This window comes from Arachis hypogaea, chromosome 5 (assembly GCF_003086295.3).
Source record: "Arachis hypogaea cultivar Tifrunner chromosome 5, arahy.Tifrunner.gnm2.J5K5, whole genome shotgun sequence".
NCBI classification, from domain to species: Eukaryota; Viridiplantae; Streptophyta; class Magnoliopsida; order Fabales; family Fabaceae; genus Arachis; species Arachis hypogaea.
The window spans coordinates 44,944,886-45,016,974 of record NC_092040.1 but is presented as its reverse complement, the minus strand read 5'-3'; the positions used below and the strand labels follow the sequence as shown (position 1 = coordinate 45,016,974).

At 37.6% G+C, this 72,089-nt stretch overlaps 3 non-coding genes across 3 annotated transcripts; all 3 read right to left on the bottom strand.

Annotated features, from left to right (window-relative positions):
• Positions 1-31,222: 31,222 nt before the first annotated feature.
• LOC112804421 (small nucleolar RNA R71) lies at positions 31,223-31,330 on the bottom strand. The gene has a single exon (XR_003203033.1). It is a non-coding gene; the product is annotated as a small nucleolar RNA R71 (small nucleolar RNA).
• Positions 31,331-37,906: 6,576 nt separating this feature from the next.
• On the bottom strand, positions 37,907-38,014 carry LOC112804420 (small nucleolar RNA R71). Its single transcript, XR_003203031.1, has one exon. It is a non-coding gene; the product is annotated as a small nucleolar RNA R71 (small nucleolar RNA).
• A 6,574-nt stretch (positions 38,015-44,588) lies between these two features.
• Positions 44,589-44,696, bottom strand: LOC112804418 (small nucleolar RNA R71). The gene has a single exon (XR_003203029.1). It is a non-coding gene; the product is annotated as a small nucleolar RNA R71 (small nucleolar RNA).
• Positions 44,697-72,089: the final 27,393 nt, after the last annotated feature.

Genomic DNA, 72,089 nt, shown 5'->3' with positions numbered 1-72,089 from the left:
GACTATCATATATTGCTGGAAAGCCCAGAATGTTTACTTTCCAACGCCATTGAGAGCGCGCCAATTGGGCTTCTGTAGCTCCAGAAAATCCACTTCGAGTGCAGGGAGGTCAGAATCCAACAGCATCTGCAGTCCTTTTCAGTCTCTGAATCAGATTTTTGCTCAGGTCCCTCAATTTCAGCCAGAAAATACCTGAAATCACAGAAAAACACACAAACTCATAGTAAAGTCCAGAAAAGTGAATTTTAACTAAAAACTAATAAAAATATACTAAAAAATAACTAGATCATACAAAAAACATACTAAAAACAATGCCAAAAAGCGTACAAATTATCCGCTCATCACTCACGTAAGGTATTACTTGGACGACCCAGTGCACTTGCTGGTTAGTTGTACGGATTACAAATTCGTGCACCAGTTCTCTTGCTTTTGTTGGTGTTTTCTTCAAGTGGAGTGATCCACTTGGAGAGCTGTCCAATGATATTTTGGACATCTCAGACAAGTCATCATAGAAGATGTCTAGGATAGACCATTTTAAGAGCATGTCAAAAGGACATCTCTTGATCAGTTGCTTATATCTTCTCAAGCTTCATAGAGGGATTCACCTTCTCTTTGTCTGAAGGTTTGAACTTCCACTCTGATTTTTCTCATCTTTTGAGGAGGAAAGAACTTAGCCAAGAAAGCAATGACTAACTTTTCCTAAGAGTCTAAGCATTCTTTAGGTTAGGAATCCAACCATATTTTAGCTCTATCTCTAACAGCAAAGGGAAAGAGTATAAGTCTATAGGCCTCAGGATTCACTCTATTGGTCTTAACAGTGTCACAGATTTGCAAGAATTCCGACAGAAATTGGTATGGATCTTCCAGTGGAAGTCCATGGAACTTGCAATTCTATTGCAGAAGAGAGACTAACTGAGGTTTAAGCTCAAAGTTGTTAGCTCTAATAAAAGGTATGGAGATACTTCTTCCACAGAAATCAGAGGTTGGTATGGTGTAGTCACCAAGAACCTTTCTTGCATCTCCTCTATTATTAGCATTGTCTGCCATGTCTTCAGCTTCTTGTTCGAAATTTTCTTAGAGATTTATTCCGAAGTGTTGTGCTTTAGCTTGTTGTAAACACCTCCTTAGAGTTTTCTCAGGTTAAAGGGCAGGATTAAAGAGAGATTCTTTATCTCTGTTCTTGGTCATAAACAAGAAAAAGAAGACAAGAAAGAAGAAGAATGGGAGCTCTATGTTCAAGAACAGAGGACTTCTTGTGAGATGTGAGGAAGAAAGAAAAGAAGAATGAAGATAAAGGAGAGAGAAGAAGAATTCGAAAAGAGAGAAGGATAGAAATTCGAAAATTAGAAGTATAAAGAGAAAATATTTTTGTTTTTATTTTTATTTATTAATTAAATTCCAAAATAAAATTAATTAACTAAAAATATTTGAAAATTAAATGATGAATTTTCGAAAAAGGAGAGAAAGAGAGAAGATATTTTTGAAAATCAGGAGAGAGAAGAATTAATTATGAAGTTTTGAAAAAGAAGAAAGAGAAAACAAGTAACTAATTAAGAAAGATTTGAAAACAAGATAAGATAGAAGATTAGAAAAGATTTGAATTTAAAATTTGAAATTAGAAAAAATAAGATAAAAATTTGAAAAGATTTGAAAAAGATAAGATTTGAAATTTGATTTTCGAAAAAGATTTGATTTTGAAATTTGAAATAAGATGAGATAAGATTTTTGAATTTTTAAAGAAAGATAGAAAGATAAGATAGTAATTTGAAAAATATATGATTTTTGAAAAGATTTGAATTTGAAATTTAAAACTAAGATAAGATAAGATAATGATTTTGAAATTAAAATTTGAAATCTTTTTGATGATTTTCGAAAATTAAAGTGAAAGAAAAGATATTTTTTATTTTTTTTGAATTAATGAAGAAAGAGAAAAACAAAAAAAAAGACACCAAACTTAAAATATTTAGATCTAAGACACCTAGAATTCAAAAATTGCAAAGAAAAACACAAAGAAACATCAAACTTAAAAATTTTAAGATGAAAACAAGAAGAAAAACAAGAACACTTTGAAGATCAATAAGAACACCATGAACAAATCTCAAAGAATTCAAAGAAAACAAGAACATGCAAAGGACACTAAACTTAAAAATTTTGAAAACCAAAGACACAAATTTCGAAAGCTTTAAAAGAAAAAGCATAAGAAGACACGAAACTTAAAAATTGACACAAGACTCAAACAAAAGACACTATTTTTGAAATTTTTTTAGAAAAAGACTCAAGAAATTTGAAAAAGACTCAAACAAGAACAAGAACAAAGACTCAACCAAAAGATCAGGATTAATAAAGAAAAGAAAAGGTTTTTGAAAATTTTTTATTTTTTTGGGAAAAAAGAAAATAAAAGACTCAAACAAAATTAAAGATAATACCTAATCTAAGCAACAATATAATTCGTTAGTTGTCAAAACTCGAACAATCCCTGGCAACGGCACCAAAAAACTTGGTGTGCAGAATTCAGCTTCGCACAGCTGAACCAGCAAGTGCACTGGGTCATCCAAGTAATACCTGTATGTGATCAACGCATTTCTTGAGAGGTCGCCAATGCTACTCCAGATTTCAACCCCAGGGTTAGTGCGGATCCAGTTTGATTGAGGGTAAAGCTCCTGCAGTCCATTTTCCATAGTGATCCTACTCAAAACACCACAAAGAAAGTCGAATCTTTCGGATTAGAGAATATTGCACCTTTGGTTCTAGCCTTTACCACAAAGACCCTAATCTCCCCTTACCTTGGGTGAACTGGTGTCTCGAGAAGTCCCCAACGAAGTCGTGGATTATCCGTCTAAGAGATGCATAATCAAGCTAGTGGTTCATCATTGTCCAATGAAAGACTCACTCTGAACCCATGTAGAATGAGATAACCTTATGCCAGTTCAACGCATTCATAAGGATGAAGAACAAAGATACATCTTAGAATAGAGAATCAAACACGTGTTGAAGATAAAACAGTAATACTTTATTAATCCATAAAACTCAATAGAACTCCTCCCCTCAACCTAGGAGGTTTAGAGACTTATGCTGTACATAATGGTGTTCGAAAATAATGGGGGAGGAAGAAGATCCTAAACATGGGTGATCTTCTCCTATATATACTAATCTAATGACTAAGGATTACAGAAATATGATAGACTAGACTTAGGAGTGCAAAAATCCACTTCTAGGGCCCACTTGGTGAGTGTTTGGGCTGAGCTTGATTGAGATCCACGTGCTAAGAGGCCTCTAGTGCATTGAACGCTGGATAGGGATGTCCTTTTTTGGCATTGAACGCTAGTCTCTTCTTCCTTGGGCGTTGGACTCTAGAATAGGGCTGGAAGCTAGCATTGAATGCCACTTTTGGGCCTTTGATTCAGAAGCAAAGTATAGACTATTATACATTGCTGGAAAGCTCTAGATGTTAGCTTTCCATAACCATTGATAATACTCCATTTAGACTTCTGTAGCTCCAGAAAAGTTCTTTTGAGTGCAAGTAGGTCTGATCCTGATAGCATCTGCAGTGCTTTCTCTGCCTCTGAATCTGACTTTTGCTCTAGCTCTTCAATTTTAGCCAGAAAATACCTGAAATTACATAAGAACACACAAACTCAAAGTAGAATCCAAAAATTTGAATTTTTTACTAAAACCTATGAAAACTTACTAAAACTTAAACAAACATGCTAAAAACTATAAGAAAATGATGCCAAAAAGTGTATAAAATATCCGCTCATCATCACGTATCATATTAAATCCAGACAATTATGGAGTTGTGAGGAAGGGTTTCAAGTTTCAATTCTAATGATGTAACTTTTCCAAAATTCAAAAGAATTCAATTTAGATCAGAGTTATTTTCTGTTCATACCCTGGGTCGAGCTGTCCGACCCGGGATGATTCGACAGACAAAGCGACTGACCTCTTCAGGTCAGGTCAACCCGACCTCTTTCCAGAGAGCTTGGCCAAAGTCACCAGAAAAGCCCAAAGAAGGGCCCAAATAGAGGAACACGCTCCAAATCCTAAGGCAGCCCAAGCCTACAGAGAGAAGGGCGGTTCCCTCGAAGATAAAGATGACCTCACTTGAAGATAAGATAAAAAATAAGATAAGATAACTAACTTATCTTAGAAGGTCACCCTACGCCATTATAAATACACTAGAGTACCCAGGTATAACTCATACTCTGATTCTACTCAATACCTGTTTAATACCCTTGCTAACTTAAGCATCGGAGTCCCTTGCAGGTACCCCCCACCCTCCGGGGACGAAGGATCAGCATCATCACCAAGTCCAACGAGTCGGACACAGCGACTCTGACCACGATCATCAGATCGGACTCCGCAGCTCCGACCAGCATAGAAGATCTCGTCCGAGATCGACCTCTAGTTTCAGGTAACCCTCGGAACATTTTCCAATACACACTAATCCATAGGATGAAGAACAAAACTAATTCTTAAACATAAATCAATGCATTAATCAAGAGTAGAGGAGAAAATAGTTATTAATTCATCAATGTAAACAAAACTCCTAACCTTAACAATGGAAGTTTAGTTGTTTGTACTGTAGAAAATTAAAATTTTTATAGTGTAGAAAATTGAAATCCTAATCTAATGTTTAAAACCTAAAACTAATGAATGAAAGAACAGAAGGGGGAGAATCCCCTTAGTGCATTGCTTCCTTCCCTGTTTTAAAGCAAAATCTTTCATTCCTAGCACCCAAACGTATCTTTCCTTTTATGGCAATCAAATCTTATCATTAATAATGATTTTCTGGGTCTTGGGCTATGAGTTTGGTGTTTAGCACCACTTTGGTGGTGTTTTACACCACTTTTGATGCAATTCACGCACTCCTTGCTGCCCATCTGGTGTTTAGTGCCAATTTCTGGTGTTTGGCACCGGAAGTCCCAAGAAAATGATGATGCTAGACGCGGTTTAGTGCTAAACATCAATGTCGCGGCATTTAGCATCATGATGTCAGAGAGCAAGCATGGAATATTATATATCGTTAGAAAGCTCTAGAAGTTGGCTTTCTAATATCGCTGAAACCGCATCATTTGGACCTCTATATCGGAGTGTGAGGAGGTTAGGATTGACAGCATCCATGATTTCTCTTTGTACTTGTCTTCTGTTCTTGTTCCTCCTTGTTCTTTTGCTTCTCTTTTCCTAACATTTTCCTACAAAAATCATGAAACTAAGAAAATTAAATTACTAATAGAATAGCCTTGAAAATCATATAATTATCAAGAAAAAGTCATAATATTTCTATAATAAATGCCAATGAAAAGTTCTTAAGATGCTCATGCATCATAATTCTAACTAACCCTATGTGAATAGTAGGTAGAATTAGATAGTTGTACATAATAAGTGTAAATAGTTTGCATATATCTTGGTAGACTTCCTTCATCCTCTTGATTAGTGTTATAACATGAGGACATGCTAAGTTTAAGTGTGAAAAAATTTATAAACTCCATTTTATCGTTATAAATTGTATAGAAAAGTATGGAGTTTATCAACTAAATCTCACAATTTTAGCTCAATTCATGGAGTTTTTCCATTATTGCTTCCAATGAACTCATGAGTGAAAAGTATGCTTTTTATGCTCTTAATCATTGATTTCTTAATTCCTTTTTATGTCATTCGATGCTGTGATCAATTGTGTTTAAGTGTTTCAGGGTTAAGGTATTTCAATGGCTTCAAAGGATCGAAAAGAATGGAGCAAAGAAGCAAATTAGGGAAGCAATTAGGAGTGGAATTTGCTGAAGTCCTCGCATGGGCGAGCATCAATCGTGCTCACAAATTTCTCGCGTAAGCAAGTCTCCTTCACACATGTGTAACTTCCTCGAGTGAGTAGGAATTTTTCACGTTAGCAAAAAAACCGCCACATGCCTGGATTAGTGAAACACGTACTTCCATGTTTTGGGCTTCCAAAAGGCCCCCAATTGCTATATTCTAAAGTATATTGAAGCAAGACTAGAGGGGGAGGAGGCAAGTAGTATAGTAGTAGTTCAGTATTAGGTTTTAGGCCAAATTCTAGAGAGAGAAGCTCCAACTTCTCCCTAGGATTTTAGGATTTTTAGTAGTTTTTAGTTTAATTTCTCCTTAGATTTAGGTTTTAATTTTGTTTTTGTTTTGTTTTCTTTATATTTTCTTGTTCTATTGTCTTATTTCTCTTAGTTTTACCTGTTAGCTTCTTAATTTTTGTTAATTTTAGTTTATAAACTCTCTTGATGAATTTCCAATTTTCTTTAATACAATTAATGTTTTTCATGTTATTAATGTTCATTTGAGTTGTTATTATTACTTTCATGTCTTGGTTAGTTGTAGATTTTATTATTATTGCAATTTATGAAACTTTGCTTTTATGCCTTCTAAGTATTCGATGAAATGTCTCACCTAATTATGGAGTAGAATTTTGCATTCTTGGCTTGGAATTGAGGATTTAGGTGACCTTAAGTCATTGATGTCCAATATTGATTGGTGATGATTTAGGGTTATTAGTTTATTTGGTTTCTACTAACGCTAATCTTTTACCAAATTTAATTGGTAAGTTTGTTAGAATTTGTGAATTGAGATCAATCATACCTACTTGATTTTCTTCTGATGTTTAAAGGTCGACGTGGGATTAAGTCTTCATAATTGCCATGTTTGTGGTTAATGAAAAGGATAATGATCGTTGACTCTCAACCCTTGCCAAGATCTTTTTAACATTTTAATTTCCTTTCCTTTGTTTTATTTCTTTGAGTTTAATTGCCCTTGATATTTAGTTATTGCATTACTTCTTTAATTTCTTATCATTTAATTTTCATTTATTATTATCAACCCTTGTTTTCCATACTCAATGATATGCACACCCAATTGTAATTCCGTGGGAGATCGACATGAGATTTAAAAGTAGCGGTTAATTGATTTGAATTGTGACAATTTTAAACTTTGATAGGGTTATTTGTTAGTTTAGAACTATGCTTACAACGAATTCATGTTTTTAAACTTGTGAAATTCTAAACCAATTTAGGACTATGCGGTGCACCGTAGTTTCTTTACAAGCGACGATGGATAGCGTTTGAGAGGAGGAGGCGATAGGAGACTGCGGTAAGAAAAGGGGTTTAAGATTTGGTGTGTGTGAAAATAGATAATGAAAAAGGTGAAAGATGAAAGTAAAATTAGGTTGGGATGTTTTTAAATAGTTATTGGGCCTAGAAAAATAACCCATTGTTCACGTTTTTTGCATCCTCCATTGTTCACCTAGCGGAATTGTATATATAATGGCTCACCTTTAAAGATCATAGAAAATGCGATACATATCCCAAGTGAACCACTTTTATGATTATATATCTACATCTACATATGTATGTATGTGTTATTATTATAATTGTGACTAATGTTCATTCACTGAGTGTAAGGAAATTTCATGATGGGTCCCATAAGACAAGTTTCCCACTTCACGCTCCAAAAAATAACAAAACAGATTTACTAGAAAAATACAAAAATAATGCACAAAAAATAATACAAATAGATAAAAGTTCATACCTAATGTGTGATAAAGCTGTATTTGTGTTAGAATTTGTGAAGATTAGAGTAAAAAATTAAAAATATATGAAAATTGTGTTAGAATTTATAAAGCTTAGGGTAAAAAATTTGAAATATACAAAGACTCCAATGGCAATATATGAGAACTCTAATGGAAGAAAGTATGTGCAAAAAAATAAATGAAATTTGGTGTTAATAATTAATAAGAGTAATTTTGAATATTTATTATTATATAAAGTTATATTAGACCTTTTAGTTTTGATAAGCATGAGCCAACTTTGTAAAGCTTCTCGTTAGGTACTTTCAAAAGCACTCCTAGCTTTTAAAAGTCACAAGCACAAGCACGTGGACTTTCTAATTTACCAAACGCAAAACGAAGAGCTTGTAGTTCTTTTAAAAAGTACAAGTACCTCTTCGAAAAGTTTTACCAAGCCAAGCCTTATCAGTTTGTAGGTTTTGCCCGCATTCAACGATCAATAGTTCATGGATTTGTTCTGCCTTTATACATTTAATAAAACATGCACTGAGCAAGCTGGACGGAACCGTCATCCTTGCCAGGCCAACATTTACTATTTCAATTTTCTTTTTCTGTAAACATTTTTCTTTAATCTTTTCTTTAACCACTACCTTAATATTTTTCTGAATCTTTTTAAGCATTCTTTCCTTAAAACCTTAACCTTCAAATTCATTTCATAATCTTTACCTTAACAATCTTAATTCAAACCACTTTCAAGCACCTTAAATATTTATTTCTAGCTATCAAACGTCAAATTCATCATTCGTGCATTCAAGACACATTTCACACAATTTAATTTAATTAAACCCTTACACTTTTATAAAAATTTGGACATAACCTCTCCTAAAAGTGGACTTATCCACCCTTAAGAGTTCTTCCAATCTCAACTATTCATAAATCGTTGCAAGGGTATGTATAATTGTCAAACGATTCTCAATTTCACACGCATTCAATCATCATAATAAATTTAGAATCAATCAAATTCACAACCACAAACCAAACTTAATAACATTACAATTATTAATTTATTTGTAATAATCTATTCTATATTTTAGGCATTCTTAAATTAAAATCATTAATTTTGAAAACATATCTCCTATCTCAATTAGTCAAAACCCACATAAATTACCAAGTGTAGCAAATTCCCCTTTTGTTTTAATTCGCAGTTACTCCACCATAATTGTGCGGCAGCGAAACTCACAACTTGTAGTTACAATGACTCAGTCTTAAGACATCAACACCTCTAAATCCTCAACAACGTATAACAGAACAATAATAGTGTGAATTTTGGAACAAGAACAACTTATAACAACTAGGGAGGAATGAGGGAATGGAGCAGCAACAGCTCTGGCGATGACAATTTTAGCAACCATGAAAATGGCAGGGCAGAAGCAAGAACGGATATATGGCAGCAACAACCATAGTTTTGGGCAACTTCCGTGGCGGCAGTGGCGGTGTCTTTCACCACCGTCGCATCCTTTTTCCTACCTCTCTCTTTAGTCGTTGTGTTCTCTCCCTCTGCGAGCTCCTTCTTTCTCTTTGGGCTGCTCTTAGCATCACCGGCGACTTCAATCGATGGCAATGGTGATGCCGACACTTCCCACGACAAGCCCTAGTCACGGCGGTAGCAATAGATTGGTGGTGACAGAGGCATGACGGGGCAAGACAGTGCCTCTTTATCTCTTTCATTCGATCTCTCTCTCTCTCCTCTTCCCTATGACAACAACGACTACGGCGGCTCCTAACCTTGCCAGCGCTGTCCCTTCCCTCTCCCCTCTCTTCTTCTTCTTCTTCTTCTTCTTCTTCTTCTTCTTCTTCTTCTTCCTTGCATTCTCTCGAGCCCTCTCTCGTTTTCTGTTTCTTCTTATTCTTTCGTGTGTGTGTGTGTATGTGTGTGGAAAAGTGAGGGTTACATCGATGGCAATGGTGACGCCGACACTTCCCACGACAAGCCCTAGCCACGGCGGTAGCAACAGATTGGTGGTGACAGAGGCATGACGGGGCAAGACAGTGCCTCTTTATTTCTTTCATTCGATCTCTCTCTCTCTCCTTTTCCCTATGACAACAACGACTACGGTGGCTCCCAAACCTTGCCGGCGCTATCCCTTCCCTCTCCCCTCTCTTCTTCTTCTTCTTCTTCTTCTTCTTCTTCTTCTTCTTCTTCTTCTTCTTCCTTGCATTCTCTCGAGCCCTCTCTCGTTTTCTGTTTCTTCTTATTCTTTCATGTGTGTGTGTGTATGTGTGTGGAAAAGTGAGGGTGTAACCAAGGTTTTGAAAATTGGTTCGAATCAAACGGTCAAACCGAATAAACCGTTAACTGATGGAAATCTCGGTTCGGACTAATGGCAAAACCGCAGGATTAGAAAACCGACATCGAATCGCAAAACCGGTCAAAAATCGGTCGGTCGAACCGAATCATTAACCGACCAGTTTTTGAAATTTGACCAAAATGCAACCGTTTGGTCCTTTCCATCTAACCCAGCAACCCTAAGTTCCTAAGTCAGTAACCCATTCCACTAACCCTTGCTCAACACAAGACACAACGGTGCAACTCTCCTTCTCCCTCCCTCACCCTCCAGCTCATCCTTCCTCTCACTGCCGGCGAGTTGTCTCCGTCACTTCCGTCCAGCTACTAGACTGCTCCCGTTGCCGTCGCAAGTTAGAGCCTCGAAGATTACAGTCGTGATCATGCAGCTCTCCATCATCATCACTATTTCAGCTCTAGAAAGAATGTCGCCGGACTCACCTCTTGGCTCCGTCGTACACCTCTCTTCCACTGTTGCCGGCGTCAACTCAGTTGCACCGGTCAGTTCTGTTCCCTGATTTTTCTTCTGTTTTATACTTTTATGCTTCTAGCTTCTAGGTTTTTTTTAAATAATAATTGTTGAATAATCTGTAAACTTGTTATGGGTTGAATAATTGTTAATTATTCTGTGAGTTTTGCTGTTGTTATTGATTGAATAATTGTTGAATTTTGCTGTTGTTATTGGTTGAATTTTGTTGTTGTTATTATTCAGATCAAACTCTTATGCATAGAGATAGAGTGTGGAGCTGCTAACAAGTGAAGCTATAAAGTTTTTGAATGGTACCTTTCGATTGTTGGATACAGATAAAGTATGTAACAACATTTTTTATCCACTCCAATATGCACCTCTATTTAGTTAGCTTCCATGCTCATTTTAATTTATACTGTCTATTCTTTAATATTTCAAAACTTGACACTTTTTAGAATCGATCTCTATGCCCTGCAGAAGTTGATAAGCTTTTTAATACTGCTCCAGAGAAGTAAACATTTCCTTTATTTGTCCCTTTTTCTTTTTAGGAATAAATAATTTATTTTTCACTACTACCATATTAATCTGCACCCTTTTTTTTGTTTTGGGGGGGGGGTATATGAATCTGCATAGTTAAATTGTGACATTGAGGAAGTGGACTTAAATTGTTTGATGGTCTTTAATAGTTTGAGCTATTGATTAAGATTCCTAGTAGAGCTTTGAGACAGTTTCTAGGTCCAACACTCAATAACAATTAGATTTTGTGTAATTAATATGTTATATTAGGCTTATTATATACTGTATTTAATTTTCATCCTAGGATGGAAAGATAAAAAAAAAAGCAAAAGATACAATATGAAAGTATTTGAATGAAATTATAACATTCTAATTTATGTAGTATTTTCAATTTAAATGATATTTTGAAATTTATATTAAACTATAATTATATTTTAACGTATTTATTTATATTTTATTTATTATTTTATTATAAAACAATTTTTTTGGTTTAATTACGATCAAACTAGTTGAATCTATAAACCAATAAATCGGTTCGGTTTTTGGAACCGTGGGTGTAACACATGTTTTGGTGAGTGTTGGCGAGATTGAGGGAGTCATAGTAAAAAGATACGTGTGAGCTGGAAATGAGTGTGAATGCGTGTATGTATAGCTGATTCTTCTTATTCTCACGCATTAAATAAGCCTAAGTCTAATTTAATTTAGCTTCAACCCTTTAGATTAATTAACGTTGATTATATTGATACAGAGTGTTTTAATATATATTTCAATCATTTAAATTATTAGTTAACAAGAGCTCTAACATGGTGTTTGGTTATATATATGTGATAAATATTTTGAAATTAAGCACATTTTTTCGGAGGAGGATATTAGAGGGCATAATCGCTGTAGGTTTGGTGGGTATGAGTGAACTTTTTAGAGGATAAGCGAAAGCGTTGAATTATTATTAACAGTGTGGTGGATGCAACATGTATCGTGTTCATGCATTATTTCATATGAATGGAACTGAGTCAATTAATTAAAAGCAGCCATGCATCTGGTTCTGAATTTATCAAAAGAGTGACTTTATTAAAGAGAAAGGAAAACCATTGATGCTGATTGACGACCCTAAATTATATACAGTGGATTAAGTAGATTGGTTTTTACCATGCATGCATATTATTATTATTATTGGTTTGTTTGGAATGGAGCCGGGCTGATCCAGAACTTTAAGAAGGTACTTATGGTTTTGGTTGTTTTTCATAAAAAATAATACGTCATTGCAATTATATCACACTGATGACAATTTCTTTTATTTAAATTCTAGTATTGAGTTTGATTGAACGAAATTATGGGTTTTGTATGAGTTTTTATAAAAAAAAAAAATTTCAAATGATTTTTTAAAGTTTTTTAAAAAAAATAAAAATAATTTTATATTTAAATATCTCATGTAAAAATAAATATTTTTTATTTAATAATTATGTTTCGATATAATAATATAAAATATTTTTTATTTATTTATTATGTTAAAAATATTTTTAAGTAAAAAAGAATATTTAAAAAATACAAATTATAGCTTTTAATTTTTTATTTTTCTAATATTTTTATTTTTATTGTTAAAATTTTTTTAAACTCACTAAAAAATAAAATAAAAATTGAGTAAAGTGTCGTTTTTGTCCTCAACGTTTGGGGTAAATCCTATTTGTGTCCCTAACGTTTAAATCATCCTATTTGTATCCCTAACGTTTGTAAAAGTGATTCAATGTTATCCTGCCGTCAATTACACATCATGAACGCTTTAGTTTGAGTTTTAAAAATCTCTTCTTGAAGTTAGAATACAAAATATCTGGGATAAAATCGATAATCCACTCCGAAAAATAGCTCATCAAAAGTTGAAATTAATTCTTACAACATTTACATAATTCACTATTCTAGGGATATAATTGAATCTAAACACAAATAATGGGTATAATATTAAAGTCGAACGCATCCAAGTGCGACCTAATTGAGAATGAATACATCCAAGTGAAAATAATTGAAAAATATAATCTGATTTGTTAGTATAATTGATAGTAGGATAACATTGAATCACTTTTATAAACGTTAGGGATACAAATAGGACGATTTAAACGTTAGGCACACAAATAGGACTTACCCCAAACGTTGGGGACAAAAACGATATTTTACTCATAAAAATTCTAATAACTTAATGATATAACAACCCAAATTTTCAAAAGTTAAATAATTAACTATTTATGAGTTATTATATTATATTGAAATTTTATTTTTAAAAAATTATTTTTTAATAAAAATAATTAAATCAAAATTTTGTAATTATTGAAGTTTAATTTAATTACGACTTATTCTATTAAATTTAAATTATTTACTACAAAATATTTTGATAGACAAAAAATTTAATTGATTATTATTATTATTATTATTATTATTATTATTATTATTATTATTATTATTATATTACCATTATTATATAATTACTTAATTTTAGTCTATATTATTATTATTAAATTATATTATTATTTATTTTTTTCAAAAATATTTTGGCCGAAGCCATAAGGAAACAAAAAGAGGAATGAAATAACGTGGCTGCATGATACATATATTTTCTTTTATTTTCCTAACCTTGACACCTATAAGCCTAAACACCAGTCATCACTAATCATCTTTGTTTTGTTCCTCATGCATCACCGAACATGCATTTGGAGAAAGAAAACTAAGAGAGAGAGAGAGCGTGAATTTTCGCCTTCGATTTCTTGAAATCCGTAACTCTAATAGAAAATCTAATCTGATAAAAGTGTTTGTATCTTCTTCTTCTACACATTAATGTTATTTTTATCCGATAAAAGTTGATGGTGACTTAGCTTCTCCTCTCTTTGAGTTTGGCCAATTGGAGTTTTAGGAGGCACAGACAATTTCTGACGTTTTCTTCTTCAACAGCTTGATCAAAAAGCTTCTCTGGAGTTTCCATTATTTTGATTTCATATTGAGGTAGGATTTTGGTAATTTTATAATAATTCAATGTGAATTTGATAAGTGAATATTAATTTGGTTGATTATTATTTAAGTTTGAATGAGTTTATGTTAAATTATTGTTGTTGCTTGTGATTTGTTAGTTTAGTTATAAGGATCAGTTCAGCTGTGATTTTTTTAATGATTTTGAGACTGTTGTGATATGATATTTTTTAGAAAATTGATGAGATTTGATAGTTGAAAGATTAAATTAAAAATTGAAAAAAAAAACGGTAATAGTAAAGTTTAAAAAACGAACTTAAAACTCAAGCTGAAAACTTGAAGAATTTTGGAAATGAAATTTAGTTCTTTGATAAAGTTATAATCGAGAAATTAAAATTTATATTTGGGAATGAAATAGTAATTTAATAAAAATTGAAGTTAATTTTGTAATTATATACGTTTTTTGGGTATTTTGGGTAATAAGTAAAGTTTAGGGATAAAATAGGTATTTTATAAAAGTTTAAAAATAAGATTTTATAAACTAAGATTTAAGAATATATTATTTACTATTTAAAATATCTTATTTATATTATTGTTATTAATATTTTATTAAGAATATTATTTAGTAAAGATATTATTAATATTATTATATGTTAGAGAAGAGCAAATAGAGTGATTTTAAAAGTTTTAGAGAATGTAAACTTAGTTAAAGTACTTTATAATTTTTTTTCATATGATACTTAGGAAAGGACGAGGGAAGAATGTGAAGTTGAGTTATGATAAAGAATTAAAAGATTAAAGAAAAGAAGAGAGAACGAAAAGAAGTAAGAAAATAAAAGAGAAAGATGAGAAAGAAAAGAATGTATTAACTAAAGGGATATCTACCACAGGAGAGCAGAGACCAAAAATAAAAAGACTTTAAAAGACTGTCTATCGCAGGAGAGCAGAGAGTAAAGACTAAAAGATGTTAATGAACGTCTGCCACAGTAGAGCAGATAGAAAAAAAGGTATTAATTAAAGGAATCTCTATCACGGTAGAGTAGAAAGCAAAAATTGAAAAGAAATTGAGTGCTGTTTGGGCCTTAGTGCCAATTGTCTAGTGGGGACGGCAATACGTAATGCTCACTTGATACTATAAAGACGGCTCAGTGAGGACGGCGATGCGTAACGCTCACTTGAGATTGGAAGGAAGGTTCCCCTATGAGGACAGCGATGCATAACGCTCATGGAGGGGACGTTGGCTGAGATAAGGACGGCAATATGAAACGCTTATCTCAAGACTAGTGTCGGGAATTGGGCAACAAACCGACACATGAGCTCATGGCCTGTATAGGACTAGACATGCATCATACTTGTTTGCGCATACTTGTTGTGATTATGTTTTTATGATTGTGTGCTTGTGATTGGATTCTATATTCTATAATTTCTCTCTGATTTGTGTTTGTCTTGCATTATTTGTGTTTATGATTGATTCTATTTTGTGATTGAGTTTTGATGGTGATTCATGTTGAATTGGGCTGTAGGCTGAGTTGATTTGATTTGGGCCAATGGCCATGATTGAAAGGACCAGTGGCAAGTTTTTGTTAAAATGGTTCGTGAAATATATGAAATGTCATTTTGTGTAAAATTTTTATAAGGAAAATATGAGCTTTAAATTTGGATAATGAACTTAACTTCTAACCCCGACTCTACTAAGAATTTTCAGTTCTTATCCCCTATTTCCACTCCTTTCAGCTATAGGTGCGAAGGTTTTGTGAGAAACTACAAGAACATAGAAGATTCTGTTTACAAGTTGAGTTGTAAGAATTTATTTTTCCCTCGTCATTTATTGTTTTAGTTTTTAGAGGGGTAGGAATTGTATTTGAGGATTTTTGAGTAAGTCTATGTATATAATGCTACGTGGATATATATAATTTTGTGATTAAATGATTTACAGTACCGACTCTTCGATTTCTTAATTAAAGTTTTGGTTTGTGTTTGCGAAGGTTCAATATTAAATAAAGATAGTATATGTAAAACCCGGTTAATTAATGACTAATTAGCCCATAAATGAAAATTTAATCTAGAAAGCCAAAAATGAGATTTTTATGGCTTAATATGATAGAGGAGATTGAGACGAGAATTTTGATACCAATTTTATAGAAATCAGACCAAGATTGGACTGAACTCTCCTCTCTAAGCTCTCATTCACACTGAAATGGTGAAAGGGAAGGGAAGAACACTCTCTCAAGTTCTCTCCCTTGGTTGATCTTCAAACCACCATAACTTTTGATCTAGAGCTCTAATTGTCGCACCATTTGAGGCCACGCATTCACCGCGAAGAGCTGTACAAAACCCACTACTTTATTCTTGAGGTAAGCCACGAAATTATTTCAGTTCTTCATCCCTAAATTTCAAATTTTATGGAGAATGTGTTGAGATTTTAGATTCTTTGATGTTATAGGACCCAACTCTCTTAAAAGAGAAGATTAATCTTGTCTCTTTGAACTTTGGGTGTGGTAAGATTCTCAACCTTAGTGTAATTTGTTATTTTATGATGCTTGGGTATTGAGTTATCATGTTTAGGTATGATAATTGTGGCTTAGGTAGTGTGTATGTGAATATTGAAGCTTGATTGAGATTTTGGAAAGCTTGGAAGAAGACTTTGGTGTGCAAAAATCTGTTCTTGGAGGTGTTGAGACCTTGAGAGCTTGTGAAAAAGTGATTTGGAAATGCTCCGGTTGAGCGTGGGAAACGGCTAAGGTATGATCCGGTTTCCTGTATCTAAAATGTAATGTGATGTGAAAACTTAAGCTAGAGGCCTTAAGATAGGCATTAAATTGTTGATGTTGTTGAATGGTTGAGATATATGATGTGGTCATATATGTGGTTATGAATATTGATGCCTTAATAGTGTGATATATGAGAAAAATGCATGTTGTGATATATGCTTAATGAATGATTGAGGTTGATTTATGGGTGAAACCATGTTGATGATGAGTATGATATTGATTATGTATAATGATGGTTGATTGGAAATGGTATTATTGGAAATTGAGATGAGAAAAGAAGCATGACGTATTAATATGTTTGAAAGCTAGCCATTTGATTATGATGGGTTAAAGTTGTTGGATGGTGGTTTTGTGAATTTTTGGTAAAAATGTTAATGTATGAGTTGAGGAGGCTTGAGGTTGATTTTTGGTATATTTTGATTGATTTCAAAAAAGGTTGAAATTGGTATGTTTTGGTTGATTTTGAAAAGGGTTGATATTGGCTTGTTTTGAAAATGGCACTTTATGGTTTTGTATGAAAATATGATTTTTGGGCATACTTTGACGGAGCATAACTTGAACTCTGGATCCTCGTTTTATGCTAAACGTGTTTAGAAATAAAATTGGATTCGGGATGTTCATGTCGTTCAAAGAACGGGCGAAAAATGATTTGAAATGAAGGAGCTATGTACCTCGAAAGATTGAGGGTTGAATTTGTGAATTCTGCAGCTTTTAACTTAGAAAATTTTTAATAAAATGCCCCCCACTCGTAGGCGTGACTGACGCGTACGAGTCATTTTTCAAAAACGCACCATCCACGCCTGCGCGTCGATGCGCTGCTCTAAATGCCCAGCCATTTTCTCGAGAGTTATGTGAGAATTGTGCCAGTTTTGTGTGTAGGGCACAGACGCACCCACGCGTACGCGTGGCTGACGCATAGGCGTCGCTTGGCTATTTTTCCATCCACGCGTGCGCGTGGGGGACGCATACGTGTTGATGAACTTTTTGGCGATCCACGCGTGCGCGTGGGCGACGCATGTTCATGATCCTGTTTTAATCCCAGAGTTGATTTTTGAGTTTTAGAAGCCAAATTTCATACTTCTAAGCCTCCGATCTCACCCCTTATGTCTTAAATCATTATGATATGCCTAGCAATGAGAAAGGGGCTAGGGGATGTGGTAACTTGTGAATGAAGAAAGGAGAAAATTTATAATCAATGATGATCAAAGATGATTATATGAGATATGGAGGATGGCGGTGGAAGCGCTTTATGTGCCATGAGCCGAAGGGCTGTATTTGTTGATAAATTGGCCGGTTCTGGATTGAACTGTGAGTTGGATGGCTGAGTTATTACCGAGTTATGGTGGAGCTATTATTGAGTTATGGCTGAGTATAACTGCATATATGCTTATTGAATGAAATGTGAATGTTGCACTTCCAATATCTGAGATACGAGCTTTCCTGGATGAAAGCAGTGGCTAGCCATCACGTGCTCCAGGTGGAGACTTGATACTCTGCTGACCCTATATCGTAAATGTGGCCGGAGACTATGAAAGTTCCAAATGAGCTCGCCCCAATGGATAAACACCAGTATGGGTGTTCTATGATTATGATTATGATCATGATGATGATCGAGAATAACTCGAGTTGTGGATGCACGACAGAGAGACAGTCCAACGGTTAGCTACCAGTACTTGTCGGGTTGGGTATATAACCAACAGATGATATCATCAACCATTAGAGACAGGCATTCATCATATGCATATTATGTGAATTGTTTGGAATTGCCTAATTGACTGCATATTACTTGCTAATTGTCTAAATGCCATATCTGTTTCCTATATGTATATCTCTCGTCAAAAATAATTGTGTTTGACATATTATACTTCTACTAGTGGTTGGGAGGTCTGAAGGACTTGGAAAGGGAAGTAAAAGATAGACTGAAGAATCTTTAGTCAGTTGCCATTTATGCTTTAGTCTGTTTATAGGCTTTGAATTTATCTGGAGGAAGTTCTAGGATTGCCTTTGCCTTTCCCAGGATATTACATGTTAGATATGTGGGCACTACTACTATACTGAAAACCTCTGATTCTCACCCATGCGGATTTTGTGGTTTTCAGATGCAGGACGTGAGGCTTCTCGCTGAAGCATGCTGGAGACTTCTGGATTAGCGAAGATCCTTTGTTCTCAGGACTCTATTTTGGTTTTATATGTCTTGCTTAGATACTTTTATCTCCATTAAATAATAAAAACTGTGATGACTCCCTTTAGAGGAGGTTTGGAGAATAGGTTTTCTGTATTTATGTCTCTTTGGGTTTGCTGGTGGACGAAATTGTGATCCTCAAAATTGGTCTCTTTGTATTCGTGTGAAATCAAAAATACCCCAAAGAGATCATGGTGTGATAAATTGGGATCTTAATAATCCCTGGTGTGATCATAACTCCGTTCAACTTTACCAGCAAGTGTACTGGGTCATCCAAGTAATACCTTACGTGAGTAAGGGTCGATCCCACAGAGATTGTTGGTATGAAGCAAGCTATGGTCACCTTGTAAATCTCAGTTAGGCAGATTAAATTGGTTTATGGTGAGTTCGAAAATTAATAAATAAATAGAAAATAAAAAGGGATAGAAATACTTATGTAAATCAATAGTGGAAATTTCAAACAGGCGTATGGAGATGCTGTGCTCCTCTCGTATCTCTACTTTTTTTATTACATTCATCCAATCCTTCTTACTCCTTTTCATGGCAAGCTGTGTGTAGGGCATCACCGTTGTCAATGGCTACATCCCATCCTCTCAGTGAAAATGTTCCTATGCTCTATCACAGCACGGCTAATCATCTGTCGGTTCTCAATCAGGTTGGAATAGAATCCCTTGATTCTTTTGTGTTTGTCATCACGCCCAGCCTTCAGGAGTTTGAAACTCGTCACAGTCATTCAATCCCAGAATCCTACTCGGAATACCACAGACAAGGTTTAGACTTTCCGGACTCTCATGAATGCCGCCATCTATCTAGCTTATACCACGAAGATTCTGTTGGGGAATCTAAGAGATATGCGCCCGGTCTAGAGTAGAACGAAAGTGGTTGTCAGTCACGCGCGTTCATAGGTGAGTGATGACAAGTCATCTTAGCCTAGTTTTGCTAGTCTTTTTCTTTGTTTTTAATTAGTTTTATGCACTTTCTTACGCCATAAGTAAGCCAATTGGGTTGAAATCCATGTTATCTTTGACTCAATCAATCATGTATAAAATGATGCATTTTCATGAGATATTGTGTTATAATTGTCATATATTTTGGAAGAGAAACAATCTCATGATTTGAAGCATAGTTTTGATGTTTTTGATTGATTGATGATAGGTGAAACAAAGCTTGGAAGGAGGGTGTAAGAGGCTGAAGAAGAAGCTCTTGGAAGGCAACGTTGGAGCCAACGTTTGACCTCAAACATTGAGGCAAACGTTGGCTGAAGAAGAAGCTCCTGGAAGGCAACGTTGGAGCCAACGTTTGACCTCAAACGTTGAGGCAAATGTTGGCGACATAAAGAGGAAAAATGGCACTCCTGGAAGGTGAAGTTTGCGCCAACGTTTGACCTCAAACGTTGAGGCAAACGTTGGCACCTAAGAGGAGGCAGAGTGAGCTTTTGGCAGCGACGTTTGAGCCAACGTTTGACCTCAAACGTTGGGTCAAACGTTGGCTACATTTTGGCAAATAGGAGCATGGAAGAACACCCCTGATTGATGAGCTAATTGAGCCACGTTTGCGCCAATGTTTGACCTCAAACGTTGGGCCAAACGTTGGCCAAAAAGAATGCATGGGGGATCCACGTTTGAGCTCACGTTTGACCTCAAACGTTGAGCCAAACGTGGATGACAGCAAAGTGAGGCCTGCTGCATTATTTCCCACGGCAACGTTTGAGTTAACGTTTGACCTCAAACGTTGGCTCAAACGTGAGACTTGCATGGCCGGTTCATAAGTGGATTTCTTCCCAACACCTAGAGCAATCAACAGAGGCCACTAGCAACCCAATTCCATCAAGGCCAAGGCCCAATTCAAGGCTTGAAGATCATTAGAAGAAAGTGTATAAATAGCTTAGGATTTGAAGTTTTAGGGAGCTTTTGATTTTGGGGATTTTTGCTGAGGAGTTTTTGAGAGATTTCTTGACATTTGAGAGATTTTCTGGGAGGAGAATTGAATTCTCTTCCTCTGGGTTTTCTTGTTTGCTTTTCTGCAAAGCTTTATTTGAGTCTTGGGTGTTGAGAATTGAGGAAATTCTGTCTCAATCTCACCTTGAGATCTCTCTCTGTTTTGAGCTACTGCACAATTGAGAAATTGATACTTGAATCCCTTTATTACACTGCTTGATATTTACATTTCTTGCAATTGAATTCTGAATTTTGATCTAGGAAGGCATTGAGATCTAGACTTGGTTATCTAGTCTCTTGGGTCCTGAGATCTGGAGTTTTCATTTTAATTTCTCTTCTACTCTTCTGTTTATTGCAATTTACTTTTCCTTGTCTAATTTCTGCAAATCCACTTCCCGATTCCCTTTATAATTCAAGCCATTTACATTTCTTGCACTTTAAGTTTCTGCAATTTACATTACTTGCACTTTACGATTCAGCTCTTTTTCTTTTTATTCCCTTTAATTTCCTGCAAATCACCCACTCCCCTTTACATTCTATGCAATTTAAATTCTGTCAACACAAATTCACACAATCAACACTTATTTGCTTGACTAATTCAACCACTAAACTAAAGTTGCTCAATCCTTCAATCCCTGTGGGATCGACCTCACTCCCGTGAGTTTTATTACTTGATGCGACCCGGTGCACTTGCCGGTGAGTTTTGTGTCGGATCGTTTTCCGCACATCAAGTTTTTGGCGCCGTTGGCGGGGATTGATTAGATTGACAATGATTAAGTGAGGTGGCAATTAGATCAAGCATTTTTTTCTTTAATTTTGACTAACCCACTAACTGTTTGAATTTTTGCTTAAACTAACTAAAACTTCATTCTAGCAATAGAGTGAAGTATCACTGGTTGTGTGTTTCTCCTGTCCTGTTTGTATGTCAGGTACAGGGAGAGCTATTCCTATTCTATCTGAAGCTGATCAGAGGACTCTCAGGAGAATAAGAAGAGCTGAAAGAGGGAAAGGCATCGTTGGAGAAGAAGAATCTGAGGAAGAATACCACGAAATGGAAGGAGATACATCTAATCTCAATCCACCAGGGGGAGTAGCTAACAACAACAACAATCCGCCACAGAGGAGAGTTTTGGCCTCATACACATTTGCAAATCCAAGACACTGTGGAAGTAGCATCCTCACTCCCAATGTCAATGCAAACAACTTTGAGCTAAAACTGCAACTCATTACACTTGTCCAGAACAATTGTTCCTATGGAGGAAGCCCATTGGAAGATCCCAATCAGCATTTATCCACCTTCTTAAGGATTTGTGACACTGTCAAATCCAATGGCGTAAATCCTGAGACATACAAGCTCCTGTTATTCCCATTTTCATTAAGGGATAAGGCTGCACAATGGCTTGAAACTTTTCCCAAAGGAAGCATCACTAGTTGGGACGATTTGGTGACTAAATTTTTAGCCAAATTCTACCCACCCCAAAGGATCGTTAGGCTGAAAACTGAGGTGCAGACATTCACCCAATTAGATGCCGAATCCTTGTATGAAGCATGGGAGAGATACAAAGCTCTAATCAGAAAGTGTCCCCCAGAAATGTTCAATGAATGGGATGTACTGCAGAATTTCTATGAAGGCTTGACGTTGAAATCTCAAGAGGCATTAGATCACTCTGCTGGAGGTTCATTACAACTGATGAAAACTGCTGAAGAAGCCCAGAATCTTGTGGACATGGTGGCCAATAATCAATACTTCTTTGCTCATCAAAGAACCCGCCAACCATCACAGAGAAAGGGGGTACTAGAACTGGAAGGAGTGGACTCCATTTTGGCTCAAAATAAAATGATGCAACAACAAATTCAACAACAGTTTGAACAAATGGCCAAAAGAATTGACAGCCTTCAAGTAGCAGCTGTGAACACAAGCCAACCATCAACTGTATGGGTGCAGAATGAAGAAAGTCAAGAAGAGCAACAACAGGAGCAAGTGCAATACATGCATAACCAAAATCCTGGACAGAATGAAATTTATGGTGAGACCTACAACCCTTCCTGGAAGAACCACCCCAACCTTAGATGGGGAGATAACCATAACCATAACCAACAATCATGGCAAAGAAACACAACACAAAATAACCCAAGGAACAACCAGCAGAACAACAACCAAAATTCATTCAGAAAACCACAAAACACTTACCCCAACTCTAACCATTATCCAACCCATAACCAATCCATCAACCAAAATACCTATCATCAACCACCCACACCTCACAACCAACCACAAGCATCTCCAGAATCTCAAAGAATCACTAACCTGGAAACCTTGATAGACAAGCTGTGGAAACATCAAGAAATGACGGCCAAAAATCAAGAAGCCTCCATCAAGAACATGGAAAGACAAATAGGCCAGCTCTCTAAATACTTTGCAACAGAGAGGCCATCAAGTTCCCTGCCAAGTGACACAATTCCAAATCCTAAGGAAGAGTGTAAGGCGATACAGTTAAGGAGTGGGAGAACATTGGGGAGCAATAATGACACTACAAAGAAACAGGTGGAGAGCAGCAAAAAGCCAATAGATGCAGAGGAAGCCAATGATCAAGATATGGTGCCAAACAAGAACACAGAGAACCTCAAAAGAAAAGAAGATCAGCCAATCAATATACATGAGGGAGAGGAAGAAGCACAGAAAGAGGAGAAAGCCTTCATTCCTCCACTGCCATATCCACAGAGGTTCAACCAAGAAACCAAAGATCAACACTTCCGCAAATTCCTGGAAACTTTCAAGAAGCTGGAAATCAACATTCCCCTGGATGAAGCATTGGAACAGATGCCCTTATATGCCAAGTTCTTGAAGGAACTCATCAACAAGAAAAGAAGCTGGCTGGAGAAGGAGACTGTACTTCTCACTGAAGAATGCAGTGCACTCATCAGAAAAGGACTCCCTCCCAAGTTGGAAGATCCAGGGAGTTTCTTCCTACCTTGCACCATTGGAAGTCTATTTATCAACAAGGGGATGTGTGATTTAGGAGCAAGCATAAATCTGATTCCATCCTCTTTAGTGAAAAAGCTTGGCATAGAGAAGGTGAAACTAATACAGATGTCATTAGAATTGGTGGATCAGTCAATAGTACATCCCAGGGGTGTGATTGAAAACCTTCTAGTTAGAGTAGACAAATTCATATATCCTACAGACTTTGTGGTTTTAGATTCAGATACGGATGAAAGTGATTCCATCATACTTGGGAGACCTTTCTTGGCTACTGCTAGGGCTATCATAGACGTAGAGCAAGGAGAATTAACTCTTAGGATGCATGAGGAAAGCATTATCCTGAAAGTGTTTCCAGAACCACAAATTAGTGAAGAGGGAAGCAAGGTAGTCAGTGACTGTTTTCCAAAGCAAGCAACCAACAACACAGGGGAGCAGAAGAATGAGCAGGTGCAAGGAGGAAAAGGAATTCAAAAAGGAATCAGGATGATAAACAAGAAGGAAGGTACCACAACTAAAGCTGCTGTCAAGGAAGAAAGGTTGACAAGAAAAAGGCTCACAAAGGGTGGAAGAATAAAAAATTCCCAACTGAAGGATTCTCCAAAGATGACAAGGTACAATTAGTATACCAACAGCAAAAAGCACAAGATTACTACACAGTGAACAAAGTGCTTTCTCTTGAGCATATTGAAATTGAGCATAATGGCACACAGAGAAGATTCACAGTCAGAGGGGACAAGCTGAGGCACTACAGTTATCAACCACCATAAAAGAAGGGTTCAATGTCAAGCTAGTGACAGTAAAGGAGCGCTCCATGGGAGGCAACCCATGATTTAATTTTCTTGTCTTTAATATTTCAATATACATAATAATTGTTGCACCAATATGATTTCAAATTTTTTAGGACAAACTTGACAATTATTCATGACATTGGAGGGTATATGATTGAATTCTAAGTTTGGTGTACCCACGGGTTACACTAAATAATTTACGGGAACAAGTCATGAAAGTCAATGGTCTTTTAAGTTTTGAATATCATGGAGGTTTAACAATAACTATAATTGTTAGAAGGCAATCTAATAAAGCATTCCTTATGAAAGATTTAACCAAAAATAAAGTAGGAATTTCAAAAGAACAATGGTTTAAAGAAGTAATTTCTTGGACCATGGGACCAAACATTAAGTTTGGTGTCACCCGTGGCAATGCATGAAGAAATCACGGTTGATCTAGCATAAGGAATGATAGTTTACATTTATTTCTTTTCTCTTTCTCTTGCCCTTTTTTAAATATAGTTATTCTTGCTGTCTTGTAGTGATGGTTAGGTGGTCAAAAGAATATTCAATGAAAGGGACAAGACAAGGAAGGACATAGCATGAGGACAAGAATGCATCACATGCTTCAAGAGGTGGTTCTGCACATCCTTGGGAAGAGTACGTTGAAAACCCTTGAGGAGGCAAGCTTTGTCCTTATTCAACTTTACATGCACACCTTAGATTTACAAGATATCCACTTGCATCCTAGCCCTTCATTGTTTAAATAAATGATTACAAAACACTACCTAGCCATGCACATAACCGAAGAAGTTGTACACTCCTTGCATTCTAACTATCCAACCTCCATTCCCTTCATCATTACTCATCATATATTCTCAACTTCACAAATCTCTTCCTCCAAAAACATGCCGAAACCTTAACCCCCTTCCACATACAACCATAACCTCAAAAAGACTAAGTATGGCTTCTTCTTCAAGAACCAAATGAAGGAAAGGAAAAGAACCCATGAACGAAGAAAGTGTCCCTGAATTTGATCAATGGAGATTCAGAACGTGGTACCATCAAACACAATGGGGATGGATGAGAGATAAAAAGATATATCCAGAAGTTCCACTTCTCTTGGAGGATGAAGATTGCCAAGAAATGAACGCCAAGATTAGAAAGAGGAGGTGGGAAGAGCTCATTTCACCAATTACTAGGATCAATGCAAACATTATATGGGAATTCTACACTAACACCCCAAGGATAAAAATGAATCAAGCTTCAACTTACAAGAGTTATGTACGGGGAACTGAAGTAGATTTTAGCCCAAGCACTATCATGAAAGTGTTGAAACTAAGGGCAACCTATTTTGATGAGCCAGGATACCATCAAAGGCTAAATGAAGAGCAAGACTATGATGAGATTGCTAGTGAAATTTGTGTGGTAAACACAGAGTGGGTAGGAACCACTAAAACTAAGTACAAATACTTGAGAAGAGGAGACCTCACCCCTGAAGCAAAAGGGTGGTATGAGCTATTGAAGAGATCAATCTTGGGCACGGTGAACACTTCTGAGGTCAATAAGAAGAGAGCTATCATGTTGTATTGTATAATAATGGGAGGAGAAGTGAAGGTTCATGACATCATTGCAAATGACATTCAAAGGATTGCAGAAAAGAATTCGGCCAAAGGTTGGCTATACTACCCAAGTACCATTATGCGTTTGTGCATGAAAGCCAAGGTGCCAATGGAAGATGAAAACCCAACATGGCTAGTCCCGGGTATGCCTATAACCATTGAAAGAATGATGATGGTTACTGAAGCACAGCAGAGCCGAAGGCCACAAAGAAGAAGGCAAAGAGATGAACCAATGGAGGAAGAAGAGTCACAAGAAGAGGAAGAGGAACAGCAACACATTCCATCATATAACAATCTGGATATGACTCAGATGCAAGAAGCAATTGGAAGGTTGTCACAATAGTACACAAGAATTCAAGAAAGGCAAGAGGAGTACCATCTACAATACATGAAGCACCAACAAGAGCAAGAGGAATGGCAGCTGAAAATGATGAACCAACAAAGTGAGTTTGAATCAAAATTCTTTGTAATGCAGGAGGAGCATGCTTTTCAATCTCACGAATCATTTGGGAAGTTGGCACAAATGCAAGCTGAAAATATGAGAGGTTTCAAGGAATTCACAACCCTTCAAGATGCAAGATATGAAGTCCAAGCTGATTATAACATAAATAGCCAAATCAAATTGAATTATATTGGAGAACATCTGCACAACATGGATCCAACATTTCCAACCTATGATGAATGCTTCAAAAAGAAAAGTGAAATAGAAGTAAGCAAAGCTATGAGCCTTGAAGATCGAGTAGAAGAAACAATGAATAAAGCTGGATTCTGGAAGGGTCAGCAGACAACAGGCTTGGACACAGAGGGCACCAACTCCCAAGCAAATGCAAGAAGAAAGAAAAAGCATGACAAATGAAAGGTGGATTCGCTCCTTGTTCATCACCACAAGAAAAAGCATGCATCCTATTTGTTTAAAGTACTCTTTGCATCTTTAGTGGTTATTTTAAGTGTTACTTTATGTTTATCTTTCCTAAAATAAGTAAGCTAGTCTAAGTGTGTGCTTGTGTGTTTACTTTCACTTAACTAATGCATGCTCTGTCCCTAAGCCTTTTCAATTCAATAAAAGAAATGTTTGAAACAGGAAGTAATATGGTTCATTGTTAGCTAAGAGTCAAATAATAGTAAGTGGAGGTATGTATGTGTGATTGTGTTGTGACTCACTTTTAGTGAATAAAAGGAATAGAATGTTTTCTTTTTAAATAGAAAGTAACTCACTGTCTATGAATCTCAATTGAATAAAAGTCCTTGTCTAAAAAAAAAGAAAAGAAAAATGAAATGAGAAAAGCCAAAATGGCAGCAACAAGAACAAAAGAAATAAGAAATAAGCTAGACACCAATAGCTTGAACTTTAGAGCATATGCCTGTGGTGTTTTTGTACTAGGATCTGCTTGGATTATTAAGTTCTTTGGAGTGCATTAACACTTGGTAACTTGGGTTAACTAACCCGGGATTATTGATGAGCGGATAATTTGTATACTTTTTGGCATTGTTTTTAGTATGTTTTTAGTAGTTTTAGTTGAGTTCTTAGTATATTTTTATTAGTTTTTAGTTAAAATTCACTTTTCTGGACTTTACTATGAGTTTGTGTGTTTTTCTGTAATTTCAGGTATTTTCTGGCTGAAATTGATGGACCTGAGCAAAAATCTGATTCAGAGACTGAAAAGGACTGCAGATGCTGTTGGATTCTGACCTCCCTGCATTCGAAGTGGATTTTCTGGAGCTACAGAAGCCCAATTGGCGCGCTCTCAACGGCGTTGGAAAGTAGACATCCTGGGCTTTCCAGCAATATATGATAATCCATACTTTGCCCAAGATTTGATGGCCCAAACCAGCGTTCAAAGTCACCCTCAGAATTCCCAGCGTTAAACGCCGGAACTGGCACCTAATTGGGAGTTAAACGCCCAAACTGGCATAAAAGCTGGGGTTTAACTCCAAGAAGAGTCTCTACACGAAATTTGCTTCATTGCTCAGCCCAAGCACACACCAAGTGGGCCCGGAAGAGGATTTTTATGTCATTTACTCATTTCTGTACACCTTAGGCTACTAGTTTTCTATATATAGGACCTTTTACTATTGTATTTGAAATCTTTTGATCATGTTTTGATGATTGAACCCTCTTTGGGAGGCTGGCCATTCGACCATGCCTAGACTTTGTACTTATGTATTTTCAACGGTGGAGTTTCTACACACCATAGATTAAGGTGTGGAGCTCTGCTGTACCTCGAGTATTAATGCAATTACTATTGTTCTTCCATTCAATTCCGCTTGTTCTTTGTCCAAGATATCACTTGTTCTTCAACCTGATGAAGGTGATGATTGACGCCCATCACCATTCTCACCCATGAACAAGGTGACTGACAACCATTCTTGTTCTACAAGCATTCGAGGCTCTAGTGAATATCTCTTGGATTCTTTAATCGGAATCTTCGTGGTATAGGCAGGACCTGATGGCGGCATTCAAGAGAATCCGGAAGGTCTAAACCTTGTCTGTGGTATTCTGAGTAGGATTCAATGATTGAATGACTGTGACGTGCTTCAAACCTGTAACCTACTGGGCGTTAGTGACAGACGCAAAAGAGTGATTCTATTCCGGTAGGGGAGGGAACCACACCGGTGATTGGCAGCACTGTGACAGAGTGTGTGCATTAGCTTTCACTGCAAGGATGGAAGGTAGCTGCTGACAACAGTGAAACCCTACACGAGCTTGCCATGGAAAGGAGTAAGAAGGATTGGATGAAGGCAGTAGGAAAGCAGAGAGACGGAAGGGAAGGCGTCTTCACACGCTTATCTGAAGTTCCTACCAATGAATTACATAAGTATCTCTATCTTTATCTTTATGCTTTATTCATCATCTATACCCATTTGAGTCTGCCTGACTGAGATTTACAAGGTGACCATAGCTTGCTTCATACCACCAATCTCCGTGGGATCGACCCTTACTCGCGTAAGGTATTACTTGGACGACCCAGTGCACTTGCTGGTTAGTTGTGCGAAGTTGTAGTGATCACAATTTCGCGCACCAAGTTTTTGGCGCCGTTGCCGGGGATTGTTCTTGTGTATGGACAACTGACGGTTCATCTTGTTGCTTAGATTAGGTATTATTTTTCTTCAGAGTTCTTACGAATGAATTCTAGTGTTTCAAGGTGATGTTCTTATCATCACCAAAGCTGATTGATCATCATCAATTTAGCTCTTGAATGCAATGTCCTGCTGAAGCTTAGCTAGCTATGTCTAATTCCTTTAGACTAAAGCTTTAGACTAACATTGCATGATTCCTGGAATTCTCATTTAGAATTTTGATACCTTTATTTTCTTTTTCACTTAATTTTCGAAAAATCCAAAAAAAATTTTCAAAATCATAAAAACCAAAAATATTTATTGTCTAAGTCTAGTGTCTCATTTTAAGTCTGGTGTCAATTGCATGTTTTTGTTCTTCTTGCATTTTTCGAATTCATGCATGTGTCTTCATTAATCTTCAAGTTGTTCTTGATGATTTCCTTGTTTTGATCTTTGAATTCTATTGACTTGAGTGTTTTGTTGTTTCTCATGTGCATTATCATCTTGTTAGTGTCAGTAGTATACAAACTGCTAAGTTTGGTGTCTTGCATGCATTTGATTTTAGTTGCATTTTAATTATTCCTTATTATTAAAAATCCAAAAATATTTTTAATTTGTGTCTTTTCTAGTCAATAATACAGAGAATTGAAGATTCAGAACATACTGCAGAGGAATCACACAGAAAAAGCTGGGCATTCAAAAATGCCCAGTGAAGAAGGCAGACTGGCGTTTAAACGCCAGCCAGGGTGCCTGGCTGGGCGTTTAACGCCCAAAAAGGTAGTAGTTTGGGCGTTAAACGCCAGAATGTGCACATTCTGGGCGTTTAACGCCAGGATGGCACAAGGGGGAAGATTTTGTTTTCAAATCAAATTTTTTTTTCAAGTTTTCAAAGTTTTTCAAAATCAAATCTTTTTCAAATCAAATCTTTTCAATCAAATCTTTTTCAAAATCAATTTCTTTCCTTTTTCAAAGATACTTACTAATAATTAATGATTTGATTGAACATTTTTGCCTTTTCTGTTGAGAAAGGTTTTATGTTTGAATCATATATTTTCTTGTTAGGCAAGTCATTAATTTTTTAATCATACCTTTTAAAATTATTTTAAAATCATATCTTTTCAAATTGTTTTCAAATCATATCTTTTAAAATTATTTTCAAATCATATTTTCTCAATCACATTTTTTTTAAAACCAATCATATCTTCTTAATCACATCTTTTTCAAAATGGTTTTCAATCAAATCTTTTTAACTTCTAATTTCAAAGTCTTTTTCAAAAATCACTTGATTTCTTTCCCACTCTTATTTTCGAAAATCAATTAGTATTTTTCAAAAATTTTTCAAAATCTTTTACTTAATTTTCGAAAATTACTTCCCTTCTTCTCACATCCTTCTGTTTATGGACTAACACTATCCCTTAATGCAAAATTCGAACTCCATCTTCTTTGATAAGTTCGAATTTTCTACCTCTGTCTTCCATTCTTGTTTTCCTCTGACACCTTAAGGAATCTCTATACTGTGACATAGAGGATTCCATATTTTCTTGTTCTCTGCTCTTTCATATGAGCAGGAACAAAGACAAAGGCATTCTTGTTGAAGCTGACCCTGAACCTGAAAGGACCTTGAAGCGGAAGCTAAGAGAAGCTAAGGCACAACTCTTTATTGAGGACCTGACCGAATTCTTCAAAGAAGGAGAACCCATGGCAGCCAAAAATAACAACAATGCCAACAAAGCAAGGAAGGTGCTGGGTGACTTTACTGCACCTACTCCCGACTTTTATGGGAGAAGCATCTCTATCCCTGCCATTGGAGCAAACAACTTTGAGCTTAAGCCTCAATTAGTTTCTCTAATGCAACAGAATTGCAAGTTCCATGGACTTCCAATGGAAGATCCTCATCAGTTCTTAGCTGAATTCTTGCAAATCTGTGACACAGTCAAGACCAATGGGGTAGACCCTGAGGTCTATAGACTGATGCTATTCCCTTTTGCTGTAAGAGACAGAGCTAGGATATGGTTGGATTCACAACCTAAAGAAAGCTTGGACTCATGGGAAAAGCTAGTCAATGCCTTCTTGGCAAAGTTCTTTCCACCTCAAAAATTGAGTAAGCTTAGAGTGGAAGTCCAAACCTTCAGACAGAAGGATGGTGAATCTCTCTATGAAGCTTGGGAAAGATACAAACAATTAATCAGAAAATGTCCGTCTGACATGCTTTCTGAATGGAGCATCATAGGTATTTTCTATGATGGTCTCTCTGAACTATCCAAGATATCTTTGGATAGCTCTGCTGGAGGATCTCTTCATCTGAAGAAGACGCCTACAGAAGCTCAAGAGCTAATTGAAATGGTTGCAAATAACCAATTCATGTACACTTCTGAAAGGAATCCTGTGAACAATGGGACTAGTCAGAAGAAAGGAGTTCTTGAGATTGACACTCTGAATGCCATATTGGCTCAGAACAAAATATTGACTCAACAAGTCAATATGATTTCTCAAAGTCTGTCTGGAATGCAAAATGCACCAAGCAGTACTAAGGAAGCTTCATCTGAGGAAGAAGCTTATGATCCTGAGAACCCTTCAATGGAAGAGGTGAATTACCTAGGAGAACCCTATGGAAACACCTATAATTCTTCATGGAGAAATCACCCAAATTTCTCATGGAAGAATCAAGAGAGACCTCAACAAGGTTTCAACAACAATAATGGTGGAAGAAACAGGTTTAGCAATGGCAAGCCTTTTCCATCATCTTCTCAGCAACAGACAGAGAATTCTAAGCAGAACCCCTCTGACTTAGCAACCATGGTCTCTGATCTAATCAAAACCACTCAAAGTTTCATGACTGAAACAAGGTCTTCCATTAGAAACTTGGAAGGACAAGTGGATCAGCTGAGCAAGAAAATTACTGAACTTCCTCCAAGCACTCTCCCAAGCAACACTGAAGAAAATCCAAAAGGAGAGTGCAAGGCCATCAATATGGCCGAATTTTGGGAGGAAGAAGAGGCAGTGAACGCCACTGAGGAAGGCCTCACTGGGCGTCCACTGGCCTCCAATGAGTTCCCCAATGAGGAACCATGGGAATCTGAGGCTCAAAATGAGACCATAGAGATTCCATTGGAATTACTTCTGCCATTCATGAGCTCTGATGAGTATTCTTCCTCAGAAGAGGATGAGTATGTCACTGAAGAGCAAGTTGCTAAATACCTTGGAGCAATCATGAAGCTAAATGACAAGTTATTTGGAAATGAGACTTGGGAGGATGAACCCCCTTTGCTCACCAAAGAACTGGATAACTTGTCTAGGCAGCAATTGCCTCAAAAGAGGCAGGACCCTGGGAAGTTTTCTATACCTTGTACCATAGACACCATGACCTTCAAGAAGGCCTTGTGTGACTTAGGATCAAGTGTAAACCTCATGCCCCTCTCTGTAATGGAGAAATTAGAGATCTATGAGGTACAAGCTGCAAAAATCTCACTAGAGATGGCAGACAACTCAAGAAAACAAGCCTATGGACTTGTAGAGGATGTTCTGGTCAAGGTTGAAGACCATTACATCCCTACTGATTTCATAGTCCTAGAGACTGGGAAATGCATGGATGAATCCATCATCCTTGGCAGACCCTTCCTAGCCACAGCAAAGGCTGTGATTGATGTTGATAGAGGAGAGTTGATCATTCAAGTGAATGAAGAATCCTTGGTGTTTAAGGCCCAAGGATATACCTCTGTCATCATGGAGAGGAAGCATGAAGAGCTTCTCTCAAATCAGAGGCAAGCAGAGCCCCCACAGTCAAACTCTAAGTTTGGTGTTGGGAGGCCACAACCAAACTCTAAGTTTGGTGTTGAACCCCCACATTCAAACTCTAAGTTTGGTGTTGGGAGGTTCCAACATTGCTCTGAGTATCTGTGAGGCTCCATGAGAGCCCTCTGTCAAGCTACTGACATTAAAGAAGCGCTTATTGGGAGCAAATTAACACCTCCCTAGGAAAATTAAGTTCCAACATGGGACAACTAAGGGTGGAGCACCAAGAACATGCCATCCTCCTCCATGAAATTGGAGAAGATCAAAGAATCATGAGAGAGGAGTAACAAAGACAAGGAAGAGACATTGAGGAGCTCAAACACTCCATAGGATCTTCAAGAAGAAGAAAGAGCCGCCATCACTGAGGTGGACCCGTTCTTTAATCTCCTTGTTCTTTATTTTCTTGTTTTTCGAAATTTTCATGCTTATGTTTATCCATGTTTGTGTCTTATGGTCATTAGTTTCTTAGTGTCTATGCCTTAAAGTTATGAATGTCTGATGAATCCATCACCTTTCTTAAAAGAAAACTGTTTTTATCACAAAGGAACAAGAAGTACAGGATTTCAAATTCATCTTTAAAACTAGCTTAATTAGTTTGATGTGGTGACAATACTTTTTATTTTCTGAATGTATGCTTAAACAGTGCATATGTCTTTTGAATTTGTGGTTCATGAATGTAAAAATTGTTGGCTCTTGAAAGAATGATAAAAAAGGAGACATGTTACTGAGGATCTGAAAAATCATAAAAATGATTCTTGAAGCAAGAAAAAGCAAAAAAAAAAAAATTCGAAAAAAAAGAGAGAAAAAGAAAAAAGAAAAAAAAGAAAAAAATATATAATAAGAGTTGTGATCCAAGGCAAATAAGAGTGTGCTTAAGAACCCTGGACACCTCTAATTGGGGACTTTAGCAAAGCTGAGTCACAATCTGAAAAGGTTCACCCAATTATGTGTCTGTGGCATGTATGTATCCGGTGGTAATACTGGAAGACAGAGTGCTTTGGGCCACAGCCAAGACTCAATAAGTAAGCTATGTTCAAGAATCATCATACTTAACTAGGAGAATCAATAACACTATCTGGATTCTGAGTTCCTAAAGAAGCCAATCATTCTGAATTTCAAAGGATAAAGTGAGATGCCAAAACTGTTCGGAGGCAAAAAGCTACTAGTCCCGCTCATCTAATTTGGAGCTAAGTTTCATTGATAATTTGGAGTCTATAGTATATTCTCTTCTTTTTATCTTATTTGATTTTCAGTTGCTTGGGGACAAGCAACAATTTAAGTTTGGTGTTGTGATGAGCGGATAATTTGTATACTTTTTGGCATTGTTTTTAGTATGTTTTTAGTAGTTTTAGTTGAGTTCTTAGTATATTTTTATTAGTTTTTAGTTAAAATTCACTTTTCTGGACTTTACTATGAGTTTGTGTGTTTTTCTGTAATTTCAGGTATTTTCTGGCTGAAATTGAGGGACCTGAGCAAAAATCTGATTCAGAGACTGAAAAGGACTGCAGATGCTGTTGGATTCTGACCTCCCTGCATTCGAAGTGGATTTTCTGGAGCTACAGAAGCCCAATTGGCGCGCTCTCAACGGCGTTGGAAAGTAGACATCCTGGGCTTTCCAGAAATATATGATAATCCATACTTTGCCCAAGATTTGATGGCCCAAACCAGTGTTCAAAGTCACCCTCAGAATTCCCAGCGTTAAACGCCGGAACTGGCACCTAATTGGGAGTTAAACGCCCAAACTGGCATAAAAGCTGGAGTTTAACTCCAAGAAGAGTCTCTACACGAAATTTGCTTCATTGCTCAGCCCAAGCACACACCAAGTGGGCCCGGAAGAGGATTTTTATGTCATTTACTCATTTCTGTACACCTTAGGCTACTAGTTTTCTATATATAGGACCTTTTACTATTGTATTTGAAATCTTTTGATCATGTTTTGATGATTGAACCCTCTTTGGGAGGCTGGCCATTCGGCCATGCCTAGACTTTGTACTTATGTATTTTCAACGGTGGAGTTTCTACACACCATAGATTAAGGTGTGGAGCTCTGCTGTACCTCGAGTATTAATGCAATTACTATTGTTCTTCCATTCAATTCCGCTTGTTCTTTGTCCAAGATATCACTTGTTCTTCAACCTGATGAAGGTGATGATTGACGCCCATCACCATTCTCACCCATGAACAAGGTGACTGACAACCATTCTTGTTCTACAAGCATTCGAGGCTCTAGTGAATATCTCTTGGATTCTTTAATCGGAATCTTCGTGGTATAGGCAGGACCTGATGGCGGCATTCAAGAGAATCCGGAAGGTCTAAACCTTGTCTGTGGTATTCTGAGTAGGATTCAATGATTGAATGACTGTGACGTGCTTCAAACCTGTAACCTACTGGGCGTTAGTGACAGACGCAAAAGAGTGATTCTATTCCGGTAGGGGAGGGAACCACACCGGTGATTGGCAGCACTGTGACAGAGTGTGTGCATTAGCTTTCACTGCGAGGATGGGAGGTAGCTGCTGACAACAGTGAAACCCTACACGAGCTTGCCATGGAAAGGAGTAAGAAGGATTGGATGAAGGCAGTAGGAAAGCAGAGAGACGGAAGGGAAGGCGTCTTCACACGCTTATCTGAAGTTCCTACCAATGAATTACATAAGTATCTCTATCTTTATCTTTATGCTTTATTCATCATCTATACCCATTTGAGTCTGCCTGACTGAGATTTACAAGGTGACCATAGCTTGCTTCATACCACCAATCTCCGTGGGATCGACCCTTACTCGCGTAAGGTATTACTTGGACGACCCAGTGCACTTGCTGGTTAGTTGTGCGAAGTTGTAGTGATCACAATTTCGCGCACCAAGTTTTTGGCGCCGTTGCCGGGGATTGTTCTTGTGTATGGACAACTGACGGTTCATCTTGTTGCTTAGATTAGGTATTATTTTTCTTCAGAGTTCTTACGAATGAATTCTAGTGTTTCAAGGTGATGTTCTTATCATCACCAAAGCTGATTGATCATCATCAATTTAGCTCTTGAATGCAATGTCCTGCTGAAGCTTAGCTAGCTATGTCTAATTCCTTTAGACTAAAGCTTTAGACTAACATTGCATGATTCCTGGAATTCTCATTTAGAATTTTGATACCTTTATTTTCTTTTTCACTTAATTTTCGAAAAATCCAAAAAAAAATTTCAAAATCATAAAAACCAAAAATATTTATTGTCTAAGTCTAGTGTCTCATTTTAAGTCTGGTGTCAATTGCATGTTTTTGTTCTTCTTGCATTTTTCGAATTCATGCATGTGTCTTCATTAATCTTCAAGTTGTTCTTGATGATTTCCTTGTTTTGATCTTTGAATTCTATTGACTTGAGTGTTTTGTTGTTTCTCATGTGCATTATCATCTTGTTAGTGTCAGTAGTATACAAACTGCTAAGTTTGGTGTCTTGCATGCATTTGATTTTAGTTGCATTTTAATTATTCCTTATTATTAAAAATCCAAAAATATTTTTAATTTGTGTCTTTTCAAGTCAATAATACAGAGAATTGAAGATTCAGAACATACTGCAGAGGAATCACACAGAAAAAGCTGGGCATTCAAAAATGCCCAGTGAAGAAGGCAGACTGGCGTTTAAACGCCAGCCAGGGTGCCTGGCTGGGCGTTTAACGCCCAAAAAGGTAGTAGTTTGGGCGTTAAACGCCAGAATGTGCACATTCTGGGCGTTTAACGCCAGGATGGCACAAGGGGGAAGATTTTGTTTTCAAATCAAATTTTTTTTTCAAGTTTTCAAAGTCTTTCAAAATCAAATCTTTTTCAAATCAAATCTTTTCAATCAAATCTTTTTCAAAATCAATTTCTTTCCTTTTTCAAAGATACTTACTAATAATTAATGATTTGATTGAACATTTTTGCCTTTTCTGTTGAGAAAGGTTTTATGTTTGAATCATATCTTTTCTTGTTAGGCAAGTCATTAATTTTTTAATCATACCTTTTAAAATTATTTTAAAATCATATCTTTTCAAATTGTTTTCAAATCATATCTTTTAAAATTGTTTTCAAATCATATTTTCTCAATCACATTTTTTTTAAAACCAATCATATCTTCTTAATCACATCTTTTTCAAAATGGTTTTCAATCAAATCTTTTTAACTTCTAATTTCAAAGTCTTTTTCAAAAATCACTTGATTCTTTCCCACTCTTATTTTCGAAAATCAATTAGTATTTTTCAAAAATTTTTCAAAATCTTTTACTTAATTTTCGAAAATTACTTCCCTTCTTCTCACATCCTTCTGTTTATGGACTAACACTATCCCTTAATGCAAAATTCGAACTCCATCTTCTTTGATAAGTTCGAATTTTCTACCTCTGTCTTCCATTCTTGTTTTCCTCTGACACCTTAAGGAATCTCTATACTGTGACATAGAGGATTCCATATTTTCTTGTTCTCTTCTCTTTCATATGAGCAGGAACAAAGACAAAGGCATTCTTGTTGAAGCTGACCCTGAACCTGAAAGGACCTTGAAGCGGAAGCTAAGAGAAGCTAAGGCACAACTCTTTATTGAGGACCTGACCGAATTCTTCAAAGAAGGAGAACCCATGGCAGCCGAAAATAACAACAATGCCAACAAAGCAAGGAAGGTGCTGGGTGACTTTACTGCACCTACTCCCGACTTTTATGGGAGAAGCATCTCTATCCCTGCCATTGGAGCAAACAACTTTGAGCTTAAGCCTCAATTAGTTTCTCTAATGCAACAGAATTGCAAGTTCCATGGACTTCCAATGGAAGATCCTCATCAGTTCTTAGCTGAATTCTTGCAAATCTGTGACACAGTCAAGACCAATGGGGTAGACCCTGAGGTCTATAGACTGATGCTATTCCCTTTTGCTGTAAGAGACAGAGCTAGGATATGGTTGGATTCACAACCTAAAGAAAGCCTGGACTCATGGGAAAAGCTAGTCAATGCCTTCTTGGCAAAGTTCTTTCCACCTCAAAAATTGAGTAAGCTTAGAGTGGAAGTCCAAACCTTCAGACAGAAGGATGGTGAATCTCTCTATGAAGCTTGGGAAAGATACAAACAATTAATCAGAAAATGTCCGTCTGACATGCTTTCTGAATGGAGCATCATAGGTATTTTCTATGATGGTCTCTCTGAACTATCCAAGATATCTTTGGATAGCTCTGCTGGAGGATCTCTTCATCTGAAGAAGACGCCTACAGAAGCTCAAGAGCTAATTGAAATGGTTGCAAATAACCAATTCATGTACACTTCTGAAAGGAATCCTGTGAACAATGGGACTAGTCAGAAGAAAGGAGTTCTTGAGATTGACACTCTGAATGCCATATTGGCTCAGAACAAAATATTGACTCAACAAGTCAATATGATTTCTCAAAGTCTGTCTGGAATGCAAAATGCACCAAGCAGTACTAAGGAAGCTTCATCTGAGGAAGAAGCTTATGATCCTGAGAACCCTTCAATGGAAGAGGTGAATTACCTAGGAGAACCCTATGGAAACACCTATAATTCTTCATGGAGAAATCACCCAAATTTCTCATGGAAGAATCAAGAGAGACCTCAACAAGGTTTCAACAACAATAATGGTGGAAGAAACAGGTTTAGCAATGGCAAGCCTTTTCCATCATCTTCTCAGCAACAGACAGAGAATTCTAAGCAGAACCCCTCTGACTTAGCAACCATGGTCTCTGATCTAATCAAAACCACTCAAAGTTTCATGACTGAAACAAGGTCTTCCATTAGAAACTTGGAAGGACAAGTGGATCAGCTGAGCAAGAAAATTACTGAACTTCCTCCAAGCACTCTCCCAAGCAACACTGAAGAAAATCCAAAAGGAGAGTGCAAGGCCATCAATATGGCCGAATTTTGGGAGGAAGAAGAGGCAGTGAACGCCACTGAGGAAGGCCTCACTGGGCGTCCACTGGCCTCCAATGAGTTCCCCAATGAGGAACCATGGGAATCTGAGGCTCAAAATGAGACCATAGAGATTCCATTGGAATTACTTCTGCCATTCATGAGCTCTGATGAGTATTCTTCCTCAGAAGAGGATGAGTATGTCACTGAAGAGCAAGTTGCTAAATACCTTGGAGCAATCATGAAGCTAAATGACAAGTTATTTGGAAATGAGACTTGGGAGGATGAACCCCCTTTGCTCACCAAAGAACTGGATAACTTGTCTAGGCAGCAATTGCCTCAAAAGAGGCAGGACCCTGGGAAGTTTTCTATACCTTGTACCATAGACACCATGACCTTCAAGAAGGCCTTGTGTGACTTAGGATCAAGTGTAAACCTCATGCCCCTCTCTGTAATGGAGAAATTAGAGATCTATGAGGTACAAGCTGCAAAAATCTCACTAGAGATGGCAGACAACTCAAGAAAACAAGCCTATGGACTTGTAGAGGATGTTCTGGTCAAGGTTGAAGACCATTACATCCCTACTGATTTCATAGTCCTAGAGACTGGGAAATGCATGGATGAATCCATCATCCTTGGCAGACCCTTCCTAGCCACAGCAAAGGCTGTGATTGATGTTGATAGAGGAGAGTTGATCATTCAAGTGAATGAAGAATCCTTGGTGTTTAAGGCCCAAGGATATACCTCTGTCATCATGGAGAGGAAGCATGAAGAGCTTCTCTCAAATCAGAGGCAAGCAGAGCCCCCACAGTCAAACTCTAAGTTTGGTGTTGGGAGGCCACAACCAAACTCTAAGTTTGGTGTTGAACCCCCACATTCAAACTCTAAGTTTGGTGTTGGGAGGTTCCAACATTGCTCTGAGTATCTGTGAGGCTCCATGAGAGCCCTCTGTCAAGCTACTGACATTAAAGAAGCGCTTATTGGGAGCAAATTAACACCTCCCTAGGAAAATTAAGTTCCAACATGGGACAACTAAGGGTGGAGCACCAAGAACATGCCATCCTCCTCCATGAAATTGGAGAAGATCAAAGAATCATGAGAGAGGAGTAACAAAGACAAGGAAGAGACATTGAGGAGCTCAAACACTCCATAGGATCTTCAAGAGGAAGAAAGAGCCGCCATCACTGAGGTGGACCCGTTCTTTAATCTCCTTGTTCTTTATTTTCTTGTTTTTCGAAATTTTCATGCTTATGTTTATCCATGTTTGTGTCTTATGGTCATTAGTTTCTTAGTGTCTATGCCTTAAAGTTATGAATGTCTGATGAATCCATCACCTTTCTTAAAAGAAAACTGTTTTTATCACAAAGGAACAAGAAGTACAGGATTTCAAATTCATCTTTAAAACTAGCTTAATTAGTTTGATGTGGTGACAATACTTTTTGTTTTCTGAATGTATGCTTAAACAGTGCATATGTCTTTTGAATTTGTGGTTCATGAATGTAAAAATTGTTGGCTCTTGAAAGAATGATGAAAAAGGAGACATGTTACTGAGGATCTGAAAAATCATAAAAATGATTCTTGAAGCAAGAAAAAGCAAAAAAAAAAAATTCGAAAAAAAAGAGAGAAAAAGAAAAAAGAAAAAAAAGAAAAAAATATATAATAAGAGTTGTGATCCAAGGCAAATAAGAGTGTGCTTAAGAACCCTGGACACCTCTAATTGGGGACTTTAGCAAAGCTGAGTCACAATCTGAAAAGGTTCACCCAATTATGTGTCTGTGGCATGTATGTATCCGGTGGTAATACTGGAAGACAGAGTGCTTTGGGCCACAGCCAAGACTCAATAAGTAAGCTATGTTCAAGAATCATCATACTTAACTAGGAGAATCAATAACACTATCTGGATTCTGAGTTCCTAAAGAAGCCAATCATTCTGAATTTCAAAGGATAAAGTGAGATGCCAAAACTGTTCGGAGGCAAAAAGCTACTAGTCCCGCTCATCTAATTTGGAGCTAAGTTTCATTGATAATTTGGAGTCTATAGTATATTCTCTTCTTTTTATCTTATTTGATTTTCAGTTGCTTGGGGACAAGCAACAATTTAAGTTTGGTGTTGTGATGAGCGGATAATTTGTATACTTTTTGGCATTGTTTTTAGTATGTTTTTAGTAGTTTTAGTTGAGTTCTTAGTATATTTTTATTAGTTTTTAGTTAAAATTCACTTTTCTGGACTTTACTATGAGTTTGTGTGTTTTTCTGTAATTTCAGGTATTTTCTGGCTGAAATTGAGGGACCTGAGCAAAAATCTGATTCAGAGACTGAAAAGGACTACAGATGCTGTTGGATTCTGACCTCCCTGCATTCGAAGTGGATTTTCTGGAGCTACAGAAGCCCAATTGGCGCGCTCTCAACGGCGTTGGAAAGTAGACATCCTGGGCTTTCCAGAAATATATGATAATCCATACTTTGCCCAAGATTTGATGGCCCAAACCAGTGTTCAAAGTCACCCTCAGAATTCCCAGCGTTAAACGCCGGAACTGGCACCTAATTGGGAGTTAAACGCCCAAACTGGCATAAAAGCTGGAGTTTAACTCCAAGAAGAGTCTCTACACGAAATTTGCTTCATTGCTCAGCCCAAGCACACACCAAGTGGGCCCGGAAGAGGATTTTTATGTCATTTACTCATTTCTGTACACCTTAGGCTACTAGTTTTCTATATATAGGACCTTTTACTATTGTATTTGAAATCTTTTGATCATGTTTTGATGATTGAACCCTCTTTGGGAGGCTGGCCATTCGGCCATGCCTAGACTTTGTACTTATGTATTTTCAACGGTGGAGTTTCTACACACCATAGATTAAGGTGTGGAGCTCTGCTGTACCTCGAGTATTAATGCAATTACTATTGTTCTTCCATTCAATTCCGCTTGTTCTTTGTCCAAGATATCACTTGTTCTTCAACCTGATGAAGGTGATGATTGACGCCCATCACCATTCTCACCCATGAACAAGGTGACTGACAACCATTCTTGTTCTACAAGCATTCGAGGCTCTAGTGAATATCTCTTGGATTCTTTAATCGGAATCTTCGTGGTATAGGCAGGACCTGATGGCGGCATTCAAGAGAATCCGGAAGGTCTAAACCTTGTCTGTGGTATTCTGAGTAGGATTCAATGATTGAATGACTGTGACGTGCTTCAAACCTGTAACCTACTGGCGTTAGTGACAGACGCAAAAGAGTGATTCTATTCCGGTAGGGGAGGGAACCACACCGGTGATTGGCAGCACTGTGACAGAGTGTGTGCATTAGCTTTCACTGCGAGGATGGGAGGTAGCTGCTGACAACAGTGAAACCCTACACGAGCTTGCCATGGAAAGGAGTAAGAAGGATTGGATGAAGGCAGTAGGAAAGCAGAGAGACGGAAGGGAAGGCGTCTTCACACGCTTATCTGAAGTTCCTACCAATGAATTACATAAGTATCTCTATCTTTATCTTTATGCTTTATTCATCATCTATACCCATTTGAGTCTGCCTGACTGAGATTTACAAGGTGACCATAGCTTGCTTCATACCACCAATCTCCGTGGGATCGACCCTTACTCGCGTAAGGTATTACTTGGACGACCCAGTGCACTTGCTGGTTAGTTGTGCGAAGTTGTAGTGATCACAATTTCGCGCACCAAGTTTTTGGCGCCGTTGCCGGGGATTGTTCTTGTGTATGGACAACTGACGGTTCATCTTGTTGCTTAGATTAGGTATTATTTTTCTTCAGAGTTCTTACGAATGAATTCTAGTGTTTCAAGGTGATGTTCTTATCATCACCAAAGCTGATTGATCATCATCAATTTAGCTCTTGAATGCAATGTCCTGCTGAAGCTTAGCTAGCTATGTCTAATTCCTTTAGACTAAAGCTTTAGACTAACATTGCATGATTCCTGGAATTCTCATTTAGAATTTTGATACCTTTATTTTCTTTTTCACTTAATTTTCGAAAAATCCAAAAAAAAATTTCAAAATCATAAAAACCAAAAATATTTATTGTCTAAGTCTAGTGTCTCATTTTAAGTTTGGTGTCAATTGCATGTTTTTGTTCTTCTTGCATTTTTCGAATTCATGCATGTGTCTTCATTAATCTTCAAGTTGTTCTTGATGATTTCCTTGTTTTGATCTTTGAATTCTATTGACTTGAGTGTTTTGTTGTTTCTCATGTGCATTATCATCTTGTTAGTGTCAGTAGTATACAAACTGCTAAGTTTGGTGTCTTGCATGCATTTGATTTTAGTTGCATTTTAATTATTCCTTATTATTAAAAATCCAAAAATATTTTTAATTTGTGTCTTTTCAAGTCAATAATACAGAGAATTGAAGATTCAGAACATACTGCAGAGGAATCACACAGAAAAAGCTGGGCATTCAAAAATGCCCAGTGAAGAAGGCAGACTGGCGTTTAAACGCCAGCCAGGGTGCCTGGCTGGGCGTTTAACGCCCAAAAAGGTAGTAGTTTGGGCGTTAAACGCCAGAATGTGCACATTCTGGGCGTTTAACGCCAGGATGGCACAAGGGGGAAGATTTTGTTTTCAAATCAAATTTTTTTTTCAAGTTTTCAAAGTTTTTCAAAATCAAATCTTTTTCAAATCAAATCTTTTCAATCGAATCTTTTTCAAAATCAATTTCTTTCCTTTTTCAAAGATACTTACTAATAATTAATGATTTGATTGAACATTTTTGCCTTTTCTGTTGAGAAAGGTTTTATGTTTGAATCATATCTTTTCTTGTTAGGCAAGTCATTAATTTTTTAATCATACCTTTTAAAATTATTTTAAAATCATATCTTTTCAAATTGTTTTCAAATCATATCTTTTAAAATTGTTTTCAAATCATATTTTCTCAATCACATTTTTTTTAAAACCAATCATATCTTCTTAATCACATCTTTTTCAAAATGGTTTTCAATCAAATCTTTTTAACTTCTAATTTCAAAGTCTTTTTCAAAAATCACTTGATTTCTTTCCCACTCTTATTTTCGAAAATCAATTAGTATTTTTCAAAAATTTTTCAAAATCTTTTACTTAATTTTCGAAAATTACTTCCCTTCTTCTCACATCCTTCTCTTTATGGACTAACACTATCCCTTAATGCAAAATTCGAACTCCATCTTCTTTGATAAGTTCGAATTTTCTACCTCTGTCTTCCATTCTTGTTTTCTCTGACACCTTAAGGAATCTCTATACTGTGACATAGAGGATTCCATATTTTCTTGTTCTCTTCTCTTTCATATGAGCAGGAACAAAGACAAAGGCATTCTTGTTGAAGCTGACCCTGAACCTGAAAGGACCTTGAAGCGGAAGCTAAGAGAAGCTAAGGCACAACTCTTTATTGAGGACCTGACCGAATTCTTCAAAGAAGGAGAACCCATGGCAGCCGAAAATAACAACAATGCCAACAAAGCAAGGAAGGTGCTGGGTGACTTTACTGCACCTACTCCCGACTTTTATGGGAGAAGCATCTCTATCCCTGCCATTGGAGCAAACAACTTTGAGCTTAAGCCTCAATTAGTTTCTCTAATGCAACAGAATTGCAAGTTCCATGGACTTCCAATGGAAGATCCTCATCAGTTCTTAGCTGAATTCTTGCAAATCTGTGACACAGTCAAGACCAATGGGGTAGACCCTGAGGTCTATAGACTGATGCTATTCCCTTTTGCTGTAAGAGACAGAGCTAGGATATGGTTGGATTCACAACCTAAAGAAAGCCTGGACTCATGGGAAAAGCTAGTCAATGCCTTCTTGGCAAAGTTCTTTCCACCTCAAAAATTGAGTAAGCTTAGAGTGGAAGTCCAAACCTTCAGACAGAAGGATGGTGAATCTCTCTATGAAGCTTGGGAAAGATACAAACAATTAATCAGAAAATGTCCGTCTGACATGCTTTCTGAATGGAGCATCATAGGTATTTTCTATGATGGTCTCTCTGAACTATCCAAGATATCTTTGGATAGCTCTGCTGGAGGATCTCTTCATCTGAAGAAGACGCCTACAGAAGCTCAAGAGCTAATTGAAATGGTTGCAAATAACCAATTCATGTACACTTCTGAAAGGAATCCTGTGAACAATGGGACTAGTCAGAAGAAAGGAGTTCTTGAGATTGACACTCTGAATGCCATATTGGCTCAGAACAAAATATTGACTCAACAAGTCAATATGATTTCTCAAAGTCTGTCTGGAATGCAAAATGCACCAAGCAGTACTAAGGAAGCTTCATCTGAGGAAGAAGCTTATGATCCTGAGAACCCTTCAATGGAAGAGGTGAATTACCTAGGAGAACCCTATGGAAACACCTATAATTCTTCATGGAGAAATCACCCAAATTTCTCATGGAAGAATCAAGAGAGACCTCAACAAGGTTTCAACAACAATAATGGTGGAAGAAACAGGTTTAGCAATGGCAAGCCTTTTCCATCATCTTCTCAGCAACAGACAGAGAATTCTAAGCAGAACCCCTCTGACTTAGCAACCATGGTCTCTGATCTAATCAAAACCACTCAAAGTTTCATGACTGAAACAAGGTCTTCCATTAGAAACTTGGAAGGACAAGTGGATCAGCTGAGCAAGAAAATTACTGAACTTCCTCCAAGCACTCTCCCAAGCAACACTGAAGAAAATCCAAAAGGAGAGTGCAAGGCCATCAATATGGCCGAATTTTGGGAGGAAGAAGAGGCAGTGAACGCCACTGAGGAAGGCCTCACTGGGCGTCCACTGGCCTCCAATGAGTTCCCCAATGAGGAACCATGGGAATCTGAGGCTCAAAATGAGACCATAGAGATTCCATTGGAATTACTTCTGCCATTCATGAGCTCTGATGAGTATTCTTCCTCAGAAGAGGATGAGTATGTCACTGAAGAGCAAGTTGCTAAATACCTTGGAGCAATCATGAAGCTAAATGACAAGTTATTTGGAAATGAGACTTGGGAGGATGAACCCCCTTTGCTCACCAAAGAACTGGATAACTTGTCTAGGCAGCAATTGCCTCAAAAGAGGCAGGACCCTGGGAAGTTTTCTATACCTTGTACCATAGACACCATGACCTTCAAGAAGGCCTTGTGTGACTTAGGATCAAGTGTAAACCTCATGCCCCTCTCTGTAATGGAGAAATTAGAGATCTATGAGGTACAAGCTGCAAAAATCTCACTAGAGATGGCAGACAACTCAAGAAAACAAGCCTATGGACTTGTAGAGGATGTTCTGGTCAAGGTTGAAGACCATTACATCCCTACTGATTTCATAGTCCTAGAGACTGGGAAATGCATGGATGAATCCATCATCCTTGGCAGACCCTTCCTAGCCACAGCAAAGGCTGTGATTGATGTTGATAGAGGAGAGTTGATCATTCAAGTGAATGAAGAATCCTTGGTGTTTAAGGCCCAAGGATATACCTCTGTCATCATGGAGAGGAAGCATGAAGAGCTTCTCTCAAATCAGAGGCAAGCAGAGCCCCCACAGTCAAACTCTAAGTTTGGTGTTGGGAGGCCACAACCAAACTCTAAGTTTGGTGTTGAACCCCCACATTCAAACTCTAAGTTTGGTGTTGGGAGGTTCCAACATTGCTCTGAGTATCTGTGAGGCTCCATGAGAGCCCTCTGTCAAGCTACTGACATTAAAGAAGCGCTTATTGGGAGCAAATTAACACCTCCCTAGGAAAATTAAGTTCCAACATGGGACAACTAAGGGTGGAGCACCAAGAACATGCCATCCTCCTCCATGAAATTGGAGAAGATCAAAGAATCATGAGAGAGGAGTAACAAAGACAAGGAAGAGACATTGAGGAGCTCAAACACTCCATAGGATCTTCAAGAGGAAGAAAGAGCCGCCATCACTGAGGTGGACCCGTTCTTTAATCTCCTTGTTCTTTATTTTCTTGTTTTTCGAAATTTTCATGCTTATGTTTATCCATGTTTGTGTCTTATGGTCATTAGTTTCTTAGTGTCTATGCCTTAAAGTTATGAATGTCTGATGAATCCATCACCTTTCTTAAAAGAAAACTGTTTTTATCACAAAGGAACAAGAAGTACAGGATTTCAAATTCATCTTTAAAACTAGCTTAATTAGTTTGATGTGGTGACAATACTTTTTGTTTTCTGAATGTATGCTTAAACAGTGCATATGTCTTTTGAATTTGTGGTTCATGAATGTAAAAATTGTTGGCTCTTGAAAGAATGATGAAAAAGGAGACATGTTACTGAGGATCTGAAAAATCATAAAAATGATTCTTGAAGCAAGAAAAAGCAAAAAAAAAAATTCGAAAAAAAAGAGAGAAAAAGAAAAAAGAAAAAAAAGAAAAAAATATATAATAAGAGTTGTGATCCAAGGCAAATAAGAGTGTGCTTAAGAACCCTGGACACCTCTAATTGGGGACTTTAGCAAAGCTGAGTCACAATCTGAAAAGGTTCACCCAATTATGTGTCTGTGGCATGTATGTATCCGGTGGTAATACTGGAAGACAGAGTGCTTTGGGCCACAGCCAAGACTCAATAAGTAAGCTATGTTCAAGAATCATCATACTTAACTAGGAGAATCAATAACACTATCTGGATTCTGAGTTCCTAAAGAAGCCAATCATTCTGAATTTCAAAGGATAAAGTGAGATGCCAAAACTGTTCGGAGGCAAAAAGCTACTAGTCCCGCTCATCTAATTTGGAGCTAAGTTTCATTGATAATTTGGAGTCTATAGTATATTCTCTTCTTTTTATCTTATTTGATTTTCAGTTGCTTGGGGACAAGCAACAATTTAAGTTTGGTGTTGTGATGAGCGGATAATTTGTATACTTTTTGGCATTGTTTTTAGTATGTTTTTAGTAGTTTTAGTTGAGTTCTTAGTATATTTTTATTAGTTTTTAGTTAAAATTCACTTTTCTGGACTTTACTATGAGTTTGTGTGTTTTTCTGTAATTTCAGGTATTTTCTGGCTGAAATTGAGGGACCTGAGCAAAAATCTGATTCAGAGACTGAAAAGGACTACAGATGCTGTTGGATTCTGACCTCCCTGCATTCAAAGTAGATTTTCTGGAGCTACAGAAGCCCAATTGGCGCGCTCTCAACGGCGTTGGAAAGTAGACATCCTGGGCTTTCCAGCAATATATGATAGTCCATACTTTGCCCAAGATTTGATGGCCCAAACCAGCGTTCAAAGTCACCCTCAGAATTCCCAGCGTTAAACGCCGGAACTGGCACCTAATTGGGAGTTAAACGCCCAAACTGGCATAAAAGCTGGAGTTTAACTCCAAGAAGAGTCTCTACACGAAATTTGCTTCATTGCTTAGCCCAAGCACACACCAAGTGGGCCCGGAAGAGGATTTTTATGTCATTTACTCATTTCTGTACACCTTAGGCTACTAGTTTTCTATATATAGGACCTTTTACTATTGTATTTGAAATCTTTTGATCATGTTTTGATGATTGAACCCTCTTTGGGAGGCTGGCCATTCGGCCATGCCTAGACTTTGTACTTATGTATTTTCAACGGTGGAGTTTCTACACACCATAGATTAAGGTGTGGAGCTCTGCTGTTCCTCGAGTATTAATGCAATTACTATTGTTCTTCCATTCAATTCCGCTTGTTCTTTGTCCAAGATATCACTTGTTCTTCAACCTGATGAAGGTGATGATTGACGCCCATCACCATTCTCACCCATGAACAAGGTGACTGACAACCATTCTTGTTCTACAAGCATTCGAGGCTCTAGTGAATATCTCTTGGATTCTTTAATCGGAATCTTCGTGGTATAGGCAGGACCTGATGGCGGCATTCAAGAGAATCCGGAAGGTCTAAACCTTGTCTGTGGTATTCTGAGTAGGATTCAATGATTGAATGACTGTGACGTGCTTCAAACCTGTAACCTACTGGGCGTTAGTGACAGACGCAAAAGAGTGATTCTATTCCGGTAGGGGAGGGAACCACACCGGTGATTGGCAGCACTGTGACAGAGTGTGTGCATTAGCTTTCACTGCGAGGATGGGAGGTAGCTGCTGACAACAGTGAAACCCTACACGAGCTTGCCATGGAAAGGAGTAAGAAGGATTGGATGAAGGCAGTAGGAAAGCAGAGAGACGGAAGGGAAGGCGTCTTCACACGCTTATCTGAAGTTCCTACCAATGAATTACATAAGTATCTCTATCTTTATCTTTATGCTTTATTCATCATCTATACCCATTTGAGTCTGCCTGACTGAGATTTACAAGGTGACCATAGCTTGCTTCATACCACCAATCTCCGTGGGATCGACCCTTACTCGCGTAAGGTATTACTTGGACGACCCAGTGCACTTGCTGGTTAGTTGTGCGAAGTTGTAGTGATCACAATTTCGCGCACCAATTATCAACTGAAAATCCACCATCAAGAGCAACCTAACTACAAGGCATTTAGTGACCCAAAGAGGTGCTGGGCATCAATGCTCTAAGAAGGAATGTAAGCCAAGTGTCTAAAGTGAATAATGTGTCAAGCACAAGTAAAGAAAAGAAGCTTGTTACACATGACACTGAATTAAAGCTTATAAAGAAATTTTTTAGTAAACAAGGACAAAAGAATAATGAGAGGTCATAGCAGTGTGTTGCTTGATGCTTAGAGGAAAACTTCTAGGCCTATAAGTCAATAAGAAGTGAGTAGTCACATGTCTGCATAAAACCCCATGAGCTACCAATAATCCTCTACTAACACTAGCCTTCTCTTCTTCTTTCACTCTTTCTTCTCAATAATTCTCTTCTTGCTTGGGGACAAGCAAGTTTTAAGTTTGGTGTTGTGATGACAAGTCATCTTAGCCTAGTTTTACTAGTATTTTTCTTTGTTTTTAATTAGTTTTATGCACTTTCTTACGCCATAAGTAAGCCAATTGGGTTGAAATCCATGTTATCTTTGACTCAATCAATCATGTATAAAATGATGCATTTTCATGAGATATTGTGTTATAATTGTCATATATTTTGGAAGAGAAACAATCTCATGATTTGAAGCATAGCTTTGATGTTTTTGATTGATTGATGATAGGTGAAACAAAGCTTGGAAGGAGGGTGCAAGAGGCTGAAGAAGAAGCTCCTGGAAGGCAACGTTGGAGCCAACGTTTGACCTCAAACGTTGAGGCAAACGTTGGCTGAAGAAGAAGCTCCTGGAAGGCAACGTTGGAGCCAACGTTTGACCTCAAACGTTGAGGCAAACGTTGGCGACATAAAGAGGAAAAATGGCACTCCTGGAAGGTGAAGTTTGCGCCAACATTTGACCTCAAATGTTGAGGCAAACGTTGGCACCTAAGAGGAGGCAGAGTGAGCTTTTGGCAGCAACGTTTGAGCCAACGTTTGACCTCAAACGTTGGGTCAAACGTTGGCTACATTTTGGCAAATAGGAGCATGGAAGAACACCCCTGATTGATGAGCTAATTGAGCCATGTTTGCGCCAACGTTTGACCTCAAACGTTGGGCCAAACATTGGCCAAAAAGAATGCATGGGGGATCCACGTTTGAGCTCACGTTTGACCTCAAACGTTGAGCCAAACGTGGATGACAGCAAAGTGAGGCCTGCTGCATTATTTCCCACGGCAACGTTTGAGTTAACGTTTGACCTCAAACGTTGGCTCAAACGTGAGACTTGCATGGCCGGTTCATAAGTGGATTTCTTCCCAACACCTAGAGCAATCAACAGAGGCCACTAGCAACCCAATTCCATCAAGGCCAAGGCCCAATTCAAGGCTTGAAGATCATTAGAAGAAAGTGTATAAATAGCTTAGGATTTGAAGTTTTAGGGAGCTTTTGATTTTGGGGATTTTTGCTGAGGAGTTTTTGAGAGATTTCTTGACATTTGAGAGATTTTCTGGGAGGAGAATTGAATTCTCTTCCTCTGGGTTTTCTTGTTTACTTTTCTGCAAAGCTTTATTTGAGTCTTGGGTGTTGAGAATTGAGGAAATTCTGTCTCAATCTCACCTTGAGATCTCTCTCTGTTTTGAGCTACTGCACAATTGAGAAATTGATACTTGAATCCCTTTATTACACTGCTTGATATTTACATTTCTTGCAATTGAATTCTGAATTTTGATCTAGGAAGGCATTGAGATCTAGACTTGGTTATCTAGTCTCTTGGGTCCTGAGATCTGGAGTTTTCATTTTAATTTCTCTTCTACTCTTCTATTTATTGCAATTTACTTTTCCTTGTCTAATTTCTACAAATCCACTTCCCGATTCCCTTTATAATTCAAGCCATTTACATTTCTTGCACTTTAAGTTTCTGCAATTTACATTACTTGCACTTTAAGATTCAGCTCTTTTTCTTTTTATTCCCTTTAATTTCCTGCAAATCACCCACTCCCCTTTACATTCTATGCAATTTAAATTCTGTCAACACAAATTCACACAATCAACACTTATTTGCTTGACTAATTCAACCACTAAACTAAAGTTGCTCAATCCTTCAATCCCTATGGGATCGACCTCACTCCCGTGAGTTTTATTACTTGATGCGACCCGGTGCACTTGCCGGTGAGTTTTGTGTCGGATCGTTTTCCGCACATCAGTGAGAATGATGATGAGTGTCACGGATCATCATATTCATCAGGTTGAGTGCAACGTATATCTTGGAATAAGAATAAAAGAGAATTGAATAAAAAGTAATAGTAATTGTATTGAAACTTGAGGTACAGCAGAGCTCCACACCCTTAATCTATGGTATGCAGAAACTCCACTGTTGAAAATACATAAGTGAAAGGTTCAAGCATGGCCGAATGGCCAGCCCCCTAAAACGTGATCAATAGCCTCTTAAGATGAAGAATAAAACAAAACTGAGACCAAAGATGTCTAATACAATAGTAACTTATCCTATTTATACTAGACTAGCTACTAGGGTTTACATGAGTAAGTAATTGATGCATAAATCCACTTCTGGGGCCCACTTGGTGTATGCTTGGGCTGAGCTTGATCTATCCACGAGCTGAGGCTTTTCTTGGAGTTGAACTCCAAGTTATAACGTGTTTTGGGCGTTCAACTCCGGATCATGACGTTTTTCTGGCGTTTAACTCGAGACAGCAGCATGTACTTGGCGTTCAACGCCAAGTTACGTCGTCAATTTCCGAATAAAGTATGAACAATTATATATTGCTGGAAAGCTCTGGATGTCTACTTTCCAACGCCGTTGAGAGCGCGCCAATTGGAGTTCTGTAGCTCTAGAAAATCTATTTCGAGTGCATGGAGGTCAGATTCCAACAGCATCAGCAGTCCTTTTGTCAGCCTTTTTCAGAGTTTTGCTCAAGTCCCTCAATTTCAGCCAGAAATTACCTGAAATCACAGAAAAACACACAAACTCATAGTAAAGTCCAGAAATGTGAATTTAACATAAAAACTAATGAAAACATCCCTAAAAGTAGCTTGAACTTACTAAAAACTACCTAAAAACAATGCCAAAAAGCGTATAAATTATCCGCTCATCATTTGCCTTGGGGTTTCTTTTTTTATTTACATGTATATATTGCTATGCTCGGACCGGTTATCTTCGCAACTGGATGTTGGATTTTGATATTCCTGTTTTTGGCACTCTTTTATATATATATATATATATATATATATATATATATATATATATATATATATATATCCAATCTCGTTTTAGCTTATTCCTTTCCGTTACGTTATCGATCGCAGTGTTGCGCTTTCCACGTTGCGATTTTGTTTTATCCCTTTTCTTCAAAGGCTCCTAGTTATAATTATTTTTCATACTACTATACATACTAAATTTTTATTTTAGAGGTCGTAATACCTTGCCATCTCTGAATTATGAATTAAGCATAAGACTCTGTATGGTAGGGTGTTACATTATGGTACCAGAGCAGTTCGTTCCTATAGAGCCTGAGAGACGGACTGACTATGCTTCTGTGCATTCTCTGTATGTGTGTTATGTGCTATTAGTATATCTACTTGATATAACTGGCATAAACATTCATGAGAATGCATTTGGGACTTTGAAGCACTAAACTTTCGATAATGAGACTGATCAACTTAATATCGATTGTTTAGTGTGTATAGGAACTAGATGGCGCCTCGTGGACACGGTAGAGACCGTGGGAGAGGTCATACGAATGCTCGTGCGTCGGGGCTTGACCCGAATAAATCGGTAGATTTTATGGCAGCATTGGAGAAAATGGCTGCTGCTATGCAGGCCATTGTAGAGGTTCTTGGGCAACAGATGAACAACGATGGCAATGACAGAGGTGGAGCTCATGGCCCGATGACACTGGAAAACTTTCTAAAGGTTAATCCACCTAAGTTCAAGGGAACTACTAGCCCGACTGAAGCTGATACCTGGTTCTAGGCTATAGAGCGAGCACTGAAAGCGTAGGTGGTACCTGAAGGGCAGTGTGTTGAGTTTGCTACATATTTGCTCACTGGGGAAGCATCGCATTGGTGGCAAGGAGTCCGATGTCTCCTGCAGCAGTGTGATGACTATATCACCTAGGATGCCTTTCGGGAGGAGTTCTATAAAAAGTACTTTCCGACTTCTGTCAGGACGGCCAAGGAACTTGAGTTGCTGTAGCTGAAGCAGGGTACTATGTCCATATCTGAGTATACTGACAAGTTTGAGGAGTTGTTCAGGTTTACCCGTATGTGTCAGGGAACTCTGGGAGACTATAAGGAATGGAAGTACATTAAGTATGAAGTTTAATCCACCTAAGTTCAAGGGAACTACTAGCCCGACTGAAGCTGGTACCTAGTTCCAGGCTATGGAGCGAGCACTGCAAGCGCAGGTGGTACCTAAAGGGCAGCGTGTTGAGTTTGCTACCTATTTGCTCACTGGGGAAGCATCGCATTGGTAGCAAGGAGTCCGACGTCTCCTGCAGCAGGGTGATGACTATATCACCTGGGATGCCTTGCGGGAGGAGTTCTATAAGAAGTACTTTCCGACTTCTGCCAAGACGGCCAAAGAACTTGAGTTGCTGTAGCTGAAGCAGGGTACAATGTCCGTATCTGAGTATACTGACAAGTTTGAGAAGTTGTTCAGGTTTTCCCGTATGTGTCAGGGAACTCTGGGAGACTATGAGGAATGGAAGTGCATTAAGTATGAAGGAGGACTCCGGAGTGATATCTTCAGCTCAATGGGACCAATGGAGAGTAGGACTTTCTCCGAGTTGGTGAATAAGAGTAGGCTTACTGAAGAGTGTGTGAAGAAGGTAGCTGCCAAGAGAGGAAGTCACAAGGGATCATTCCCACCGAACCGAGGGAAGAACTTTGCACATAGAGGTTCACCTTTCAAGCGGGGAGGCTCCTTCAGGAGGCTCAACAACAATAACTTCCAAGGGAAAAGGTTTGGGAAGCAGCCTTAAAATGAGCAAGCTTGTGCTAGGTGTGGGAGTCACCATCCGGGAGCCCCGTGGAAGGCAGTATGGGGTTTGTGCTATTCTTGTGGTAAGGCGGGACATAAGGCCGCAAACTGTCCGGAGAAACAGAAACAAGGTGCCGATAAGGCACAGCAGATTGGTCGGTATTCACCACCTTAGCTATATGATAAACCCCATTTGTAGGGTTTATCTTGTATTGATTTTAAGGGATTTTATGACCTTTTACCCACATTTATTCAATGAAATAGCATGGTTTTATAACTTCTCCTTTAATTGTGCTTAAGAGTGAAAACATGCTTTTTAGGTCTTAAAATAGCTAAATGTAATTTACCTTGATTCCATTAGATGCCTTGATATGTTTGTTAAGTGATTTCAGATTTATGAGGCAAAGATTGGATCAAGGGAATGAAGAAAAAGCATGTAAAGTTGGAGAACTCATGAAGAAATGATGGATCCAAAAAGCTATCAAGCCTGACATCTTCGCACTTAATTGACCATAACTTGAGCTACAGAGGTCCAAATGATACGGTTCTAGTTGGGTTGGAAAGCTAACATCCGGGGCTTCGAAATGATATAAGATTTGTCATAGTTGCATCGCGCATAAGGGCACGCACGCGCACGGTACGCGGACACGCCGATGGTGGCACATGATCCATTTAATGCAACTCATGCCCAGCGATTTTAGAAGCCTTGTCGGCCCAATCCAACTCATTTCTGATGCTATTTAAGCTAAGGATTGAAGAGGGATAACAAATCTAGTTACCATTAGTTTAGTTTAGCTTAGTTTAGTAGTTAGAGTTAGTTTCTAGAGAGAGAAGCTCTCACTTCTCTCTAGGATTAGGATTAGGATTAGGTTTAGTTCTTAGATCTAGATTTAGATTCGCTCTTTCTTCTCCTTCTACCTTTCAATTCCTTGTTATTACATTCATTCTTCCTCTATTCTTTTGTTGTAATTTCCTTTATGTTATTCTCATACTTTGTTGTAGATCAACTCTTGTTCCTTCTCTTTTCTTTCAATTCAATTTGAGGTAATTCATAATAATTGTGTTTCTTTTGATTGTTGTTGTTAATTCCTTGCAATAATTGTTGTCAGATTCTATTCTTGTTGTTTTGCTTTGCTTTCCTTTTATGCCTTCCAAGTGTTTGATGAAATGCTTGGTTGGATTTTAGAGTAGAATTTTATGCTCTTGGCTTGGAAAGGTAACTTAGGGACTCTTGAGTTACTAATGTCCAAGTGATTGATGATTGGAAGCCATTGACTCTAGTTCTCACTAATTGAATTAGTGGGGAGTTAGGACCTATGGACTAGGATTGATATAGCTCATTTGATTTTCCTTTACTAGTTAGAGGATGACTTAATGAGATTGATCCTTGCCAATTCTCATATTGTGGTTAGTAATTAGGATAGAGATCCTTGACCACCAAATCTTGCCAAGGCCTTTTTAGCCATTAGTTTACTTTCTTGCTATTTATCTTTCATGTCTAAATTCTTAAAAACCCCAAATATAACTCATAACCAATAACAAAGACACTTTATTGTAATTCCTAGGGAGAACGACCCGAGGTTCAATACTTCGGTTTATAAATTTTAGGGGTTTATTTTAGTGACAAATAAATTTTTGTATGAAAGGATTATTGTTGGTTTAGAAACTATACTTGCAATAAGACTTCAATTGTGAAATTCTATACCATCAAAAAACCAATCATCAAAATGGTGCCGTTACCGGGGAGTTGCAATGGTGTGATGTTATTGGTTATTGTACATATATGAATAGTGTGAATATCTTGCTTTTTACTTTATTTGCTAGTTGTAGAATTTTGTTTCTCTTGTTGTCTATTAGCTTTTGATTTGTTTTCTCTTTTCATTATGAATTCTCACTTTGGCTATGAGTGTGATTACAACTATGTTGTAGGTGATAAGAACTTCAATGAGGATGTGTATCGAGGATGGGACAATCAAAGGTGGGAGGAGCCATATGCATATGATCAATCCTCATGGCAACAACCTCCACCAATGCACTATGAAGAAGAGCCATTCTATGATGCATACCAATCTAATGGCTATGGTGAATTCCCTTATGACTTTCAAGAACCACCACCATATGCCTATGATCCATACCCTCAACATAACCCTCAACCATACTCACAAGCCCCTTCTTACCAACCACCTTCATATGACCCTAATCCATATCCATCATACCAACTACCTTTTGAGCCATATGAGCCACATATTGAACCACTACCATTCCAACCTCAATACTTCCAAGAGCCACCTCTCCATATTATGACCAAGATGAACCACCTCCAATGTGTGAAAATTTTCAACCACAAGATGAATTCTACCTTCCACCACAACCTCACATGGAAGAATATTCATGTCCATCGATCCAAGAGCCATATGATCCTAATCATGATATCCAAGCGGAACAAGAGTCAAGGGATCGTCTCAAGGAAGCATTGGATCAATTTCAAGCAACCATAGAGCATGTTGTGCAACAAGTGGAAAAAGTGGAGAATGTTGAAACACCACACTCTAATTATGATGAACCACCTTCCTATTATGAACCCTTCCCCCAACATGATAAACCCTCCCATCCACCCCAACTTCCAATAGATGACATCCTTGATGTCCTTGTACAAGGACAAGAGGAGATGACAAGGGATGTGCAACAATTCATGACCGCCTTGGACGAGGTGGTAAACTAGCTAGCATCCCAACTTTTGGATACTCAAGGAACTCCCATGGCTACATGTGGAGAATCAAAAGAAGAGTATAGCATGAAGGAGAGATTGGGAACTCCGGTGAAAAAGGAGAAATGCCACTTTGTATTAGAACAATTGGAGGAACCTATGACTATTGAAGAAACGGAGGAAGTGGTTAAAGACTTACGAGATGCGGAACCTCCATGGGAACCTAGAGTTATAGAAAACTCCTCCAAGAAGATTGAAGTTGATGTTGAGGAGGGACGTGCATAACCTCCAAGGCATGTCCCATATGAAGACTTGGAAGGAATGGAGCAAGAATCGAGTTCCCTTGGAGATAGAGATCAAGCATCAAATCCTAGTGGTGGTGAATCCTTTGAACTTGCAGAACCTTCTCCCGATGAAGAAGAGAGCGATGTGGAGGTAGATTTCTCTCAACCTCCCGTTTATGATTTGAGTGATGGAGAAGAGTTAGAGGAAATTGACGAACAAAGGATTGAATTTGAAAAATCTTGTGAGGAGGTGTAAGTCCTTAGAAAAAGAAGAATGGAAGTTGAGTGCGCTTTATCAAGATCTTTGGAAGCTTCTTTGCCTAGGTTGTCATCTATTCCTTCACTTGAGTGGGTAAAACTCATTACTATTAGCTTTATTGTCCCACTTGAGTATGGTTTTCTTGAAACGGATGGTCAACTTCAGATGATTTGTGGGATAAAGTGAAAGAGAAGAATGTTTAGTGGATGGCGTTGTAAATCAAGGCTCATTTTGGTTGATACTTCAAAGCTTAGATGCAAGGGTTGGGCTAGTGCTCACTTGAATGGGTCTAAAAGGAGAGTTTGGTATCACCTTGAGAATTCATCTTGCTTACCACCCGGATGGATTAATGATGATCAACTTCAAGACGGGTGTGAAAATAAAGTGTGGGATCCCGGATTACAAAAAGAGGATCAACTTTGGGAGCCCCAAGCTTGTGAAGAACTCCATCAACACTCGGCTCAATCCATGAGAAATCTTGGGGCACAATGGAGAACCAAGCATTGGTGGGAGTTCCAAGATGAATACAAGCACAAGCCACCTTGAGAGGAGCTCCCCATAAGTCCAACTTAAGGACAATAAACAAAAGTGCTAGGTGGGAGACACCCCACCATGGTAACTTCTTTTCATTTTCTCTTTTTGTAAATATTGGTAGGAATTAGCTTGATTTCATGTTTTGTTTAGTTAATTAAGTATATTTGGTAGTATAATATGTTAAATAAGGTTTTAAGGTGTTTTGGTAGCTGTTTGGAGGTTTGGAATACTTGGATTGGTGCAAAAACATAGAAAATATTTGAAAACAAACAGAGCACCATTCACGTGTACGCGCACTGTACGCGTATGCGTGCATCAAGCATTTTCGACTACACATGCGTCCGCGCACATGACGCACACGCGTGGATTGAGAAGTTCCACCTTCCATAAAAAAAAACCCGAGAGTTAGGCCTGCACTGTGCGGAAATTGGGCCTAAGGCACAAATTAATTCACGCATATGCACACCTGCCGCGTACGCGCCACTCTTGGAATAACCCATCGATGCGGACGCACGCTGTATGCGTACGCGTCGCATCCATTGCACCACAATCCGTGCACGCGCGCCATGCATGCGTATGCGCAGATTCCCTTCCTTCATTACATTTCTTTTCTTCTCTTCTTTCCATTTCTTTCCTTTTCCTTTCTTCCTCCCTTCTTCTAACCTTCATCCAACAGTCCCAAACACCATCAATAACTATTTATTCTAGTTAACTAATTAGTGAGTTAGTTAGTTGATTAGTTAGTTTTTATTTCATTTTTTTCTTTTTCATTATAAGTGTTGGATTGTTATTCTTGTTTACCATTAATGGTTACTGGATATTAAAAAAGGGATGTCATCTTAACATCATTATGTTTATAATCTTTGTTGGATTCTATGATTGAGGTTATATCTTGCTACTTGGTTTTGAGTTTTTCATGCTTACCTTTTAAGAATACCAAGTACATGACATTGCCTTCAAGCTTTTACATCCTTTTGAATTGCATGATTTGGCCACCATGTGATTTGAACCCTACTCTTTGTTTGGGCAATCTCTTGACATTGGATGTTGTGCATTTACCTTAATACATTGTATTTCATGATCATATGCAGCCATATGTTTATAGCTTGAATGCTTTCATGCTTCTTTAATGCTTGTTTCACCTTATAAGTTTACTTAAAGCATCTCAAGCACACTAGGATAAGTGAAGTGCATACTTCTTTTGTGACATAACTATTATGCTAATGTGTGTTCTAAATCGCCCAATTTAGAATTCACATACCTCATATTTCTTAATGTCACACTAATTCACTCACTCATTCTAGTGATTTACCTCACTCCAACAATGTATGCTTCCTTGCTTTCATATATTCTTATCTTATGGTGTTGTTTTCTATTTTTTATGATGGATGCACCACAAGCAATAACGGAAGCAAGACAAAGAATACGCAGCACCGGTTGACCTACCAGCTGAGGGTAGTAATTCGGAGATTCGTCGTACCTCTTTGCTCATCCTTGAATGCACCGAGGATGGTGTAAACTTTTAAGTGTGGGGAGGTCGTCCGACCGGTCGTCGATTTTGGGTGACAAATTTCTAATTCCAACACTTTTGCATTTCATTTTAGGTTTTTAGGATTATTATTTGCATTTTTCCTATTTTTGCATATATATATATATATGCATATATACAATAAGCTTAGTCAAAATAAAGAAATTTTTCAAGATTTCTATCTATAGGGCACCTCAATTGATTTGAGTGAAAAACTTTTTCATGGAACTTGCTTGAATTATATATTGTGGATCATGTTTTTGAGCTAAGAACACAAGCAAGTGAGATTTGAGCCTAATGGTGTGGTTACATCTTATAACCACTTATTTTTCCTTCTTGTGTGCATTATTCTCTTTCTATGAATGTAATCTTTGATTTGTTTGATTCTTTATGTCCATTATTTTGTGTATTCATGCATTTATATGATTGAGGCCATCATTTCATTAGCTCACTTACCCAAAATAACCCACCTTTTATCTTCCTTTGTTAGCCAACTTTGAGCCTACGCTTAACCCACTTGTTCTTAATTTAGCACATTACAAGCCTTAAAGTGAAAAACAATAAATGTCCTTATTTGGATCTTTGATTAGCTTAGGCTATAGTGTGTGTATCATTCAAGTGTGGAAATCTTTGGACGTTGTGTGAATAAAAGGGTAGTTTTGTATTGTAATTGAAAATATTGGGAATTGGATACATACTCATGTATTGATCAAATGTATAGACCTTATGCATTGATGTTCTTGTATATAGAAAGAAAAAAAATGAGAAAAAGAAAAGAAAAAGAAAAACAATATGGAAAAGAAAAGAAAAAAATAGAAAAAGAAAGAAACAAAGAAAAAGAAAAAGATAAAAAGGGGACAAAATGCCCCAAAGCAAAGTGTATCTCAATAAAATCAATGCATATGTGTTGTGAAATGAAAAGAAAATGCATGAGTATGTGAAAAAGTGAGGAATAGGTAGTTAGATTACCACTTAATTGTATAGGTTATTGTATAGGTTAGGTGGAAAGTTTAAGCTTATCAAAGATTCAAATTTCAAGCTCACTTAACCATATATGAATCATACCTTGACCTTAACCCCATTGCAACCTAAGGAAAAGACCTCATGATAGATGTATGCATGCATGAAATATATGTCGATTGTTAGAAGAAAAACAAATCTTAGGAAGCATGATTAGGAGAGAATTGAGAGAATCAACCCTAAACACTTAAGCGAATAGAGTGCAATGCATCCGGTGAGGATTTGATGCTCAATTACACGTTTCCACCTATGATCATCTCTTTTCATGCAAGTTTGTAAAAATATTTAATAACTCAATCCAATTGTGGATTAGACTTGCTAGTCCTTAGCCCTTGTGCATATATGTATTCTTGGGAATTGATTTATTTTGACCAAGCAATTGCATTCATTTAGATAGTTGCATATAGGTAGATTGCATTTAGTTAGTTTCCATTGAATAAATGCCATACCCTTACTTCATTCTTAGTTTAAGCATGAGGACATGCTTGGTTTAAGTGTGGGGAGGTTGATAAACCCCATTTGTAGGGTTTATCTTGTATTGATTTTAAGGGATTTTATGACCTTTTACCCACATTTATTCAATGAAATAGCATGATTTTATAACTTCTCCTTTAATTGTGCTTAAGAGTGAAAACATGCTTTTTAGGTCTTAAAATAGCTAAATGTAATTTACCTTGATTCTATTAGATGCCTTGATATGTTTGTTAAGTGATTTCAGATTTATGGGCAAAGATTGGATCAAGGGAATGAAGAAAAAGCATGTAAAGTTGGAGAACTCATGAAGAAATGATGGATCCAAAAAGCTGTCAAACCTGACCTCTTCGCACTTAATTGACCATAACTTGAGCTACAAAAGTCCAAATGATACGGTTTCAGTTGGGTTGGAAAGCTAACATCCGGGGCTTCGAAAGAATATAAGGTTTGCCATAGTTGCATCGCGCATAGGGGCGCGCACGCGCACAGTATGTGGATGCACCAATGGTGGCATATGATCCATTTAATGCAACTCGTGGCCAGCGATTTTAGAAGCCTTGTGGGCCCAATCCAACTCATTTCTGATACTATTTAAGCCAAGGATTGAAGAGGGATAACAAATCTAGTTACCATTAGTTTAGTTTAGCTTAGTTTAGTAGTTAGAGTTAGTTTCTAGAGAGAGAAGCTCTCTCTTCTCTCTAGAATTAGGATTAGGAATTAGGGTTAGATTAGGATCTCATAGTTCTAGGTTTAATTCAAGTCTCCTTCTACTTCTACCTTCAATTGGTGATTGCTATACTTTGGTTCTTCTTTCTATCCCTATTCTCTTGTTGTAATTTCTCTTATTTTGTTTCTAGGTTTTGTAATTAAGATACTTTTGTTCTTTTGTTTTCTTTTAATAATGCAATTTGAGGTAATTCATGGTAATTGTGATTTTCTTGATTGTTGTTGTTAATTCTTTGCATTCAATTGTTGTAGAATTCATTTTTGTTGTGATTTAGTATACTTTTCTTTTGTACCTTCCAAGTGTTTGATGAAATGCTTGGAAGGATGTTAGAGTAGAATTTCTTGTTCTTGGCTTGAGAAGGTAACTTATGATTTCTTGAATTACTAATGTCCAAGTGATTGATAGTTGATAGCCATTGACTCTAGCCTTCATTAATTCAATTAGTGGAAAGCTAGGATTTATGGATTTGGATTGATATCACTCACTTGACTTTCCTTTGCTATTAGTTAGAGGATGACTAAGTGGGATTAATCCTTGCAACTATCATAATTATGGCTAGTGATAATGATGAAGACCCTTGATAACCAAACCTTGCCAAGACCATTTTGTTAATAGAATTTCATTACCATTTACTATTCATTTTTCTCATTCAAAACCCCAAAATAAATAAATCCACAACCAATAACAAGACACTTTATTGTAATTCCTAGGGAGAATGACCCGAGGTTCCAATAATTCGGTTTATAAATTTAGGATTTGTTTTAGTGACAAACAACTTTTTGTATGAAAAGATTATTGTTTAGTTTAGGAACTATATTTACAACAAGATTTCATTAGTGAAATTCTAAACCATCAAGAATCCAATCATCACTATAGGTGCCAAGGGATCCGAGATACTTATCTGAGGTAACTACGAAATGGCTGGTCAAACTTTAAATGCTTTCTTTGATTCAGGAGCAACGCATTCATTCATTGCATTTGAAAAAGCTAGTGAGTTAGGCTTGAAGATTGTAGTTTTAGGTTATGACCTAAAGGTGTATAATGCCACCCATGAAGCCATAATAACTAGGCTAGGATGCCCGCAAGTTTCATTTAGGGTCAAGCAACGTGACTTTGTCCATAATTTTATCTGCTTGCCGATGATCGATCTTGATCTTATCTTGGGGTTGGACTGGTTATTTGAGAACCATGTCCTGCTTGATTGTTCTGCAAAATTGGTGTACTTTATGCCGGAAGATACAAAATGACCGGTTGTATTGAATAGTTATTACTTGAATTCAATGATGGTGAATTGTTCAGGAACCGAATGTCAGGGTATCTTGTTGTTAACCGTGGGTGTTTCGGGTGAAAATCAAATATTGGAACAAATTCTGATTGTGTGTAAGTTTCTGGAGGTGTTTTCTGATGATCTTGATGAATTTCCACTTAACCGGGAGGTTGAGTTTGCTATTGAGTTGGTGCATGGGGCGGGACCAATCTTGATTGCTCCGTATAGCATGTCACCGTTAGAAATGGCCGAGCTAAAGTCTCAGCTAGAGGATTTGTTGGGTAAGAACTTTATCCGACCAAGTGTTTTCCCGTGGGGTGCACCAGTGTTACTGGTAAAGAAGAAAGACAGGAGTATGCGGCTCTTTGTGGATTATAGGCAGCTGAACAAGGTTACAATAAAGAATAAGTACCCATTGCCGAGCATTGATGATCTCATGGATAAGTTACAAGGAGCTGGGGTTTTCTCCAAGATCGATCTACGATCCAGTTATCACCAGAAAAGGGTAAGGGGTGAGGACATCCCTAAGACTATTTTCAGGACTCGTTATGGTCATTATGAGTACACTGTAATGTCTTTTGGGTTGACAAACGCTCCTGCAGTATTTATGGATTATATGAATAGAGCTTTCTGTCAATTATTGGATAAATTTTTTGTTGTCTTCATCGACGACATACTGATTTATTCCAAAACTGAAGAAGAGCACGCAGAACACTTGAGGACCATGTTGCAGATACTAAAGGAAAGGAAACTCTATGCGAAATTGTCCAAATGTGAATTCTGGAAAAGTGAGGTGAAGTTTTTGGGTCACGTGGTGAGTAAGCAAGGATAGCAGTAGACCAATCTAAGGTAGAGGCGGTAACGAATTGGGGGCGACCAACCTCAGCTACTGAGATAAGGAGTTTTCTGGGCTTAGCTGGCTATTACCGAAGGTTCATCAAGGGCTTTTTGCAAATAGCTTTTCTGTTGACAAAGTTAACCCACAAGGACGGGCCATTTGTATGGACTCCTGAGTGCGAGGAGAGTTTTCAGGTGTTGAAGCAAAAGTTGACCACTGCATCCGTTGGTGTTACCTGAGCCAAATGAGTTATTTGAGGTGTACTGTGATGCCTCACTAAAGGGTCTAGGGTGCGTGCTGATGCAGCATCATAATGTGGTGGCGTATGCCTCACGACAATTAAGACCTTATGAAGTTAATTATCCTATGCATGATTCAGAACTCACTGCGATTGTGTTTGCACTAAAGGTGTGGAGGCATTACCTCTATGGGGTTAAGTTCTAAGTTTTCTCTGATCACAAGAGCTTGAAGTATCTCTTTGATCAGAAAGAGCTTAATATGAGATAGAGGAGGTGGATAGAATTATTGAAGGACTACGACTTTGAGTTAAATTACCATCCAGAGAAAGCGAATGTAGTGGCGGATGCGTTAAGTCGGAAGTCATTGTATGCTGCTTGGATGATGCTTCGAGAAGAGGAGTTGCTCAAAGAATTCGAGAGTTTGAAGATTGGTGTTCAAGAAGTGTCTGGGACTCTGTGTTTGAGTCGATTACAAATCTCAAGTGATTTTAAATCCGAACTCATAAAGGCTCATGAAAATGATGAAGCGTTATGGAAGGTGTTACCAGCTATTGAGCAAGGAAAATAGTGGAGAGTGTCGAAGGATAAAGATGGGTTATTGAGATTCAAGGGTAGGATCATTGTAACGGATGTTGGCACTTTGCGGCAAGATATCTTAAAGGAAGCACACAAAAAAGAGGATTCTCCATTCACCTGGGAAGTACTAAGATGTACCATGATTTAAAGGCGATGTTTTGGGGGCCGGGTATGAAGAATGATGTGGCGGAATACGTTTCAAAGTGTTTAACCTATCAGAAGGTGAAGATTGAACACCAGAGACCTTCTGGGACGTTGCAACCTTTAGAGGTTCCACAATGGAAGTGAGAAAGTATTGCAATAGACTTTGTGTCTGGATTGCCAAGGACTAGGGCTGGTTTTGATGCTGTCTAGGTGATTGTGGACCGACTAACGAAGTCAGCTCACTTTTTACCAATTCGGATGACTTACACCCTTAAGGAGCTAGCACGGTTATACATAAAAGAGATTGTGAGACTTCATAGTGTACCTGCTACTATAATCTTTGATAGATATCCTTGTTTCACTTTGAGGTTTTTGGGTGCATTTCAGAAAGCTTTCGGAACCTGATTAAGCTTGTGCACAGCTTACCATCCTCAAACAGATGGTCAGTCTAAGAGGACGATCCAAACCCTAGAAGATATGTTGAGGGCTTGTGTTCTAGATCAGCTGACGAGCTGGGATCGATATATGCCGCTAGTTGAGTTTGCGTACAATAATAGCTACCATGCGAGCATCAGAATGAATCCGTATAAGACTTTGTATGGGAGAAAATGTCAATCTCCGCTATGTTGATATGAAGCTGGGGAGAAAGGCTTGTTGGGGCCGGAGATGATAGCTGAGACCACTAAACAAGTCAAGAAAATCCGAGATAGGATGCTTACTGCTCAGAGTCGTCATAAGAGTTATACCGATCAGATGCGAAGGCCCTTGGAATTTGAGGAAAGAGATCATGTTTTTATTAAAGTTACTCTAACCACCGAAGTAGGTAGCGCAATTAAAGTGAAGAAGTTGAATCCTCGGTACATTAGTCCATTTCAGATCCTGGAGAGGGTTTAGACCGGTGGCGTATCGAATGGCTCTACCACCTCATCTTTCGAACCTGCACGACGTATTTCATGTGTCGCAGCTTTGAAAGTATACTCCTAATGCTAGCCATGTGTTAGAACTTGAATCGGTTCAGTTAAAAGAAGATTTGACGCTTCTAGTGGCTTCAGTCAGAATTGATGATACTAGTATCAAATGGTTGCGTGGAAAAGAGGTTTCGTTAGTCAAAGTGGCATGGAGTCGAGGCGGTGTTGAGGAACAAACTTGGAAACTTGAGTCGGAGATGCGAACGGATTACCCGCACTTATTCTCAGGTAATTGAATTTGAATTTTGTGGGCAAAATTCTTAATTAGGTGGGTAGAATATAAAATTCGGTTAATTAATAACTAATTAGCCCATAAATGAGAATTTATTCTAGAAATCCAAAAATGTGATTTTTATGTCTTAATATGATAGAGGAGATTGAGACGAGAATTTTGATACCAATTTTATAGAAATCGGACCAAAATTGGACCGAACGGGCCAAACCAGGCAAACCGGACCCATGGTGCGCCCTTGGCCCAACATAACTAAACCTAATAAACCCTAAAACAGCACTCTCTCTCCTCTCTAAGCTCTCATTCACGCTGAAATGGTGAAAGGGAAGGGAAGAACACTCTCTCAAGTTCTCTCCCTTGGTTGATCTTCAAAGTTCAAACCACCATAACTTTTGATCTAGAGCTCGATTGTCGCATCGTTTGCGGCCACGTGTTGACCACGAAGAGCTCTACAAAACCTACTACTATATTCTTGAGGTAAGATACAAAATTATTTCAGTTCTTCATCCCTAAATTTCAAATTTCATGGAGAATGTGCTGAGTTTTAGGCTCTTTGATGTTATAGGACCCAACTCTCTTGAAGGAGAAGATTAATCTTATCTCCTTGAACCTTGGGTGTGGTAAGATTCTCAACCCTAATGTAATTTGTTGTTTTATGATGCTTGGGTATTGAGTTGTGGTGTTTGGGCACGATAATTGTGGCTAAGGTAGCGTGTATGTGAATATTGAAGCTTGATTGATGTAACACCCTCACTATCCGAATGTCACGCTTTCGGCTGCGCCACTCTGATAGCTTGGGCATTATGACAACTCTACACATATTTATTATTAAAATACGAGCCTGTTTAAAACTTAAAACCGCATAACCTTTCAAAAACACTTTTTCGATGAAAATATAAATATACATGTACATACAACGAGATACAATACCTTAAGATATATATATATATATATATATATATATATATATATATATATATATATATATATATATATATATACATAACACTAGCTTGCAAACATACATCATATAATTTCCTATCCCTCTTACAAACTTTATAAATATAAGGCGAGGGAAACATAATAGCTAAGATAATACAAAAAGATCGAATAAACGGAAAATAAACATAACTCTTCTGAAGTTTTGTCATCCATATCCTGAAAAGGAATAACCTGTAGGGGAGTGAGAATGTCGTCCTCGCTTATTCTCATTATAGGATTACAGAAATTGCTATAACAAGATACGTAAAATAAAATTATTCTTAGAGTACAGTGATCATTGCTCGTCTTATGAGTCTTTCCAAAAACCTTGGGTTCACATTTCGAAATCTAGAAAATCCTTTTCAAAGACTTGGTAAATTTCTCAAATATTTTAAAACAAAACCTTTTTCCTTTCTTGTAAAATCTGAAAAGTTTTTCCTAGACAGTATGAATGACCAACATGTCCCAAACATAGGTTCAATTAAGTCTATGCTGTAAGAGTTTGATTTTTCATACTTTTCTAGACCACAACCATGAAAGCAGTTACCTACACGGTATAAATTATCATCCCGTTCCTATCATAGGTTCATTAAGTCTATGCTGAACTGGTCAGATACTTTATACAAAACTAGAACTCAATATACCAATCACGGCCTCAAGTCCATCCAATCCAACACGGCCACCGGCCCAAACAAATCAATCATCAACCAATTCATCACAAACCAACCAATCAAACACAATCACAATTAATGTAGTTCAAACACAATCAATAGCAATTACAACAATTATAGCAGTTAACAGTTAACATAAGTATTCACATAGGCAAACCAATTACAATATGCACACCCAAACAATGTCACATAAATGCATATGATGTATGCCTGTTCTACTGGCCATGAGCTCACGCATTAGCTACGTTGCCAAGCCCAACTTGGATAAGTGGGATCCAGCCACTGTCCTTACCCATAGGACCTACAGACAAGCGGGATTAAATCACCGTCCTTGCCCGAAACACGCAAGGGGGATCAAACCACCATCCTTACCTCCACCATAAGCGGGATCAAACCACCATCCTTACGCGGGTGATGCACCCTCGAAAAGCGGGATTAAACCACCATCCTTGCCAGGTGCCAGCGACATATCAACAATCTCATCTCAGCATAAGTGGGACGAACCCGGCCCTTATGCCTACCAAACCATAACTCATCAATATTGAGGACATTCATAATCAATCAAGCTCAATAACTTATTTCAAATTTATTCTTGGCCCATTCTCTTTTAAATAACAAACGTATTTATTTCACATATTGCCAAGAATCATTTTTCAAAACGGAGCCACTTTCCACATCTTTTCAACACTTCCAAATAATCACAAAACCATGCCAAATTCAAATCTCTTTGAAAGACTCAAAATCATTCATTTCTAAATCAAGATTTGGTCGTAAAATTCCTCAGCGGAGTCTCAAGACTTCAAGAGAGAATAACCTAACTCATTTCTTAAATTCATTGAAAACCTCTGAAACCTTAACTTCTTGATATGAATAATTAAAAGTAGAATTTAAACCAAAACCAAGTCATGTATCCAAATATTCCAAACCAATTTCAAAACCACTAACTTAACCAAAACCAAAAGTTTCATTCTTAAATCTGTTTCCAAAGGCTCGGAAAGTGTTTCAGTTTCACTAAATCAAAGTTTCAGAAAAAACTTCAACCTTTTCTTAAAATGTTGTAAAGTGAAATTAGTTAATCGAACTCCATTAAAACTCCTTCTAATTTGCTTATTTGATCAAATTCCAAACTTGATTATTTTCATCTTTAAATCGACTTTAGAACATGGTTCTCTTCTAAAATAGTTTACATTCAAAATATAATAATTTTCTTAATAAAGGGGTTCAAAACTAATTCATTTATTGGTAATACAGTTTAAGGCATAACCCGTTCCCTTTTTAAAATACCGTGTCAAACAAAGTCTTGGATTTTATAGAAATTTTGGCAACATCTCCCCTAAAACTTGGACTTTGCCACCCTGTCCGGGTCCCAACCAAACCAATTCTCAACTCTTTCCAACAGGTTCAAGATCAAATCAGTTTCTAATAAAATAAAAACTCAAACTTTCAGACTATCAAAAATCATTTCAAATCAACCAATCCAGAAATCTCCAATTTATCAAAGCAGACATTATTTCAATCAAACTGACAACCATATTCATTCAAGATAAAATCAGACAATTCACAAGACTCACATAATCACCAGAAATACGTTTTGCACATCATATCTATTTATAACATTTTCCAATTTAAAATAAATTAGTTTGTATAAAAAGCCCCTACCTCGACTCGTTGAAACCATAACCCAAAATGCGTCACAAAACCTTTTCTCTTAACCGAATTCAACAGCAATCCACAAACTCAGTCTTTGATCACTTCCACAGCACTTAGGCAACTTAAAAGCGACATGTAATGCTCAGAACACGACCCTATGTTACCAAGACCTCAAAGTTTATAACCAAACATATCAGAATACTAATGCAGGGCTTTCTGAAATATGAACACTTACCAAACTAAGAAAACGAAACAACAGCGTTCACTGAACCGAGTTGGCGGCAGCTCCTGCAACCACCTCGAGCGGCAACGGCGACCATAACTCCGACGACGATGACTGTAACAAACATGCAGCGATGAAAAGCTTCCGAAAACCCAAAAGGAAAGAAAGCCAACTAAAAACCCTTACCGGCAGGGGATCTCAGTGGCGGCAAAGGCGTTTCTCGGCAACAGAAGTTCGGTCATAGCGGCGAAGCTCCCAACAGCGGCGGCGGCAATAGCAAGGCACTGACGGCGGCAACAGAAACGACGAGGAACGGAAGATTTGATGGCAACGCGAGCTCCCTCTCTCTAAAAATACATTATTTGTTGCATCAAATTGCTATTTGATTTTCACTCATACTCTAATTGAAAATATATCACAATATAACTAATTTTCTTTATTAACAAAACCTAAGATATTTATTTATATAAAAAAATGTTAACATATAAAAATTTGATTATTTTACATCTACTAAATTTATAATGTAAAATATAGAAATTAATTCAATAATTAGAAAATTGGATAAAATTCTAATTTAAATATCCAAACATCGTTATTTTTAAATTTCTAAGACTTTAAATAGTAAATAGGAAAATAATCCCCAAATAATAGAATTTGGATAAAAACCTTAATTTGTTTCAAATCCAATTAATTAAAATTGCCTTTAATTACCTTCAATAAAAGAATTTATGAATTAAAACTGTAAATAAATATATGTATGACTTGAAATTAGTTCGTAATAACTTTTCATAAATCTTGGATCTTACAATTGAGATTTTAGAAAGTTTGGAAGAGGGCTTTGGTGTGCAAAAATATGTTCTTGGAGGTGTTGAGTCCTTGAGAGCTTGTGAAAAAGTGATTTGGAAGTGCTTTGGTTGAGCGTGGAAAATCGGCTAAGGTATGGTCTCGGTTTCCTGTATCTAAAATGTAATGTGGTGTGAAAACTTAGGCTAGAGGCCCTAAGATAGGTATTGAATTATTGATGCTGTTGAATGGTTGAGATATATGATGTGGTCATATATGTGGTTATGAATATTGATGCCTTGATGGTGTGATATATGAGAAAAATGTATGTTGTGATATATGCTTGATGAATGATTAAGGTTGATTTGTGGGTGAAACCATGTTGATGATGAGTATGATATTGATTATGTATAATGATGGTTGATTGAAAATGGTATTGTTGGAAATTGGGATGAGAAAGGAAGTATGACGTGTTAATGTGTTTGAAAGTTAGCCATTTGATTATGATGGGTTAAAGTGGTTGGATGGTGGTTTTGTGAATTTTTGGTAAAAATATGAATGTATGAGTTGAAGAGGCTTGAGATTGATTTTTGGTATATTTTGATTGATTTCAAAAAAGGTTGAAATTGGTATGTTTTGATTGATTTTGAAAAGGGTTGATATTGGCTTGTTTTGAAAATGGCACTTTGTGGTTTTGTATGAAAATATGTCTTTTTTTGGCATACTTTGACAGAGTATAAGTTGGACCCCAGATCCTCGTTTTGTGCTAAACTTGTTTAGAAATAAAATTGGATCCGGGATGTTCATGTCGTTCGAAGAACGGGCGAAAAATGATTTGAAATGAAGGAGTTATGTCCCTCGGAAGATTGGAGGTTCCATCTGTGAATTCTGCAACATTTAACTTTAGAAAAAATTTTAGCAGAATGCCCCCCATGCATAGGTGTGACTGACGCATACGCGTCGTTTTTCAAAAATGCACCATCCACGCATGCGCGTGGCCTACGAGTGCGCGTCGATGCGCTGCTCCAAATGCCCAACCATTTTTTCGAGAGTTGTGCGAGAATTGTGCTAGTTTTGTGCATGGGGCACAAACGCACCCACGCGTACGCGTGGCTGACGCGTAGGCGTCGCTTGGCTATTTTTTCATCCACGCGTGTGCATGGGTGACGCATACGCGTCGATGAACATTTTGGCGATCCACGCATGCTCGTGAGTGACGCGTACGCGTGATCTTGTTTTCACCCCTTATGTCTTAAATCATTATGATATGCCTAGCAATGAGGAAGGTGCTAGGGGATGTGGTAATTTGTGAATGAATAATGGGGAAAATTTATGATCAATGATGATCAAAGATGATTATATGAGATATGGAAGATGGCGGTGGAAGTGCTTTATGTACCATAAGCTGAAGGGCTGTATTTGTTGATAAATTGGCTGGTTCTGGATTGAACTGTGAACCGGATGGTTGAGTTATTGCCGAATTGCGGCTGAGCCATTATTGAGTTATGGCTGAGTATAATTGCATATATGCTTATTGAATGAAATGTGAATGTTGCACTTCCACTATCTGAGATACAAGTTACCCTGGATGAAAGCAGTGGCTAGCCACCACGTGCTCTAGGTGGAGACTTGATACTCTGCTGACCCTATGTCGTAAGTGTGGCCGGACACTGTGAAAGTTCCGGATGGGCTCGCCCCTGTGGATAAACACTAGTGTGGGTGTTATATGGATACACAGTATTGTGGGTGTTTTATGATTATGATTATGATCATGATGATGATCGAGAATAACTCGAGTTGGGGATGCACGACAAAGGGACAGTCCAATGGTTAGCTACCAGGACTTGTCGGGTTGGCTATATAACCGACAGAT